This window comes from Artemia franciscana, chromosome 19 (genome assembly GCF_032884065.1).
Source record: "Artemia franciscana chromosome 19, ASM3288406v1, whole genome shotgun sequence".
Lineage (NCBI taxonomy): Eukaryota > Metazoa > Arthropoda > Branchiopoda > Anostraca > Artemiidae > Artemia > Artemia franciscana.
This window is the reverse complement of record NC_088881.1, coordinates 35,379,980-35,440,927: the sequence shown is the minus strand read 5'-3', so window position 1 is coordinate 35,440,927 and position 60,948 is coordinate 35,379,980. Positions and strand designations below refer to the sequence as shown.

The following is a 60,948-nucleotide window of genomic DNA, read 5'->3' as shown; positions in this document are numbered from 1 at the left end:
TGTTTTTACATTTAATAAAACAAGAACACCTAGGCCTTATCTTAGTTTTCCCAGAAATTTGTCCAAATTGCAAACTAATGGTATTACAAAAGACTTTCGGTGAGACATTTACAGGCAATTTCCGCAATGACTCAAAATCTTAACTTCAACAAAAGTTTATGATTTTATTGAAGTTTGACACAACAGAAAGTAATGGCTTTTATTTTATTATGAAAATGTTAATGACAAATGTTAACCGGATTGAATTTGGCTCACATGCCTGGTGAAAGAAAAGCGTCAAAGACTCTGCCCCATTCTCTGGAATTTCAAATATGTTTTTAGTTTTCTGTATTTCGAATTTTCCCATATTTTTCTATATGTTTCGTTTAATTCCCTTCTGGAGACTTTTGCCAACTTAACCACCTCAAAGTGTGGCACCCCTTGAAATAAATTCCTAGGAATGTATATATGCCAGTAGTGACAGGGATTTACTTTGGCATTTTTTAATTATAATGATAAAAATTCGGCAATTGTGTCCAGGATCTCCACTTCACACTTACTGAATTCACACTTTGATACGTTCTCTACTTCCCTTTCTTTCCTCTTGTTTTCTTAGTGTACAAAATGGATGAATTCTTTTCTCTTAATTCTCTTACAATTTAGATTCTTTCTCTTGTTCAGCGCCGAAGAGGATTGGCTTGTTCAACGTCAGAATGTAGGATTGCTCAAAGAGCAATCCTACGTCCTGAGAAAAATTCCCACAAACAAAGGATTTAACACATTTTTGTGAAAAAAAATATCACAATTTTGACGGGACAATGGGTACACTTGGTAAACAATGAAAGTTCTGTTATAGGAATACCGCGAGGGAGCATTAGGATTTTAGAGATGCCTAGGTGAGGCATGGTACAAAATCGGTTGGGAACCGCGGTTCTAGCCTTGAAATAATGGTACTAAAAGCGATACAAACTTGATTATGGACTGAAACAGAAACGAAAGATGTTGAGAACGTGGGTCTGACACATGTATTTCATTTTTATTTTCATTGAATGAAAGACCAATCTTAAAATACGCATTTCCAGGTGGAATTTTTTCCCTTGGCTCGGGAAAACGACCTACTTAGACTTGAAATATCACCTGAAGTATTCAGTTTCGTAATACCTATTCCGTAAAACATAAAACTCTGTAATATAGCCTTAAACTCTTTAAATAGACTTTTGAACACATTTATTTAAACATTTTTTTAGTATTGGGTAACTAAAATTATTATGTGCATTTTACTCACTACTAGTGCTTCAATTTTGTCCATTATTGAACATATTGTTTCACTTGACGCCCAAGGTACAGCGAATATTCATAAAGTATGGAAGAGAATGTTTATTTTAGAAATTCTGTATGTGTTTTAAAAGCTGGTTAAGTAGGTATTGAAATACTTTTATTTAAATAAAATTCTATAATGTATTTAATATATTATAATGTATATAATATATTTTTTATCTTATAATGCTATGGACTCTCTGCGTCATCATTTTTGTAAATCAGTAAAAGAGCTGGTCTACTAAACGAAACACACTCACGAATTACGCTGCGTAAGATCTAACAGAAACTGGTTTGCCTCTCTAGGATCGGTTACGATTTACTTATTTTGAGTGAAAAAAAAGTACGATCTATGCATAATTTAATTAAATATGTAGAGGTGGTTAGGGGTTAGGTATTTAATATAATGCGTTCAGCGCGGCCTGCTTTACATAATTCTTTTTTCGTAGTTTCCATAATTTTGTTACTACAGCAATTTTTTATATAATTTCTGTATATTATCATCATGTTTTGAAATATTTCATTAGGATTAACCTAACTTCAATTCTTGGGTGTGTTTCGTTTAACAGACAATTGCTAAATAGCTTCTCTTTACACCCAGAATATAGCGAATGTTCTTTAAATATAGAAAAAATTGAAATGTTTTTAAATTTTTTGTTTCTTTAGGAGAAATCCCAGAAACGTTAGATGGGTGGATTACTGAGACTAGTAATATCTTTGCGGATCAGCGTTGGTATTTGCTTACAAATGTGAAGGCAGCCGCTGCTTACCAACTGAGAGTATCTGCCAATAACAGCGTCGGAGAGGGGCCACCATCAAAGCCATCAAACAGGGCTATCTTACCACAAGAAGTACCGAGTGGACCCCCTGTTGGTAAGTTTAATTAAAATAGGTAGACAGAAATGAAACAAGAGATTTAGGACAATGGGAAAATGTCTTGTTTAGACCTGGATATGATTTGAAAAAAGATCAGAAATTAAAGGAAAAGAAAAGAAGTTTTTATTCAACTGAAAGTTAGGAGCAACATTAAAATTAAAAATGAACAGAAAATATTTCACATTTAAGGGGGACTGTCCCCTCCTCAACATTATGCTAATGTGTCAATTTTTGTCCAAATCCTTTAAGAACAACTGCTTAAACACAAGGGCCGTTGAGCTGGAACCAGAAGCTTTTATAAAGCTGTAGCTGAAAGGAGTTGTGGAGGGGAAACCCACCCTCAAATACATAATAACTTGTTTTTATATAATTCGAAAAGAAGACGCAATGAATTATATTGTGGGAATAATACTATTATGATAATATATTAACATATTATAATGTCCTCTTTTATTTTTAATATTTATAGATCGGATTAAGTATTATTTGTCAGAGGCTGGTATAATCCTTTTTGCAGACGATACTCTTTTACTTGTAGCTGCTCCATCAGTTGATCTACTTTTTGATAAAATGATAAAGGCAATGACCGAGTTTGTTGAGTGGGCAGATTTCAATCTTTTGACATTAAATTATAATAAAACTAACTACATTCTATTTTCTCGGATATCTAGTATTGAAACTAATTTAGAATTAATAATAAACGGAAATCAAATAAAGAGAGTAAAGGTAACAAAGTATTTAGGTTTTATGATTGATGAAAATCTATCATGGAAAACACATTCAAATATTATAGCTTCAAAGTTGTCCAGATCTCTGGGTGTGCTTCGCCGAGTTAAAAACCTAGTATCCTATAAAATTCTTCGGTTACTTTATTTTGCTATTTTTTACCCGTATATTTGCTATGGTTGCTCTTTATGGGCTGGACAATTTTGTATCATGTTATAAAAAAATCCAAAAAATCCAAAATAAAGCCGTTAAACTTTTATCACCTAAAACTTTATTTACTCATAATATTAATGAACTTTGTACTAAGAATCAACTTTTTGATATTTCAAAAACAAGAGACTACCAAGTTAGTATTTTCAAATATAAATTTATTAATAATATACTTCCCTCTTCTTTCGAAAATCGTTTCTCCATTAATTGTGATCTTCGTAGCCACGATACACGAGGGGCATCAAATCTGGTACACCCATTTAGAAATACGGCTAGAGCTTCTTTCGTGATTAAAAATTTTGCCCCCTCTGTATGGGATATTATTCCAATTGAAATAAGAAATTCGAGTTATTTGGCTTCCTTCAAGGCTGTTGTTAAGAGATTCTTCCTTGCAAAAGAATAGTATGGTAATGATGCAAAAGTATAGTAATAATGCGTGAGTGTCATAAGTAGAATCTCGGGGCCCCTCGGGGCTTTCTTAGCAGGTGCAGCAAAATGTTTTGTCTACATGTTTTTGAAATAAATTAATCTAATCTAATCTAAAAAACTTAAATATAACAAATAAGTTATATTTTGAGAGTGACAGCCTTGGTAATGTACCGTTATCAAAGCCATCAAACAGAGTATTCTTGCCACAAAAAATACCATGAGGGCCTTCTGTTGATAAGCTTATTTTAAGAGGCACGGAGAAATAGAATAAATATGATTCAAAACAACGAAGGGTGAGGTTTCTTTTGTTGTTAGAAAAAGTAAAATATTAAGCATTTGTTTAGTGAATTTTCTTTCCTTTCCTTTCTTACTCAACAATTTCTCACAGTCTAATTTCGATGGTGTATGTGTTTCCTTGGGGAAGTAGGAGAGAAATGAAAATTAATAGTAGTTAAAATACTGTAATAGGCTAGAAAGTTTGTTTGAAAAAGAGTCACATTTTGTAGGCAGTTATATTTCGATGACTTGATTTTTTGCTCCTTAAATTTTTTTTTTATTTCTGATTCGCAATGCTCCTCGCAATGAAATGAACTCAAAACAGAAATGCTGTGAAAATGAATATTCCTTTTAGAATATAATGAAGAAAATTCAGAAGAAAATTTTAGAGAAAACTCCTTAAATGTGAAAAAAAAATTTCCTTTTAGAAGAAAATTCACTTTAGAATGCTTATTTGAGAAATTGTTGTGACTTTAATGACATTAAGACGTCATATCTTTTTGCTCACGTAATTTGTTTAAATTCAAGTATTTAAATTCTTTGATTACACTTACACACACCAATACACTACACAGAAACACACCAATTGTTCAATATTACGAAATCTTAGACCATATACTAGCTCTCAGAGGCGTCACTAGCCAAAATGCTTGGGGGGGATTTTTACTGATTAGCTTGTCATTTTTCCGACTGATTTGGGTGATATAACTATTAAAATTACATCATTTTTGCTTTTTTTATTTACCAACAGGAACTGATCTTCTTTCATTGATTTTATGACATATATTACCATCAGCTTATTTACCATAATAAAAAAAAAATGCTGTGCCAATAAAATAAAAGTGCTTCGACCCACTTTTTTTTACCAACTGGCTGATGTTTGCTGCTGTTTGTTTACATTTTTTTGGTTTACTTTTTTTTACTTAATTTATTATTATTTATTACTTATTATTTTTTTTGGCTTTGTTTCAACGTCCTTTTTTAGTTGTGACAGGTTTTCAATAAATAAATCAAATATGTTCGTTTTTGTGCCAGTGCTTTGGAATTAATTTCTTTTTTCACCCAAAGGTGTCGTCGGCTCTGCAAGATCCTCCTCTGAAATAATGATTGCGTGGAACCCTCCTGAAGAACAATATAGAAATGGAATCATCATGGGCTGTGTAGTGAGGTATAGGCTGCAAGGCTATTCACAAGGGCCATGGTCACTAAGGAATATCAGTAATGAGGTAAGATGTTTTACTTTATATTTCATACTTTTATACTTTTTAATTTATAGCTTTGTATGTTTTTTCCAAAAGTAACTAACTCAGATAAAAATTTAGCTTATCCTAGATTGTTGAGAAGAACGGTTATTGGAGTCCTTTGTCATAGCCATGGTATTAAAATTGCTGATGGGGAACCCTCCATATTTGATGATTTTTTTTTTCTTTGAAAGAGATGTTCTTTATAATGAGAACCCGAACTTCAGACTTCTTATTGGTCTGCAAATCATTCTTGGCACTACTTTTTATGGGTTATGCTTGGTATGAAATGAAACAACTGCTAACAACTCAGTGCAACACCAAGCCGCCTGAAGCTAACACAGCTACGCACGCTCTTCCTACATCCCAATCTCTTCAATTCGTTCCTCTTCACACCCTCCCAAGAAGTTCCAATTTCCTTTAGATCTTTCCTTACAACATCCTCCCATTCCATTCAGGGACGACCTGCTTTTTGCTTATCCCTAGGCGGTTGGCCTTCCACATTTTAATGTATTTTGTGGGTTATAAATAAATCATTATTATTATTATTGTTATTATCCCGAAGCAAAAAACAAACAGGAAACAATAAACAATTATCATCAGTATTAATTCCATCAATATAAATCAGTTTCAAAGGTATACCTACCAAGCATGAATAAAGAGTAAAGCTTTGAATAGCCTGGGGCTGAGGAGGAGTGTGCGGATCTGTGTTTGCTGCAGCTGCTTGACACTACAGTGACTTGTTAGTAGTGTTAGTTTATTTTTAGCAAATATGGTTTTTGATCCACGGATTCTTAAGTTGAACTCAAATTCGTGGGTAGTTTGAAATATGAATTTATACTCCCTAAAAAAAAGTAATTTGACTTCTTTGTTTCTTCTTCAATTACTTCTTTTTTATGCTTCTTCTACTTTTTGTCATTAATGGGAACCTAAAAATCATCTAGTTGTTTATATCTTGCGACACCAGAGAACTGTATTGAGACAAAAATCTTGCTACTATTTGACTTATGTTTTTCCACCCAGTCCTAAAATCTTATGGTAAGATCAGATACACGAGGAAGACAATATCTTGGTAAAAGTAGTTGTAAAATTGTTGTTTTGCCTAGAAATTTATTACGAAACTCGTATTTTTATTTCCCTTTTTTATGAAAAAAAAGTTGAGCTGACAGTTGTTGCGTTTGGCTCTTACATTTATAAACCTTTTCTTTCTGGAAGGTATTTTTTGGAAAATAAATAGTTTTCACGGTCTTAAAAAAAAAGAAAGAAGAAAGACGAATAAATTCTTTCCCAAATTTTGTTTTTTACATTGACAAATTTTCGAAAAATTCTTCTTTTTTGCAAAAGAAGATAACGCTTCGACGAAAAAGGGATGGTGAGGCTTAGCTTTTTAAAAAGATTTATGTTATTATAAGATAGCCCTAAAATACTTTCCATTGCCCATTTTGTGTAGGCTGATAGACAGTTTTAACAATGTGTCTATACTTCATCTCATGCTAGACGCTCTGAAAAACAGTCGTCCAGTCTCTAAAAACGTTTCTCCTGGTAACGTTCATGTTTACCTTTTCTTCCTTTTTTCCAAGTATAAATAAAAGTCTTGTTAACTTTTTTTTAATTCACTTTTAATCAGATTGACAAAATGAGATCATAAGGGTAATGGACTCTATGATTCACCATTCTCTATTACACCACTCTATTTTGTGCTGATCCATCGGTTGTTAATATTGCAGCGTCTATTTAATTAGCCTATAAAACAGATTATATTTAATATTAACGTATTATATTGTCAACACTGCACCGTTCGTTCACCGTTTGTGCACCAGATTCTATGACACACCCTATCTTTATGCTAAATCAGTCATTGAAATGCGAGTTGGCCCAGCAAAAGACACAGCCTGTTGTGGGTGGAATTTCCTGTGAGTCAACCCACTGTGTCTTCAAACCAATCCAAGCATAATTAATAACTACCCCAAACTTAACAGGTACATACTCCTTAAATACAAGGATTGTCGCATCTCTGTCTCTGAAGGTGCTGGAACCGTCGGGATTCAGGCCAAGAATTTTTTTTTCTGGACTTTAAGGGGAGTGCAAAATTTTCGAATGAGCCAACTGTGTATTTGACCGAAACTGATTGCGCTGAAAAATTAGCCCGTTGATTAGGGAAAGATTGATTTGTCAAGATATCTGTACTGTTGAAGTTAGATAGGCTGTCTACGACCTTTTATACCTCCGTTGAACCTCAAAATAAAGGGAGGCGGGATACTCTTGCACCACCAAATGCTATGTTTTGTGTAAATGCATGAAATATCGATTGGACCTGTCATAAACACATGTAGCTTACAACCCTTTGCTTGTGAAAACCGTGCATTTAAGTATAGGGTGCATGTGTCATCCGTGACAGTGTCATGACAGAAAATGATCATTTTTACATTAATCTTTTTGACAGTTTCAAAATGATTGACTCTTTCGGAGCGTTAGCTTGATGGCATTTTGGCTGATCGGTCCAAACGTTTTTTGTTTCTCCTTCGTCTGCTCTTTGTCGTGTGTCTCTGAAACTTAGTTTAAGAGAGATCACTGAAAAGCTTTGGTACTAGGTACCAACAGTTGGTAGTAGCAGAAGTACTAATAATCTGAAATCCATTAAGCTGCTACCTACTAACTTTTTTTTTTTTTTTACAGTTGTAATGTATATATGTTTTTTTTTTGTATTCAGAAATCCTATTTATGTGTTAAAGATTTTCAATTTGATTTCTTGGTCAAATCTGAAATAAAAAATTGGCTGTTGCAAAGAAAGAATAGATTTTTGTGGTCCGTGACACGAGTGTAAATATATGCCATATCCTTTATTAGAATGATAAGTTTTTATATGATGTTTTGCATTCCAAAATTTAGTGCTTGAACTGTAATTAAACTAGAATTAATTCCTAAGTGCAAAATATAAGAAAATAACGAGGAATTTTCTGGAGACGTTGATTTTAATACAATATAGAACCTAAGTGAATGTTTTGGTTATGTTAACAACAGCCACAATAAGCGAAATATAAAATTAAAGAAATGTTTACAGTTTTTTTTTCAATCAACAGTGGATTTAAATGCCAACTGATGCCAATTAGGGTTTAAAAAAGCAGCAAAAATTTGCATATATATATATATATATATATATATATATATATATATATATATATATATATATATATATATATATATATATATATATATATATATATATATATATATATATATATATATGTATTCACAGGTGGGACACAGGGACACAACTACAATGGCGCGTAACTACTTATGCGTGCGGGGGGGCTTGGGGGTTTCGCGAAGTGCCCCACCAACTAGGTGTTGGGGTGGCGCAAAGTGCCCCACCAACTAGGTGTTGGGGTGGCACAAAGAGCCACCCCAACAGCTAGTACCTCACATACCTGATATACAAAATTCCACCTGATATAGCTCATATACCAAATTCCACCTGATATACCTCATATATTTCATATACCAAATTCCACCTAATATACCTCATATACCTCATATACCTGATATACCAAATTCCACCTGATATACCTCTTATACCAAATTCCACCTGATATACCTCATATACCTCATATACCAAATTCCACCTGATATACCTGATATCCCTCCTATACCAAATTCCACCTGATATACCTCACAGGACAGTAACTGGCACATTCGGTAATACTCCATTGCTTATATTTGTATATGAAAGAACCTGCAAACAAATTTTTCTGCAAACAAATCGCGGAAATGACAATAAACGGATTTCTAGAGCACTGACTATGCTAGTTTTTCAAGCTATTAACATGTTAGTACAGGAGAAGATAAAGCGAAATGTGAGATGGGAGAAACTCAATGAATATTGTGATCTCACTGTATCCCCTTAAATAGCGTCATGAAAGACAGGTTCAAATGTTCCATTCTAAAAAAAGTGTTTATAAATAAAAAAAGGGCTAAAAAATGAGGACCAGGCTAATGTAATAGCTAAAAAATGACATAAGATTTGGGGCAATTTACATATCCTGGAAAAAAGCTAAAAAAAGGAAATTTCAAAAAAAAACTATGAAAAAACAACCAGACAAACCTTAAACGAAAACCTTAAACGAAAGCATGGTAGTCCCCCAGAAAGAGGCACCCCTTCAAGGCCATCTTCATATTCCTATAAGAGAACTTTCATTGTTTACCAAGTGTACCCATTGTCCCGTCAAAATTGTGATATTTTTTTTTCACAAAAATGTGTTAAATCCCTTGTTTGTGGGAATTTTTCTCAGGACGTAGGATTGCTCTTTGAGCAATCCTACATTCTGACGTTGAACAAGCCAATCCTCTTCGGCGCTGAACAAGAGAAAGAATCTAAATTGTAAGAGAATTAAGAGAAAAGAATTCATCCATTTTGTACACTAAGAGAGCAAGAGGAAAGAAAGGGAAGTAGAGAACGTATCAAAGTATGAATTCAGTAAGTGTGAAGTGGAGAACCTTGGACACAATTGCCGAATTTTTATCATTATAATTAAAAAATGCCAAAAGTAAATCTCTGTCACTACTGGCATATATACATTCCTAGGAATTTATTTCAAGGGGTGCCACATTTTGAGAGGTGGTTAAGTTGGCAAAAGTCTCCAGAAGGGAATTAAACGAAACATATAGAAAAATATGGGAAAATTCGACATACAGAAAACTAAAAACATATTTGAAATTCCAGAGAATGGGGCAGAGTCTTTGACGCTTTTCTTTTACCAGGCATGTGAGCCAAGTTCAATCCGATTAACATTTGTCATTAACATTTTCATAATAAAATAAAAGCCATTACTTTCTGTTGGGTCAAACTTCAATAAAATCATAAATTTTTGTTGAAGTTAAGATTTTGAGTCATTGCGGAAATTGCCTGTAAATGTCTCACCGAAAGTCTTTTGTAATACCATTAATTTGCAATTTGGGGCAAATTTCTGGGAAAACTAAGATATGGCCTAGGTGTTCTTGTTTTAAAAAATGTAAAAACAAAAAATGTAAGCTACATGTAAGCTAAATGTAAGTCATGTAAGCTACTCTTTGCTTTAAAGATGACACACTTCTGCCCCGCTATACGAGGCTTGACACACATCAACTCACTTTTGAACACTTCCGCTTAATTTGGTCCTTGCCAGCCTCCACCTTCACCACTGGGTCCCAGCAATTGGTACGTGAGGCTTCTATTTATTGATTCTTACTGTTGCTTGTAATGACGTCACCACAGGTTCGTTACAACCACCATGGGAAAAATAAAATATTCTTTCTTATAGTCCTGACCTATTTGAATTGTTTTTGTGACCAGTCATACTCGCCTTTTCGCTTGTAATTTTCGTTGCCGCTTATTTTTTAGCCACATATTTCTTTGTTTTTGCTGTGGCATATCCTTTAGCCGCATATTTCTTGGTCCTTCACTTTCATTTCTAATTAGTTCTACTTCTTGTTTTAGCATGTGTTGTAACTGGCAAACCGCTAAAGTGTAGGGGAGAGGGGGCCAGGTCCGTCCTAAGAGCAGGTCCGGACACCGGCTCTGCAAACCACATTCTTGAATTTTAACTATATACCGTTTCTTTTCAGAACTTGTAAACATATACGGATCTTCCGTAAAGAATCCCCGCAGATGCTGTCAAACATTCATAGTAAGAAGCTCAGTGTTATTTTTTTGCATAAAAGTAAGTTTAACGGAATATCTTTGACACCTTGTTTTCGCAATTTAGAAACCACTTATACCATTGTTGATTTTTTTTTTGTAGATATTAGAATATCGAGTCTATCATATCGTGCAAAAATATCAATGATCGGACCAGGAGTTTGAGATTTATAAATTTAATTCTAAAAAATGACACTGGAGGCAGGTTCGGACAAAAATGATTGGGGAAGGTTTGAACGTGTCTGGACCTGCCCCCAATATTTTATGAATGTTTTTGAATCAATGCATGTTTTGATTTGGGCTCTCCGCAGATGAATAATTAAAAAGAAATTTGCATATTTATTTTTTTGGCTAATTGGCCTTCTCATAGTTTTGATCGAAAGATTTTGAGAAAAAAGGAGTGAAGGAGGAGGCCTAGTTGCCCTCCGGTTTTTTGGTTACTTAAAAAGGCAACTAGAACTTTTAATTTTTTACGAATGTTTTATTAGTAAAAGACATACGTAACTTACAAATTAGCTTACGTAATGAACTTCTGTATTATCATGCTTTTATTACGTATATGTAGGGGTTCACCCCCTTGTCAGTACCTCACTCTTTACACTAAAGCTTAAATTTTTCCCGATTTCTTAAGAATGACCCCTGAATCACAAAAGCCGTAGAATAAATAGTTGAAATTACTATAAACACTTTAGCGTAATGATCGAGATATTAGGAGGAGGTGAACCCTTCATATGCGTAATAATTTCTGTTAGCTTCAAGTTTTACTGCTTCTCGTTACTTTCAGTTGGAAAAACTTCTTCATATTTATTTTTTCATTGTTTTTTTTTTTTAATAATGCAAGGAAATCTTGCGCTCCCTTCATGAAATTTTTCTTCCCCCATGACAAATTCCTGCTTCCCTCTTATTCCATCTTATTTTCAAGCTTCCTGCTTGAAAATATAGAAAGGCAGTGTTGTCTTCATTGCTATTTGTACTTGTGCTTCCAAACTATCCACTTTAAATTAACCCTAGAAACTAGATGGTGATCTTTATTTTTAACATCAATAACAGCACTCCTTTATACCCTATTTTCTTGCATTTATCCTACCAATCTTTGGTTTGCAATAACACAATCAATAAGGTTCGCTGTCTTACCAGTACATGAATACCATTTCAACTTATGGGCCATTCTATTACCAAATACTTTATTGGTTATAACTAGACTGAAATACCTACAAAATTGCAAAGTATGTAGCCATTACCATTTTCTTTTCCTACACCAAATTTAACTTGGCTAGGATGTCATATATCCCTATTTCTACCAACCTGGGCATTAAAATCTTCTCATGTAAACACCAAATGGTATAGAAATCACAAGACTGTTTCTAATTTTGGACTTATCGGCCCTCTAGTGCTGGTTGGTAACATTAAGGATCTGAGGACCAACACTCCAAAGAAGGTCTGTGCTGGTTTATACTTTCTGTATAATTTCTTATATAATTTCTATATAATTTCTGCAATAATTTCTGTTAGCTTTAAGTTTTACTGCTTCTCGTTACTTTCAGTTGGAAAAACTTCTTCATATTTATTTTTTCATTGTTTTTTTTTTTTAATAATGCAAGGAAATCTTGCGCTCCCTTCATGAAATTTTTCTTCCCCCATGAAAAATTCCTCCAAGGAATGTTCCCCTAACATATCCCCTCTTATCAAACCCCCCCCCCCCCACAACCTGAAAATCCCCCTGAAAACGTCTTTACACTTCCAAATAACCATTACTATATGTAAGCACCGGTCAAAGTTTGTAACTTGTGGCTCCTCCCACGAGGACTGTTGGGGAGTAAGTCACCCCAAAGACATAGTTATAAGGTTTTTTGACTACGCTGAATAAAATGTCTATCTCAGAATTTTGATTTGGTGACTTTGGGAAAATAATTAGCGTGAGAGGCACAAGAACTTTTCACTTCATTTAGAATGAGCCCTCTCGCAAGATTGAGTGCTTTGATGTGTGTCATTTCTGAAGAAACTTCTCGCTTTTGTTATATATTTACACTGTGGATTCATATATAATACGGAAGCTACCCTTACATTTTCTTAATGGAAGTTTTTTTTCTTTTTTTTTCTTTTTACTCGTGTTTTTTTTTTCTCATTAATTACATATGAACCTTTAAAAAATCCTTAAGCAACCAAATAACATTTAAGACAATATTTAATAGTCGAAGAATATCTAGACAGTTCAGAGAGAAGGGGAGGAGCGTTATACAGAAGCAGGGCCTACCCCTTCCCCTTGGGTACGGCCTTGTACAGAAGTCCTGTCCCTTTAATGTACCTGTTTAATGTTTTAAAATTTTCCATGTAATACCAGTAATTTTGAAAGCTCTTTTTCACAAAAATTACTTTGATTTTAGATGTTCAATATGTATGAATCTGCCATTAAATGAACATTTTTCTTAACTTCATAATGACGCAGGTACTTTTGGCTTTTTTAGAGGCTGGATTTTGTGGTCCATTGTTCGTTTAATTACAAAAGAGAAAGATTATTACAAAGTTATTGAAAACTCTGACAAACGAAGGAAGAAAAATACGAGGCTGTTCATGCTCTTCTTATTAAAGTTTTGTCATAAACGGTGCAAAGAAATGATCCAAAAGCTCTCTCATGGGTATAGGGGTTGAAAACCCCTCTTTAAAAAGTAACCCTTGGCTTGCAATGTATTGGCTAATGTTGGCTACATTGGCTAAGAAAAAACAATATGCATATGGTAATAAAAATCCAAATATTTTGGCTTATATTGGGAAGCCTTGATCCAACAGGAAAAAATCGGAAAAAACTAACAGATTAAAAAGTTAAGACATACTAGAAAATAACATAAAATGGTAAGATGGATGAACAAAGCAAAACAAAAACTAAAAAAGAGAGAAAACGAGGGTTCATATCTGATAAACTAGAGTTGTTTTTTTTTACTATGATGCAGTGTAGTCTGAGAAGTTATTTGGCAATATTGATTATTATCTATTTGTTCTGTTGCAGAGACCTTGCTTGTCCCTTCAAGTCGCCTTCAGCTAACTGAGGACGGAAGTTTGTTTATTGCATCAATTCGTGCATCTGATCAAGGATGTTATACATGCGTGAGAGCAAATGAAGCTGGTTCAATTTCAGAAAAGGCTTTCCTTTCTGTTTTGAGTAGGTTAAGTAAAATATATTGTGGTTTAAAGTTTATTCACCCTAAATACGTAAATACATGTTTCAGAGGTATTAAACTCATTCCATTAAAGGAATGGTTTAGCAAGTAAAAGGAAAAAAGTTTATGGGTTGAAATATATGTTAAAGAGCATATTTATGGACAAGCAAATTACGGACAAAAATATGCAGAGGATTTGAGTGTCCTAGATAATATAAAATGAATAGTAATAGTAAAATGAATGAATTTTCAAAAGCTTTGAGAATTCAGAGTGCAAGAATAATTTGGAAAAATAATTTTTGGGTAATTTAGAAAATTAATTAAGCTTACTTATATTTTGTGTTTCTTTTCTGGCTTGTGCGCACATAATAGGTAATATTCTTTTCTTTTAGTGGTAGTATTGGGGGGTTGGGGGTGCTGAAAACTATTTTTGTAATTTCAATACGTTGGGAATGACTACAGTTCTTTGACTTAATACATTTATAGTCAATAAAAATGTGATGAGTCTATGTGGTAATAATTCCATTAATTTTACATTAATTGCTCAATATCATATGAAAAGCTTGTGTTTTTAGTTTATGTATCAAATGTAGACATAGACTTGATCTTTATCGGATACGAGGTGCATTTTTTCTGAGGGGAGACGGGGTCAAAAATAGATTGAAAAAAGAGTATTTTTAAGATTCAGGGTCTTCGAGCGGGAAGAATCAGGCAAGCACGAAGAAATGGATTTGCTGTCTCATTTCTCTTTTTTCTGCGCGGGGGAGGGCAAGACATATGGGGACAACAAAATAAAAGGTGTCACACGAAAAAGTATAGGGGAAATAGGAAAAAGCCTGGGATTTTGGGAGGCAAGAATGGTCCAATGTGTTTGCGTTTAGTTGGGGCCATCTGGAGCACTTTCGGGGCTGCGAGAATTACTACCCTACATTACATTCATTTCATTTCTTTACCTTCTATATTGTTCCTTTGTGTTCAGGTACCCTGTGTAACTGTATCGATAAAGTCTTAGGCTGCATCCCGCCGGCACATATGCGTGAAATCCCACCGGCACTATTCCCAAAATAGTTCCAACGAGATTTTTTTCAACAAAGACGAGAATTAAAAATTTCACCGGATGTTTTCAAATCAAATTCATTTTAGGCACTGAACTAGACAAGTTGTGTACACAATAACCAAGATATAGTCATTTACTTCAATTTTATTTCGTAGTTGACTATTTCATTTACTTTACAGAATGGGAATATCCTCATATATGAGGTGTGTATTATCTAATTTAAGACTTGTTTGGTATTTGCAGTTGATGATAATGATCTGGCCAACCCTTGGTTTTTCTCAGGATAAAAGTTTCCTCTTGATGACACGCAATCATATTTTAAACAACATATTTTTGGGTACTTATTGGTTATGTAATAGACACTCGGGAAGTGAAGTTTGATTAATGCTAATGAAATGGAACAAAATATGATGAATATGTAATAGTTTAACAACAAATTTGGGCTATATATCAGAACATTAGGGGGGAGGGGCTGGGGGTAAAGCATAGCACATAAAGGGGTAAAGAAAGCATAGTATACCATGCTATGCTTTACCCCCATCCCCTTAAAGTGCATATATATAGCCCAAACTTTTGATAAAGCTAGTGAAATAAAACAAAATATAGTGAAAATATAATACTTTATTAGGAAAATTGTAAAATTACAACTTATCCTGAAGAAATATAATTGCCTGTTCTTCGGTCCCTGGCAAATCCCAAATCTTAACTTGAACATCCATGGTGAGACTCTTATTTTCTATCACTAGTCAAAGCAAACTAACAGGTTAATATCTCATCTGATCTTTGCAATTCAAATGATCGACAGTATAAAGAAGTTACTTGACCTGTTTCTAGTGTCGAAATTTTATAGTGTCTATTATTTAACCGATAAGTACCCATTTTGTTGCAATCTTTAGAAAGGAAGCAGTTTACGATGATTATCATTTTTTAATTTTCTTAAATGTAATTTTAAAACAAATGTGTGCCTTTTATTCCCTCTATGAGAGCCATAGAGTCAGGCACGTATGAAGAAAGGACCCGTGTTTTTATCGTAAGACATCAAAGGACCCGCAAGTGGTTTATTTGTGTCTGGATGGATTCTTTGGAGCGCTTTTTGGGTTGTGAGAATTGTGTCCTCCCCCGCTCATTTGAATCTCTCTTCTTTCTGTCTTTTTATTCTGCTTTCAGGTATCCCTGCCTTTTGGGCTTACGAGGATAGTATAGTCTCAAGGGGCCAAGGTACTTTTGAATTAAACCTTTTTTTTCAGTCACGACGAAAATAGTACAGCCTCCCGGTGATGCAAGGGTCATATTGCAACGATGAACTGCGAAGTATCATCTGATTCTTCTGTTCCATACGAGATCAAGTGGTTTCACTATAATAGGTTGGTATTTTCTCAGTTCTTTGATTTTTATGTCTTTTTTCTAGTCCAAGTCTTTGAATGTTGCTGGTAACAAATCCGAGGCGTTACTGGAGCGTGTTCATCCAAAAGCGAAGCAGAGTATCCACACATTTGACAGTTGTTGTTTTTTCTTTGCCTGCGCGCGTATGTTTATCAACCCCACTGTATCCGTCGATTATGTCTGAAAGGGTCTTTGAAGTTATCCTCTTGATTTCCCATATTCAGATAGGAAACTATCTGAATAATTGATAAATCAAAGAATAAAAAATATAAATAATACAATTACGAGTATTTACCATATAACCGAGTAAGCTCGAGCCGCGATTGGTTTGTTTCTATTTGTAATTAATATATTTTGAAAGTTGGTTGTCAAAAAACTCCCTTTACTGAAACACTCAACTGCCACGAAGGTTCTTTTAGTTTTTACTGAAACATAATGACTTAAAATTACCAGAATAAGTTTCTAATCGAGGTATTCTTATAGTGTCTCCTTATAGTGTTATATTTAAGGGTGTTGCAGAGAAAATTGTCTTATCGCTTATGAAAGACAAAAAATGCCCTAAAGCTGTAAATGTTTTATTTTGAAAAAAGAGCACTTCTTAGCACTTTTTTCGATCCAACCCTCCTCCCACTAGAAAACTTCTGTGGGCTCTCTCCCTCTTCCTTTTAAAAATTTCGGCGAGTGCTCTTGACAATTTTCTATATATTTTTTTTGTCCCTCCCACGTGCTATTAGTATCTCTTCCTTGTTGTAATACTTTGTTTTCTTATATTCTATTTTATTGTTATTTTATTCTATTTATTATTTTAAAATTTATATTTATTATGATTATATTATAATTTATATGACAATTTTATAATTGATTATTATATAATTATTCTGTTCTATTTTTTACTCTATTGTTTTCTTTTATTCTGTTTTCTTTTATTTCTTCGTTTTCTTTTGACAAATGCAATCATGCAGCGGAGATAATGATATTTGATGTATGGACGTTAATGTTCTATACAGATCTTGTTAGGGAAAGTCTAACTTTAGCATGAATTAGAATCCCTTCGTTTTCTCAAATTTCCTCCACTCTGCCTCTTGTTTCAAATATCAACTTAATCTGCAACTTGAATCAGTATAACAAAAATAGAAACTTGTACAATTCTAGAAAGTTATATTCAGTGATAAGTTTGAGCAAACTTTCTGTCCCTAGCCTTTGAAAACATTGGAAACAAAGAAATATTGAAATCCTTTTAAGGATGCTTTATATATGCAATGATTAGATTACACTGGGAAAAACTGTTTTGTGACTAAGAAATTTTTTTTATGCAAATTGTAGTTGAGTTTGAATAGACATAGCGTTTTTCTGGTTCAGAATTATTCAAATCGTAGTTTTTGCATTTTCATTTTAAAGTTTTTTTCTTGCCGAATATAGATGTTTCAAGTTGAAATTTTTAGCAGCTTTTTTTTTCGAAAATTTCGTTTGAATTTCTTGTGTTTAGACAATTTTTCGCGTGAATAATTTCTTAGACCAACAATGTTTTTTCATCTATAATTAAAATAAAGCGAAAAAATTGAAAAACGGGTAACTTTTGTAATTATTGAAATAAAAATGAACAAATAAGGCTTTCAAAATTTCAATTTGAATTTACGTTCAAATCTAGATATGCATCAGAAAGGAAAAAAAGGAAACATATACGACAACACAGAACAAACAACACAATTCAAACACAGACGACAATTCGTTATCTCAGAAATAAATGAAACGAACTACAGTAATTAATGGTATTTTGCTTTTAGAAAAACAAATTGACTGTTCTCAAACATGGCCTAGTGTTACGCTTCCAAAAATGTTGCTTCTCGTAAGAGTACAAGGTCATAGTGTGTCATTGACAGTGTTTTGGGAAACAGCCCCTTGTACTGCAAAAATATAAATGCATGTTCTTTGGTCCTTGGCAAATCTCAAATCTTAATTTGAACATTCATGGTGATATACTATATTCTCTCACTAGTCTAAGCAAACTAACCGTTGTCCTCAAGAATCCCGTTAATAGTGAACTAAAATGAACTAGGTCAAGAATCGCGTTAATAATGAACTCTTTGTCTTTGAGATGGCCAGCCGACGCCGAAGCTCCAAATTTAAGAATTCATAAATGGCATTTACAATTTTTCTAATAGTGTTCTATTTTTATCATATTTTATTGTTACCAAACTTCACTTCTCGAGTGTGTTTTATATAATAGTCAAGTACCAAAAATTTGATCAATTTGAGCAACCCTCCAAGACGCAACACCTCCCAGTCATTGTTCCTTGGGGCAACTGTCCCAATTTCCCTCCCCCCTTTGAACGGCTCTGTTTGGAAACAATGGAACATTCCGCTTTGAGACGATGCTTTAATTAACAATCGGCTGTAGTTTTAGCCATTATGTTGTAATTGAAGCTAGCCATAGTTTTTTTTATGGCACTTGGTATTATCCAAGTGACATATAGCAATCGCAAACTCTGTCGGTCTCTCTGTCGGTCCCGGTTTTGCTACTTTAGGCACTTCCAGGTAAGCTAGGACGATGAAATTTGGCAAGCGTATCAGGGACCGGACCAGATTAAATTAGACATAGTCGTTTTCCCGATTTGACCATCTGGGAGGGAGTGGGGGGTCGGTTAATTCGGAAAAAATAGAAAAAATGAAGTATTTTTGACTTATGAGCGGGTGATGGGATCTTAATGAAATTTGCTGTTTGGAATGATATTCTGTCTTAAGGGATCGGGATGAAACTAGATGGGAAAAATAAGCACAAGTCCCAGATACATGATTGACATAATCAGAACGGATACGCTCTCTCTGGGGTAGTTGGGGGGGGGTTTCAATTCTGAAAAATTAGAAAAAAATGAGGTATTTTTAACTTACGAACGGGTGATCGGATCTAAATGAAATTTGATGTTTAGAAGGGAATCGTGTCTTAGAGCTCTTATTTTAAATCCCGACCGGATCTGGTGACATTGGGGGGGGGGGGGAGTTGGGAGGGGGAAACCTAAAACTTGGAAAACACTTAGAGTGGAGGGATCGGGATGAAACTTGGTGAGGGGTAATTTCTGAAAAATTAGAAAAAATGAGGTATTTTTAACTTACGAACGGGTGATCGGATCTCAATGAAATTTGATATTTAGAAGGATATCTTGTCTCACAGCTCGTATTTTATATCCCGACCGCATCTGGTGACATTGGGGGAAGTTTGGGGTGGGGGAACCTAAAATCATGGAAAAAGCTTAGATTGGAGGGATCGGGATAAAACTTGGTGGGAAAAATAATTAGAAGTCTTACATACGTGATTTACATAATTGGAACGGATCCGCTCTATTGGGGAGGGGGGTGGTAATTCTGAAAAATAAGAAAAAATGACGTATTTTTAACTTACGAAGGAGTGATCGGATCTTCCTGAAACTTCATATTTAGAAGGACCTCGTAACTCAGATCTCTTATTTTAAATTTCAATCGGATTAAGCGTAATTGGGGGGGGGGGCAGTTGGGGGAACCGGAAATCTTAGAAAATACTTAAAGCGGTGAGATCAGGATGAAACTGGATGGGAAGAATAGAAACCTGTCTAAGATACGTGACTGACATAACCGGACTGGATCTGCTCTCTTTGGTGGAATTGGGGGGGGGGGTAGTTTTGAAAATTGAGGTATTTGTAACTTACGAAAGGGTGACCAGATCTTAATGAAACTTGATATTTAGAAGGATCTTGTGCTTTAAAGTTCTAATTTTAAATTCCGACCAGATCCTGTGACATTGGGGGGAGTTGGAGGGAGAAACTGGAATTCTTGGAAAACGTGAAAATTGGGGTATTTTTATCTTACGAATAGATGATCGGATTATAATTAAATTTGATTTTTAGAAGGAATTCATGTCTCAGAGCTCTAATTTCAAATCCCGACCAGATCTTTTGACATTGGGGGGAGTTGGAGAAGGAAATCTTGGAAAAATACTTGGAGTGGAGGAATCGGGATGAAGCTTGGTGGATAGAATAAACAAATGTCCTTGATACGTGATTGACAGAATTTTATTGTATTCGCTCTCTTTGGAGGAGTTGGGGGGAGGGGTTCAGTGATTTGGCGAGTTTGGTGCTTCTGGACGTCCTAGGACGATGAAAATTGGTAGACGTGTCAGGGAGCTAAACAATTTGACTTGATAAAGTCGTTTTCCCAGATTCGACCATCTGGGGGGGCTAAAGGGAAAGGAAAAATTAGAAAAAATTAGGTATTTATAACTTACGAGTGGGTGATCGGTTCTTAATGAATTTTGATATTTAGAAGGACATCGTGACTCAGAGCTCTTCTTTTAAATCCTGACCGGCATTAAGCCTCTTATTTTGCTTTTTAAATCAATCTATTGATTCATAGAATTTAGTCAGAGCTCATGCCATATGATCTCTTGGCTCTTAGCTCTTCTCGCCTCGTCACAAGCGCCATATGAGCTCTTAGCTCTTGTTTTTACCTTGAAGTAAAACTACCTCAGTTATATGGTAGTAGGTTTATATTAACATCTATTTTATATATTTGTAAGGGACCATCAATTCAAATCTTCAGACCTCCCCCTTTTTTGGGCTACATCACTCGACTGATCGAACGTCTGACAACCTTAAGAGTTTCTTTGGGTTTTATAATAACTCAAAATTAAGTCCGTTAAGTTTTAAAGTGCTCAAATTTAAACTCTTATTCGAAATTTTAAAAATATTGTAAAAATTGAAAACTTTTTGAGTGACATTTTGAGTTTTTGAAAGTAAAAAAGTTAGAGCTGGTTTGATTAAAAAAAAAAAAAAAAAAAAAAAAAAAAAAAAAAAAAAAAAACGTGTTCTCAAGGAAGCGCTCTGGAGGTGCATAATTAAATAGCTGTATAAAAAAGGCAAAGGATACGGCATTAGACTTTACAGTCCCTACCGGCGGTGCTGATCTCTGTTTCTTGGCCCTTCAGCCAGGAAGTGCAATGGGGGGCTGGGGGCCAACCATCCTGTGCTTTCGCACACCCTTCCTGTTTACCTTCCCCAGATTTCTTCAGGTACCCATTTAGAGCTGGGTCGACTCTGGCTAGGCTTACAGAGTCACGCCACTGACCCCCGTCCCAAACCGAATAATTGGGTACACTGGGATTCGAACCCGCGTCCTTTCAGACAAAGGATCCCAAATCCAAATAGCTGTATACTTTCATATATATTATGATTATTTTCTTTTAGTTGTATTTTTCCCCTGGTCGTTTCCTGTGGAAGGACGGTCCACTGAAAATTGAAAGTTCTAGCTACCCTTTTAAGATTCAAAAGTGCCCAAAGGGCAATTAGCGTCCTTTCCTTGTCCTTTTTGCTACCCAGCCCCCTAAATCCTTTAGTCATCTGATCAGCTGTTGAAATAGTCATTTTGTTCAAAATACTCATGTCAAAAGACATGAATCCCTATAGCCTCGAGGGCAAGGCTTGTAAATACTGCAAATTGGCGGTTGTTTACTTATGGATTTTGTAATTGAAAAGGGGAGGCTTGTTTGATGTTGGGTATGTAATTGGCTCCAAATTTCAGGCATCGTTTTCCGAATCAGAAGGATCAAAAATGTTGTTTTGGGCTGGGGTATGAGCAAGGAAAAGTGTTTCAGGGCCAGGACCCTCCCCCCTCCAAAGGAGGAGTCCAAAACAGAAATAAAAACTGTTTTTCTCAACCAGGTCAAAACTTGTGTCCTTAAGTCCTTGAAGTAAGGGAGCCGCAATGCAAAAGAAAAAATAATATAGAAAAACAGAAATATTGGTTTGCCGCAAAATGGGGCTCGGCAAAAGACCAGAAAAGAGCCTAAAATTTCTTCCTAAAATTCTAAAATTTAAAAATTTTCGAGTAAATTAGTGGTCTTAGAAATTTTTTTTTGGGAATCATTCGATTGGGCATTGAAAGATCTAGTTTTGAGGGTTTTAGTTACACTGGTCTATAGAAAGTTCAAGAGGTACTAGCCCTACTCCTGTTTGTGGTAATTTCTATTCATTTTTAGTTTAGCTTGATTATTTATCTTTTTAGTTTTTATGTTTTTGTTTTAGGATTCATCGATTCATCTCTTGTAATATCTTTTTATCTTTATGTATGAAGTGATTGTTTATCCTCATTTCTGTTCATTTCGGGTTTTCTCTATTGACTGATGTTAGTTTCTCTTTGCTTTAAGTTTGAATTATTATATGACTTTAGGTCTGCTTGTTTTAAGTTTTAATACGACTCCTTACTTTTCTTTGAAAAACTTTTGTTTTGGGAACTTTTTTTTAAGTTAATTATGGTGAAATCAAGTAACTTTCCAAGTTAATTGAATTTGGAGGACGCTATTCATGGGAGAACTGGAAAAGGAAATCAACTTCGAGAAAGTTTTTGTTTACTAGTAATTTTTCCTAGTCAGTCTATGTGTACTTCTGCTCTGTTATTTCTCTCAGCAATATGTTTTAGTTATTGAATCACTTTTATGTTTGCTCTATAAATAATTTATGGATAGACTCTATTGTTGATGAATTTTAATAGTATAGATTTTTAAAATTGAATTTTAAAAATCCTTGGGATTTTTAAAATCCCAAGGGCGAAAAACAGAATGATAACCTCAGTTGAAATCACGAACAGAAATGGGTAGAAACGACAGATGGCAGCACTATCGGTCCCCACTTTTTTCTGTAAATATCTCTATTTATCACTCAAAGAAGAGATATTGGCTGTGGGGCCGGGTAACTGCCGCATATATTTAACACTTATAAATTTTATTCCATCTTCAATTTAAAGCTGGTGCCTGCCTGCTTGCCTGCTAGAACGGAGCCTTCCACTCGAAAGCAGAAACATGGTTTGATGAAACGAAAGCTTGACTGCATAACTTCAGTTAGTTCTCTCTGACACAGGTTATAAAACTCCAAGTCACTTCACACACTAAACGCTCGGGCTCAAGGACAAGCAAAAACCATCCTTTTTGACCTCAGACAAGAGCTCTACGAGACTTTCCAAAATGCAAAGTCATATTCATCAATGCGGCCTAAAGTGAACACTTTTCGTAAAAACCGCAGAGGTTGGACCCTTACCACTTTCTAGGAAAAAGCTGAAATCAGGGTACAAGGAAAAAAAAAGATAAAAAAAAACACAGCAAAACCAAAGTGTTGCTCTCGCAACACAATCAGTATTAGTTCAAACATATTCTTATACCTTGGGTTGAGTTCATTGAAAAACGGTTTAATTTAAATATTTGTGAGTTAGATAAGGATTAAGTCAAGAGAGGGTGTATTTAATTGGGGGTTCAGTGGAACAAAGGCTTATTTTAACCTGATTGAGCTGTCAGAAGAGGGTTCAGTTTAATGGGGCTGAGCTGCACTTGGGCTGGGATTCATGGGGCTCAGTTAAAGGGTTATTTAGTTGCACGAGGGTTCAGTCAAATACAGTTGAGCTGCACAGGGATCTAGTTCCACGAATTAATTGTTTTTTTTAAGCATTGACTAAAATAAAATAAAACATTAAGCATTTGAGACGAATTACCAGTTTTCGAAGAGCTTTTACATTGGAACTGTTTAAAGACAGTATTTTTTTACTTGGGGCTTCGAAAAGGGTTTGATATTTGAACCCAGTGCTGTGAACTGGACATATTTTTTGTCGAATGGGTATATTCAGGGTTTCCTTGTCTAGTAAAAATAATGCTACGATTGAGGGTCTTTAAAAAGCATTACCACGGTATAAAATTTACTACATCCCAAAAAATATTTCGTGTGATTTTATAGGTAAATATTTCTCTATGTGTAGTTCTCCTCAACTGACTTCTGATATGACAGAAAAGGGCAACTTATGTGGCATACAACTACAAGCAATTACAAAAAACCGTCTAATCTGAATTTTAATCTCATCTCCGAATGTTTGCCTTGTGTGGTAATAACGCTTTCAGACTATCCATTTTCTAGAAAATTGTACGGAAAACTGGAAGCAGTGAAAGTAATCGAGATATACAGTATTTTTAAATACATGTGTAATAGTTTATCGGCTATCGTCATCAAAATTTTTTTTTCTAAACCAATACCTACAGAAAAACAATTTTTAAGCATGCATCATTTGGAAAATTTACCCTTTTTCTGTTGAAACCACACAAAAAAGTTGAAACCTGTCAATTGTTTCATCAAATTCTGAGACGTTTCAAACTACTAATACATCGTTAAATGTTTTTAGTTAATAAAGGAACGTTTAGTCATCAAGCATTCACCTATTCGCACTGACTTATTGAAAAAGAGCCCTTCGGGAACATATCAAATGGTCAAAATTTAAAGCAATAGATTAGGAAATTCTCTCTTAACTAATATTTTTGAATTGTAATGTACAAATTGTTAATAATAAAAAATTTGCACAATACAGCGTAACTAGAAACTTTTTTCAAATTTATTTTAAGACAAAACCAAGAAATAATTTTAAAATAAACCGTTTGTACAACTTCAATGTATAAAAAGTTATATTGTCAGTTAGTGAATTTGTAGTTTATATCGTTTTCTTATTATTAGTTAACAATTTTTGAAATGGTGATTTGATTGAAGGTTAAAACCCTGATCTTCATCAATCAGCATACACTAATCAGGATACTGCAGCAGTAACTGTTTCTAATCGAAATCAATGGGTGTAGTCTGCTGGACTACTACCGACTACCCGAGTTGTAATACGTAATAGTTTATCGTCTATACTTATAAATTTTTATTTCTGAGGAACTATTTTTAAGTATATAACATTTGGAAAATTTACCTTTTTCTGTTGAAACCACACAAAAAGGTTGAAACCTGTCGATTGTTACATCAAATTACTTTTTTTCTCTCGAAGTAACTTTTTTTCCCAAAATAATTCGATCAAAATTATGAGAAAGCCATTTAGCCAAAAAAAAAAATACAAATTTCGTTTTAATTATTCCTCTGCGGAGAGCCAAAATCAAAACATGCAATGATTCAAAAACGTTCAGAAATTAAATTAAAAAAACAAGTTTTTTTAAATGAAAGTAAGGAGCGACATTAAAACTTAAAACGAACAGAAATTACTCCGTATATGAAAGAGGCTTTTCCTTCTCAACGCCCCTTTCATATAAGGAGTAATTTCTGTTCGTTTTAAGTTTTAATGTCGCTCCTTAGTTTCATTTGAAAAAACTTGTTTTTTTATATTTAATTTCTTATAAAAAAGGTTCTCCACATGCGGTTATGCTGGCCTTAGTGGGCAGACGGTACAAAATTAAAAGATAAAAAAAAGTGAGTAAGAAATGAGTGAAGAAAAATGAGAAGAAAGACAGTGCTAAACAGCTTAAGAGAATGTAGCCATGCTTTGCAGGTAGCTTTTTAGCTTCTAGCAGACAGCATTCATTGCTTTCGATTAGAAACAGTTACTGCTGCAGTATCCCGATTAGTGTATGCTGATTGATGAAGATCAGGGTTTTAACCTTCAATCAAATCAGCATTTCAGAAATTGTTAACAAATTATAAGAAAAGATATAAACTACAAATTCACTAACTGACAATATAACTTTTTATACATTGAAGTTGTACAAACGGTTTATTGTAAATTATTTCTTGGCTTTGTCTTAAAATAAATTTGAAAAAAGTTTCTAGTTACGCTGTATTGTGCAAATTTTTTTATTATTAACAATTTGTACATTACAATTCAAAAATATTAGTTAAGAGAGAATTTCCTAATCTATTGCTTTAAATTTTGACCATTTGATATGTTCCCGAAGGGCTCTTTTTCAATAAGTCAGTGCGAATAGGTGAATGCTTGATGACTAAACGTTCCTTTATTAACTAAAACCATTTAACGATGTATTAGTAGTTTGAAACGTCTTAGAATTTGATGAAACAATTGACAGGTTTCAACTTTTTTGTGTGGTTTCAACAGAAAAAGGGTAAATTTTCCACTGACTCTGTAAGCCTAGCCAGAGTCGACCCAGCTCTAAATGGGTACCTGAAGAAATCTGGGGAAGGTAAACAGGAAGGGTGTGCGAAAGCACAGGATGGTTGGCTCCCAGCCCCCCATTGCACTTCCTGGCTGAAGGGCCAAGAAACAGAGATCAGCACCGCCGGTAGGGACTGTAAAGTCTAATGCCGTATCCTTTGCCTTTTTTTATAAAGCTATTTAATTATGCACCTCCAGAGCGCTTCCTTGAGAACACATTTTTTTTTTTTTTTTTTTTTTTTTTTTTTTTTTTTTTTTTTTTTTTTTTTTTTTTTTTTTTTTTTTATCAAACCAGCTCTAACTTTTTTACTTTCAAAAACTCAAAATGTCACTCAACAAGTTTTCAATTTTTAAAATATTTTTAAAATTTCGAATAAGAGTTTAAATTTGAGCACTTTAAAACTTAACGGACTTAATTTTGAGTTATTATAAAACCCAAAGAAACTCTTAAGGTTGTCAGACGTTCAATCAGTCGAGTGATATAGCCAAAAAAAGGGGGAGGTCTGAAGATTTGAATTGATGGTCCCTTACAAATATATATACACTATACGCTAAAGTTTAGTGTAAAGAGCAGGGCGTTGAGAAGGAAAAGCCCCTTTCATATACGGAGTAATTTCTGTTCGTTTTAAGTTTTAATGTCGTTCCTTAGTTTCATTTGAAAAAACTTGTTTTTTTTATTTAATTTCTAATAAAAAAGGTTCTCCACATGCGGTTATGCTGGCCTTAGTGGGCAGACGGTACAAAATTAAAATAAAAAGATAAAAAAAAAAGTGAGTAAGAAATGAGTGAAAAAAAATGCGAAGAAAGACAGTGCTAAACAGCTTAAGAGAATGTAGCCTTGCTTTGAAGGTAGCTTTTTAGCTTCTAGCAGACTGCACCAGTGTTTCCACTTTGAGGGATTTATCCCTTTCTGAGGGATTTCTAGGCCTTCCGCGGGATTACTTTCTCTAAAAAGGGATACGGGATTTTTCAGGGATAATTGAGGTATTAAGGGATTTTCCCTACTAAAATAGAGATATTCAGGATTTTCAGTTTTTGATGGTGTATTCAAGGATTTTTGTTGGTGTTTGGTGCAGCTTCCAGAATTTTTTATCTATCCCTGTAAGGATTTTGTTTTTCGTCAGTATGAGCGACATAGTGAGCTACGTGCCAACTTTTTCAAAGTTGCTTGGCAACTGTTTCAAAATTCAACAGCGGCAATTGGAATTGGCTAGTTGAATAAGAAGAAACAAAAGGAAAGTAAAAGTAAGATATATTTCAATTATTTATCTCAATTATTTTTGAATTGAGTCTGCCTACCTTAAACAGGTGATACAGTGTTTCTTGACCCTTCCATTCAGCAACGTTGTGGTCGAGAGGCTTTTCAGTGATTTGAAAAATATTAAAACAGTTCACCGCAACCGTTTGGGACAGTCGACAACAGCGGGTCTGTTGCAGTGTAAATACGGAATGAAAAGAGCTGGCACTAGTGCCATATCCATGAAGTTGGATACCGAGATGCAAAAACGACTGAAAGCTGTAAAGGCAAGCGCTACCTCAAAAGAGGCAGCTGAACTCGTATCCCAGCCAGGTTCCAGTGCTAGTGTCTTTAATTAGAGCGTTTTTAATTGTCCTGAATCAAACTGAAACCATTATCTAATTTGTGATATATTTGATTAATAAAAACAAAATATAAACATGATATTTACTTTGACTGCGATGTGTAAGAGCATGCACATTTGAAGGTCATGTTCGATCGTTTGTCTATTTTCATCCTGTGCTTTCACCTTGCGGGCGAATGTGGCAAAAAATTTTGTATTGTTGGTTTAACAAACAAAAATAATGTTCTGTTCTTTGACTCTTGAACGAGAGGTTGAATTCTGCATTCGTTAGTATCCATGCTCAAGATATGAGAATGCAAATTTTGGGATTTAGTTTTGAAGTTTTTTTTGTTAAAAAAATTATAGTGTTTGCATCTTGCAGTGTTTTTCAGTTCGTTCGGAGAGATTTTTATTTAAAACAATCGGGTGCTGAGACAGAAGCACACAGATGGACTTCCTGGACCAGGAAACCAGTAGCTAACTGTCGTGATTAGCATGAGAAGGATTATTGTTTAACCAAAAAGGGATTTTTCGTCTCTGATTCAGGATTTTTCAAAAAAGAAAGTGGAAACACTGGACTGCACCCATTGATTTCGATTAGAAACAGTTACTGCTGCAGTATCCTGATTAGTGTATGCTGATTGATGAAGATCAGGGTTTTAACCTTCAATCAAATCAGCATTTCAAAATCAAAAATTGTTAACAAATTATAAGAAAAAGATATAAACTACAAATTCACTAACTGATAATATAACTTTTTATACATTGAAGTTGTACAAACGGTTTATTGTAAATTATTTCTTGGCTTTGTCTTAAAATAAATTTGAAAAACGTTTCTAGTTACGCTGTATTGTGCAAATTTTTTTATTTTTAACAATTTGTACATTACAATTCAAAAATATTAGTTAAGAGAGAATTTCCTAATCTATTGCTTTAAATTTTGACCATTTGATATGTTCCTGAAGGGCTCTTTTTCAATAAGTCAGTGCGAATAGGTGAATGCTTGATGACTAAACGTTCCTTTATTAACTAAAAACATTTAACGATGTATTAGTAGTTTGAAACGTCTCAGAATTTGATGAAACAATTGACAGGTTTCAACTTTTTTGTGTGGTTTCAACAGAAAAAGGGTAAATTTTCCAAATGATGCATGCTTAAAAATTGTTTTTCTGTAGGTATTGGTTTAGAAAAAAAAACTTTGATGACGATAGCCGATAAACTATTACACATGTATTTAAAAATACTGTATATCTCGATTACTTTCACTGCTTCCAGTTTTCCGTAAAACTTTCTAGAAAATGGATAGTCTGAAAGCGTTATTACCACACAAGGCAAACATTCGGAGATGAGATTAAAATTCAGATTAGACGGTTTTTTGCAATTGCTTGTAGTTGTATGCCACATAAGTTGCCCTTTTCTGTCATATCAGAAGTCAGTTGAGGAGAACTACACATAGAGAAATATTTACCTATAAAATCACACGAAATATTTTTTGGGATGTAGTAAATTTTATACCGTGGTAATGCTTTTTAAAGACCCTCAATAGTAGCATTATTTTTACTAGACAAGGAAACCCTGAATATACCCATTCGACAAAAAATATGTCCAGTTCACAGCACTGGGTTCAAATATCAAACCCTTTTCGAAGCCCCAAGTAAAAAAATACTGTCGTTAAACAGTTCCAATGTAAAAGCTCTTCGAAAACTGGTAATTCGTCTCAAATGCTTAATGTTTTATTTTATTTTAGTCAATGCTTAAAAAAAACAATTAATTCGTGGAACTAGATCCCTGTGCAGCTCAACTGTATTTGACTGAACCCTCGTGCAACTAAATAACCCTTTAACTGAGCCCCATGAATCCCAGCCCAAGTGCAGCTCAGCCCCATTAAACTGAACCCTCTTCTGACAGCTCAATCAAGTTAAAATAAGCCTTTGTTCCACTGAACCCCCAATTAAATACACCCTCTCTTGACTTAATCCTTATCTAACTCACAAATATTTAAATTAAACCGTTTTTCAATGAACTCAACCCAAGGTATAAGAATATGTTTGAACTAATACTGATTGTGTTGCGAGAGCAACACTTTGGTTTTGCTGTCTTTTTTTTTATCTTTTTTTTCCTTGCACCCTGATTTCAGCTTTTTCCTAGAAAGTGGTAAGGGTCCAACCTCTGCGGTTTTTACGAAAAGTGTTCACTTTAGGCCGCATTGATGAATATGACTTTGCATTTTGGAAAGTCTCGTAGAGCTCTTGTCTGAGGTCAAAAAGGATGGTTTTTGCTTGTCCTTGAGCCCGAGCGTTTACTGTGTGAAGTGACTTGAAGTTTTATAACCTGTGTCAGAGAGAACTAACTGAAGTTATGCAGTCAAGCTTTCGTTTCATCAAACCATGTTTCTGCTTTCGAGTGGAAGGCTCCGTTCTAGCAGGCAAGCAGGCAGGCACCAGTTTTAAATTGAAGATGGAATAAAATTTATAAGTGTTAAATATATGCGGCAGTTACCCGGCCCCACAGCCAATATCTCTTCTTTGAGTGATAAATAGAGATATTTACAGAAAAAAGTGGGGACCGATAGTGCTGCCATCTGTCGTTTCTACCCATTTCTGTTCGTGATTTCAACTGAGGTTATCATTCTGTTTTTCGCCCTTGGGATTTTAAAAATTCAATTTTAAAAATCTATACTATTAAAATTCATCAACAATAGAGTCTATCCATAAATTATTTATAGAGCAAACATAAAAGTGATTCAATAATTAAACATATTGCTGAGAGATATAACAGAGCAGAAGTACACATAGACTGACTAGGAGAAATTACTAGTAAACAAAAACTTTCTCGAAGTTGATTTCCTTTTCCAGTTCTCCCATTAATAGCGTTCTCCAAATTCAAGTAACTTGGAAAGTTACTTGATTTCACCATAATTAACTTAAAAAAAAGTTCCCAAAACAAAAGTTTTTCAAAGAAAAGTAAGGAGTCGTATTAAAACTTAAAACAAGCAGACCTAAAGTCATATAATAATTCAAACTTAAAGCAAAGAGAAACTAACATCAGTCAATAGAGAAAACCCGAAATGAACAGAAATGAGGATAAACAATCACTTCATACATATAGATAAAAAGATATTACAAGAGATGAATAGATGAATCCTAAAACAAAAACATAAAAACTAAAAAGATAAATAATCAAGCTAAACTAAAAATGAATAGAAATTACCACAAACAGGAGTAGGGCTAGTACCTCTTGAACTTTCTATAGAACAGTGTAACTGAAACCCTCAAAACTAGATCTTTCAATGCCCAATCGAATGATTCCCCAAAAAAAATTTCTAAGACCACTAATTTACTCGAAAATTTTTAAATATTAGAATTTTAGGAAGAAATATTAGGCTCTTTTCTGGTCTTTTGCAGAGCCCCATTTTGCGGCAAACCAATATTTCTGTTTTTCTATATTATTTTTCTTTGCATTGCGGCTCCCTTACTTCAAGGACTTAAGGACACAAGTTTCGACCTGGTTGAGAAAAACAGTTTTTATTTCTTTTTTGGACTCCTCCTTTGGAGGGGGGAGGGCCCTGGCCCTGAAAAACTTTTCCTTGCTCATACCCCAGCCCAAAACAAAATTTTTGATCCTTCTGATTCGGAAAACGATGCCTGAAATTTGGAGCCAATTACATACCCAACATCAAACAAGACTCCCCTTTTCAATTACAAAATCCATAAGTAAACAACCACCAATTTGCAGTATTTACAAGCCTTGCCCTCGAGGCTATAGGGATTCATGTCTTCCACGGGTACATGTTTTTTGTTCAGTATTTTGAATAAAATGACTATTTCAACAGCTGATCAGATGACTAAAGGATTTAGGGGGCTGGGTAGCAAAAAGGGCAAGGAAATGACGCTAATTGCCCTTTGGGCACTTTTGAATCTTAAAAGGGTAGCTAGAACTTTCAATTTTCAGTGGACCGTCCTTCCACAGGAAACGACCAGGGAAAAAATACAACTAAAAGAAAATAAATAATATATATATATGAAGGTATACAGCTATTTGGATTTGGGATCCTTTGTCTGAAAGGACGCGGGTTCGAATCCCAGTGTACCCAATTATTCGGTTTGGGACGGGGGTCAGTGGCGTGACTCTGTAAGCCTAGCCAGAGTCGACCCAGCTCTAAATGGGTACCTGAAGAAATCTGGGGAAGGTTTAACAGGAAAGGTGTGCGAAAGCACAGGATGGTTGGCCCCCAGCCCCCCATTGCACTTCCTGGCTGAAGGGCCAAGAAACAGAGATCAGCACCGCCGGTAGGGACTGTAAAGTCTAATGCCGTATCCTTTGCCTTTTTTATACAGCTATTTAATTATGCACCTCCAGAGCGCTTCCTTGAGAACACGTTTTTTTTTTTTTTTTTTTTTTTTTTTTTTTTTTTTTTTTTTTTTTTTTTTTTTTTTTTTTTTTTTTAATCAAACCAGCTCTAACTTTTTTACTTTCAAAAACTCAAAATGTCACTCAACAAGTTTTCAATTTTTACAATATTTTTGTGTTGTACTTCCTCTAGAGGAATAATCACTATTTTAAGAAATCGAGTAATTGGGGATGTATTAATTTTATGGTCACTAGGGTTGATATTTTACTCTAAGAGCTGGGATTATATATTCTTAAGATACTTCTCTTTATCAATTATGCTTTTCTTTATTCTATCTTCTTTTACCAAAAGAGCTCAACTACCTTTTTCTGCATGGTTACCAGCAGCCATGGCGGCTCCTACCCCCGTCTCATCCTTAGTTCATTCGTCCACACTAGTGACAGCCGGTATTTATCTGATAATTCGTTTGTCTCCTTCATTTGAAGAGAGAGGGTGTTTTTTACTCGTTATCATAGGGTCCTTAACTTCCTTTTTTTCAGGCCTGGCTGCGTTCGGAGAAAACGATCTAAAACGAGTAATTGCATTATCTACATTAAGCCAGCTAGGAGTAATAATATTTTCTCTAGGTTTAGGTCTCACTCTATTTTGTTATTTTCATCTTTTTGCCCATGCACTTTTTAAGGCTCTCCTTTTTATATGTTCGGGGGTCGTAATTCATTCACTAGGGGTACAAGATATACGTCGGATAGGGGGGGTTTCCAGGATACTCCCTTACACTAGCTATATTATCTTAGTTTGTTCTCTTAGATTAATAGGATTTCCATTTTTATCAGGTTTCTTTTCAAAAGATCTAATCATTGAATCTTCCGAGAGCCTGCACATATTAATTCCTAGTGCACTTATATTAGTTTCATGTCTTCTAACAAGAACTTATTCTTCACGAATTGCAATAATCTGTTTGTGCTCCTATAATTATAATTTAAGCTGTCAATACAGGGACGAAGAAGGGGATTATCTGACTCCTCTTTTTGTTCTTTATTGAGGGGCTGTTATAGGGGGGTACATTTTTTATTGATGTTTTCTGGGGAACGTAAGAATCGTCTTAGGCCCATTTGAAAAGATTCTCCTTCTCTCCCTTATTATAGTAGGGGTGATTTTACCTTACTTTGTCAAATCATTTAGTTTAAGCTTAAGACACTATGTAAGTAGAATATTATTTTTACCATTTATTACAGGGCGAACAAGCTTCATACCCTTATTTATGGGTGAACTCCTTTATCATGAGGGCGATTGTGGTTGGGTAGAAGAAGCGGGGCCGTCATTAATCTATCAGAATAGCTTACGGGGGTCATCTCTATTTTCGTTTCTAACCTCCTCTCCATATAAGGTACTTATCCTATCTTCTTTATTATTCACACTATTTACATATTTCTATAGCTTAACAAGAGTACAACACTGAAGATGTTGGGGTGGATGATTCCTGGAAATATTTAAAGGACATTTATCCATCTATGCATTGAAAATGCATTGTATTAAATATACTATATAAATAGGCAGTGAGTAGAATTTAACTACCCGGTTGAAGAGTTAGCAGCTCCCATCCTTCTTTCTACCTCTTAACAGGGGTCATCCCTTTCTCTTCATTAAAAATGAAGCGCTATTAATTAGCTTCTGCTAAAGAGTGGGGACCGAAAGGCCTAAATTCAGGTCGAAACTGGATTTGATAACATCAATTCTCACTCTGAGAGAAGGAACATCCCTCTTTTAGGATGCAAACCCAATGTTCTATTTAAACTATTCTCCTGAATAAAGCGTCTTTGATAAAGTTAATGATTATTTAATTCATCTTAGGGCACCTTCCCTTCACTCATAAAATACCCCTGCAACAAGGATGAAAGAAAAGAAGATAATCAGGTAGGTTGTCGGGTAAGATATGTTCAAATATACTATAGGTAGGAGTAAGGTAATCTCTACATCAAAAATAAGAAAAATTAGAGTAATAACAAAGAACCGAATAGAAAAGGGGGTACGAGAAGAATTCAAAGGATCGAATCCGCATTCAAATGGTGAACTCTTTTCGCGATCCAGAGATACTTTCTTATTCACAAACACTCCGAGGGTTAACATAATAAAAACAAGCATAAAAATTCTTAATCAAATTAAAATAATTATCTTTCCCTAGCAGGATCCCTTGATTGGAAGTCAAGTATAATATTTATACTAGAAAGATTCTATTCACCTCATCAGTAGATAGAGAGATAGAGAAACAATCAGACAACATCAACAAAGTGTCAATATCAAGCTGCAGCTTCAAACCCGAAATGATGTTGGGGAGAAAAGTAGCACTTAGCGTGACGTAAGATGCAAATTATAAGAAAAATAGTACCAATAAGAACATGTAAACCATGAAAACCTGTCGCTAAAAAGAATGTAGACCCATAGATTCTATCCGCAATAGTAAATGAGGCTTCTATATACTCCAACCCTTGAAGAAATGAAAAATATAACCCCAGCAATACAGTAAATAGAAGTCCCTGAAGGCATTGATCAAAATTATTTTCTATTGAGGCATGGTGGGCTCAAGTTACCGTAACTCCTGAAGCCAGTAGGATACTTGTGTTAAGCAGGGGTACTTGAAATGGATTAAAGCTTTCCACTCCGATTGGGGGCCATAAGGCCCCAACTTCAATATTTGGCGACAAACTTCTGTGAAAAAATGCCCAAAAGAAAGAGACAAAAAAGAAAACTTCAGAGATAATAAATAGGATTATTCCCCATCGCAATCCAAATCCGACCTTCGTTGAATGTATTCCTTGAAAAGTAGCTTCTCGTGATACGTCTCGTCACCATTGATATGAAACAAATATGATTGTGATTAATCCTGTAAAAAATAGCATTCTATCAAACGAATGAAACCACTTGACAAGTCCAGAAGTTATTGCAAAAGCTCCTATTCCGGTAGCTAGGGGTCAAGGTCTAATATTAACCAAATGATACGGGTGATTTAATTGATTCATTATTCTCTTGCGTAGAGAGTCATTAGAGTCATAAAAACATAAGATTGAATAATAGCTACAGAGAATTCCAATATTAATAGGATAATCTGTGAAAAGACTACAATTGTAGTAACATATAAATTTTCTAGGGTGCCTTGAGCTCCTAAAAGAGTCAATAGGAGATGGCCGGCAATTATATTAGCCGCAAGACGGACAGAGAGTGTAATAGGCCGAATCATATTTCTAATGATTTCAATTAATACCATGAAGGGTATTAAAGGTGCCGGTGTTCCTAAAGGTACGAGATGGGCTAAAGCATTTGTTGTCTCCCTAATTCAAGTATATAGAATAAAAGAGATTCACAGAGGAACTGCGAGTCTTAAGGTAACTGCTAAATGTCTAGTAGCGGTAAAAATATAGGGGAATAAACCAATAAAATTATTAAATAAAATAAATAAGAAAAGGGCAATAACTAGGATATTGGCACCAAATCTCGCTGGGCCTATAAGGAGGGATATCTCCCGATTCAATCCCATTAAAACTCTCTTAGCTAAAAATTGAGGTCGTGAAGGAATCAATCAGAAAGATATTGCTATAAACAGGAGTGGGGTTAGTATTCTTAATCAGTTGGATAAAAAAGAGGAAGTCGGATCAAATACTGAAAAAAGGTTTGCTATCATTTTCAATTTAAGTAAATAGTTTGATCAGAGAATCCATTAGCAGAAGAAACCGAGCGGGGTTGATAAAGGAAAAATACCATAGTTATAATAGCTCATAGTAAAGCTATAGAGACAAGGAATACCATAATTCAAGGAAGTGGTATTATTTGAGGAATAAGAGACTGCCATCGGCTTCTTAAAGTTGACAACCTTATATTTATTAATAAACTAAGTCTCTATACCATAGGGGGTAATTACCATAAGAGAGCTTAAGAGGCTACCGCTTGACTTTCAGCCACCCTATGAAATTTGTAACTCAAGTCACTTTAGTAAGTCTCTCTCTCCAACAGCTTCAATCACGATAGGTATAAAACTATGTCCAGATCCACAAATTTCGGAACATTGCCCATAAAATACTCCGGGTATATTTACTAGAAGTCTGGACTGATTAAGCCGGCCTGGGACTGCATCCATCTTAATACCCAGAGATGGCACAGCTCATGAGTGTAGAACGTCATCTGAAGTAATCATCAGACGGATAGCTTGATTATAGGGCACTGGTATACGATTGTCCACATCAAGTAAACGATATATACCGGTAGAAAGTTCATTTGAAGGGATTATGTATGAATCAAATTGAATATCGTCAAAATCAGAGCATTCATAGGATCAGTATCACTGATGCCCCGTTAATTTAATAGTCAAAGCAGGATTACGAATTTCATCAATTAAATAGAGAAGACGAATAGAAGGAAGGGCAATAGCTACTAAAATAACAGCAGGAATAACGGTTCAAACCGTCTCGATTGCCTGACCATCAAGTAGATAACGATGGAGAAATTTATTAGAAAACAATGCAGCTAAGAAAAAGCCAACAAGAGAAGTAATTAAGATTACCACTAGTAAAGCATGGTCATGGAAAAAAATAAGTTGTTCTATGAGAGGCGATTTCCCATTTTGTAAACCTAGTTGGAATCATTGAGACACTTTTAAAGGGGGTACCCATCTTTGGAGCTTAAATCCAACGCATACGTGTTTCTGCCACTTTAAAATGTAGAGATCATAGTAATTTCTTCATAGGAGTGATCAGCAGGCGGATGAGGATGATTTCATTCCACACTTGATCTTAAATTAAGTGAAAAAATATTAATTCGTTTAGCGATCATGGCCCCTCAAATAAAAAAAAATAAATATTAATGTAGCAATTATAGATATAACTCTCCCTAGTGAAGAAATTACATTTCATGAAGCATATGTATCTGGATAATCTGCGTAACGACGTGGTATTCCAGCGAGACCTAAGAAATGTTGAGGGAAAAAAGTTAAGTTTACTCCTAAGAATATAATAAAGAAATGTACCTTAAGAAGAAATTGATTCATTCTTAATCCAGTCATTAGAGGAAATCAATGTACAAATCCTGCTATGATAGCAAAGACAGCACCCATTGATAAAACATAGTGGAAATGGGCAACTACATAATAAGTATCATGGAGAACAATATCAATTCTAGAGTTCGACAGGACAACTCCTGTAAGCCCTTGATATGTTCCCGAAGGGCTCTTTTTCAATAAGTCAGTGCGAATAGGTGAATGCTTGATGAGTAAACGTTCCTTTATTAACTAAAACCATTTAACGATGTATTAGTAGTTTGAAACGTCTTAGAATTTGATGAAACAATTGACAGGTTTCAACTTTTTTGTGTGGTTTCAACAGAAAAAGGGTAAATTTTCCACTGACTCTGTAAGCCTAGCCAGAGTCGACCCAGCACTAAATGGGTACCTGAAGAAATCTGGGGAAGGTAAACAGGAAGGGTGTGCGAAAGCACAGGATGGTTGGCTCCCAGCCCCCCATTGCACTTCCTGGCTGAAGGGCCAAGAAACAGAGATCAGCACCGCCGGTAGGGACTGTAAAGTCTAATGCCGTATCCTTTGCCTTTTTTATACAGCTATTTAATTATGCACCTCCAGAGCGCTTCCTTGAGAACACATTTTTTTTTTTTTTTTTTTTTTTTTTTTTTTTTTTTTTTTTTTTTTTTTTTTTTTTTTTTTTAATCAAACCAGCTCTAACTTTTTTACTTTCAAAAACTCAAAATGTCACTCAACAAGTTTTCAATTTTTACAATATTTTTTAAATTTCGAATAAGAGTTTAAATTTGAGCACTTTAAAACTTAACGGACTTAATTTTGAGTTATTATAAAACCCAAAAAAACTCTTAAGATTGTCAGACGTTCAATCAGTCGAGTGATATAGCCAAAAAAAGGGGGAGGTCTGAAGATTTGAATTGATGGTCCCTTATAAATATATATACGCTATACGCTAAAGTTTAGCGTAAAGAGCGGGGCGTTGAGAAGGAAAAGCCCCTTTCATATACGGAGTAATTTCTGTTCGTTTTAATGTCGCTCCTTAGTTTCATTTGAAAAAACTTGTTTTTTTTTTTATTTAATTTCTTATAAAAAAGGTTCTCCACATGCGGTTATGCTGGCCTTAGTGGGCAGACGGCAAAAAGTTAAAATAAAAAGATAAAAAAAAAGTGAGTAAGAAATGAGTGAAGAAAGACAGTGCTAAACAGCTTAAGAGAATGTAGCCTTGCTTTGAAGGTAGCTTTTTAGCTTCTAGCAGACTGCACCCATTGATTTCGATTAGAAACAGTTACTGTTGCAGTATCCTGATTAGTGTATGCTGATTGATGAAGATCAGGGTTTTAACCTTCAATCAAATCAGAATTTAAAAAATTATTAACAACTTATAAGAAAAAGACATAAACTACAAATTCACTAACTGATTGTATAACTTTTTATACATTGAAGTTGTACAAACGGTTTATTGTAAATTATTTCTTGGCTTTGTCTTAAAATAAATTTGAAAAAAGTTTCTAGTTACGCTGTATTGTGCAAATTTTTTTATTATTAACAATTTGTACATTACAATTCAAAAATATTAGTTAAGAGAGAATTTCCTAATCTATTGCTTTAAATTTTGACCATTTGATATGTTCCCGAAGGGCTCTTTTTCAATGTCAGTGCGAATAGGTGAATGCTTGATGACTAAACATTCCTTTATTAACTAAAAACATGTAACGATGTATTAGTAGTTTGAAACGTCTCAGAATTTGATGAAACAATTGACAGGTTTCAACTTTTTTGTGTGGTTTCAACAGAAAAAGGGTAAATTTTCCACTGACTCTGTAAGCCTGGCCAGAGTCGACCCAGCTCTAAATGGGTACCTGAATAAATCTGGGGAAGGTAAACAGGAAGGGTGTGCGAAAGCACAGGATGGTTGGCCCCCAGCCCCCCATTGCACTTCCTGGCTGAAGGGCCAAGAAACAGAGATCAGCACCGCCGGTAGGCACTGTAAAGTCTAATGCCGTATCCTTTGCCTTTTTTATACAGATATTTAATTATGTACCTCCAGAGCGCTTCCTTGAGAACACATTTTTTTTTTTTTTTTTTTTTTTTTTTTTTTTTTTTTTTTTTTTTTTTTTTTTTTTTTTTTTAATCAAACCAGCTCTAACTTTTTTACTTTCAAAAACTCAAAATGTCACTCAACAAGTTTTCAATTTTTACAATATTTTTTAAATTTCGAATAAGAGTAAATTTGAGCACTTTAAAACTTAACGGACTTAATTTTGAGTTATTATAAATCCCAAAAAAACTCTTAAGATTGTCAGACGTTCAATCAGTCGAGTGATATAGCCAAAAAAAGGGGGAGGTCTGAAGATTTGAATTGATGGTCCCTTATAAATATATATACGCTATATGCTAAAGTTTAGCGTAAAGAGCGGGGCGTTGAGAAGGAAAAGCCCCTTTCATATACGGAGTAATTTCTGTTCGTTTTAAGTTTTAATGTCGCTCCTTAGTTTCATTTGAAAAAACTTGTTTTTTTTTTATTTAATTTCTTATAAAAAAGGTTCTCCACATGCGGTTATGCTGGCCTTAGTGGGCAGACGGCACAAAATTAAAATAAAAAGATAAAAAAAAAGTGAGTAAGAAATGAGTGAAGAAAGACAGTGCTAAACACCTTAAGAGAATGTAGCCTTGCTTTGAAGGTAGCTTATTAGCTTCTAGCAGACTGCACCCATTGATTTCGATTAGAAACAGTTACTGCTGCAGTATCCCGATTAGTGTATGCTGATTGATGAAGATCAGGGTTTTAACCTTCAATCGAATCAGCATTTCAAAAATTGTTAACAAATTATGATATAAATATATAAACTACTTATTCACTAACTGATAATATAACTTTTTATACATTGAAGTTGTACAAACGGTTTATTGTAAATTATTTCTTGGCTTTGTCTTAAAATAAATTTGAAAAAAGTTTCTAGTTACGCTGTATTGTGCAAATTTTTTTATTATGAACAATTTGTACATTACAATTCAAAAATATTAGTTAAGAGAGAATTTCCTAATCTATTGCTTTAAATTTTGACCATTTGATATGTTCCCGAAGGGCTCTTTTTCAATAAGTCAGTGCGAATAGGTGAATGCTTGATGACTAAACATTCCTTTATTAACTAAAAACATTTAACGATGTATTAGTAGTTTGAAACGTCTCAGAATTTGATGAAACAATTGACAGGTTTCAACTTTTTTGTGTGGTTTCAACAGAAAAAGGGTAAATTTTCCACTGACTCTGTAAGCCTAGCCAGAGTCGACCCAGCTCTAAATGGGTACCTGAAGAAATCTGGGGAAGGTAAACAGGAAGGGTGTGCGAAAGCACAGGATGGTTGGCCCCCAGCCCCCCATTGCACTTCCTGGCTGAAGGGCCAAGAAACAGAGATCAGCACCGCCGGTAGGGACTGTAAAGTCTAATGCCGTATCCTTTGCCTTTTTTATACAGCTATTTAATTATGCACCTCCAGAGCGCTTCCTTGGGAACACATTTTTTTTTTTTTTTTTTTTTTTTTTTTTTTTTTTTTTTTTTTTTTTTTTTTTTTTTTTTTTTTTAATCATACCAGCTCTAACTTTTTTACTTTCAAAAACTCAAAATGTCACTCAACAAGTTTTCAATTTTTACAATATTTTTAAAATTTCGAATAAGAGTTTAAATTTGAGCACTTTAAAACTTAACGGACTTAATTTTGAGTTATTATAAAACCCAAAGAAACTCTTAAGGTTGTCAGACGTTCAATCAGTCGAGTGATATAGCCAAAAAAAGGGGGAGGTCTGAAGATTTGAATTGATGGTCCCTTACAAATATATATACGCTATACGCCAAAGTTTAGCGTAAAGAGCGGGGCGTTGAGAAGGAAAAGCTCCTTTCATATCCGGAGTAATTTCTGTTCGTTTTAAGTTTTAATGTCGCTCCTTAGTTTCATTTGAAAAAACTTGTTTTTTTTTTTATTTAATTTCTTATAAAAAAGGTTCTCCACATGCGGTTATGATGGCCTTAGTGGGCAGACGGTACAAAATTAAAATAAAAAGATAAAAAAAAGTGAGTAAGAAATGAGTGAAGAAAAATGCGAAGAAAGACAGTGCTAAACAGCTTAAGAGAGTGTAGCCTTGCTTTGAAGGTAGCTTTTTAGCTTCTAGCAGACTGCACCAGTGTTTCCACTTTGAGGGATTTATCCCTTTCTGAGGGATTTCTAGGCCTTCCGCGGGATTACTTTCTCTAAAAGGGGATACGGGATTTTTCAGGGATAATTGAGGTATTAAGGGATTTTCCCTACTAAAATAGAGATATTCAGGATTTTCAGTTTTTGATGGTGTATTCAAGGATTTTTGTTGGTGTTTGGTGCAGCTTCCAGAATTTTTTATCTATCCCTGTAAGGATTTTGTTTTTCGTCAGTATGAGCGATATAGTGAGCTACGTGCCAACTTTTTCAAAGTTGCTTGGCAACTGTTTCAAAATTCAACAGCGGCAATTGGAATTGGCTAGTTGAATAAGAAGAAACAAAAGGAAAGTAAAAGTAAGATATATTTCAATTATTTATCTCAATTATTTTTGAATTGAGTCTGCCCACCTTAAACAGGTGATACAGTGGTTCTTGACCCTTCCATTCAGCAACGTTGTGGTCGAGAGGCTTTTCAGTGATTTGAAAAATATTAAAACAGTTCACCGCAACCGTTTGGGACAGTCGACAACAGCGGGTCTGTTGCAGTGTAAATACGGAATGAAAAGAGCTGGCACTAGTGCCATATCCATGAAGTTGGATACCGAGATGCAAAAACGACTGAAAGCTGTAAAGGCAAGCGCTACTTCAAAAGAGGCAGCTGAACTCGTATCCCAGCCAGGTCCCAGTCCTAGTGTCTTTAATTAGAGCGTTTTTAATTGTCCTGAATCAAACTGAAACCATTACCTAATTTGTGATATATTTGATTAATAAAAACAAAATATAAACATGATATTTACTTTAACTGCGATGTGTAAGAGCATGCACATTTGAAGGTCATGTTCGATTTTCATCCTGTGCTTTCACCTTTCGGGCGAATGTGGCAAAAAATTTTGTATTGTTGGTTTAAAAAACAAAAATAATGTTCTGTTCTTTGACTCTTGAACGAGAGGTTGAATTCTGCATTCGTTAGTATCCATGCTCAGGATATGAGAATGCAAATTTTGGGATTTAGTTTTGAAGTTTTTTTTGTTAAAAAAATTATAGTGTTTGCATCTTGCAGTGCTTTTCAGTTCGTTCGGAGAGATTTTTATTTAAAACAATCGGGTGCTCAGACAGAAGCACACAGATGGACTTCGTGGACCAGGAAACCAGTAGCTAACTGTCGTGATTAGCATGATAAGGATTTTTCAAAGGATTATTGTTTAACCAAAAAGGGATTTTTCGTCTCTGATTCAGGATTTTTCAAAAAAGAAAGTGGAAACACTGGACTGCACCCATTGATTTCGATTAGAAACAGTTACTGCTGCAGTATCCTGATTAGTGTATGCTGATTGATGAAGATCAGGGTTTTAACTTTCAATCAAACCAGCATTTCAAAATCAAAAATTGTTAACAAATTATAAGAAAAAGATATAAACTACAAATTCACTAACTGATAATATAACTTTTTATACATTGAAGTTGTACAAACGGTTTATTGTAAATTATTTCTTGGCTTTGTCTTAAAATAAATTTGAAAAAAGTTTCTAGTTACGCTGTATTGTGCAAATTTTTTGATTATTAACAATTTGTACATTACAATTCAAAAATATTAGTTAAGAGAGAATTTCCTAATCTATTGCTTTAAATTTTGACCATTTGATATGTTCCCAAAGGGCTCTTTTTCAATAAGTCAGTGCGAATAGGTGAATGCTTGATGACTAAACGTTCCTTTATTAACTAAAAACATTTAACGATGCATTAGTAGTTTGAAACGTCTCAGAATTTGATGAAACAATTGACAGGTTTCAACTTTTTTGTGTGGTTTCAACAGAAAAAGGGTAAATTTTCCAAATGATGCAAGCTTAAAAATTGTTTTTCTGTAGGTATTGGTTTAGAAAAAAAACTTTGATGACGATAGCCGATAAACTATTACACATGTATTTAAAAATACTGTATATCTCGATTACTTTCACTACTTCCAGCTTTCCGTACAATTTTCTAGAAAATGGATAGTCTGAAAGCGTTATTACCACACAAGGCAAACATTCGGAGATGAGATTAAAATTCAGATTAGACGGTTTTTTGCAATTGCTTGTAGTTGTATGCCACATAAGTTGCCCTTTTCTGTCATATCAGAAGTCAGTTGAGGAGAACTACACATAGAGAAATATTTACCTATAAAATCACACGAAATATTTTTTGGGATGTAGTAAATTTTATACCGTGGTAATGCTTTTTAAAGACCCTCAATAGTAGCATTATTTTTACTAGACAAGGAAACCCTGAATATACCCATTCGACAAAAAATATGTCCAGTTCACAGCACTGGGTTCAAATATCGAACCCTTTTCGAAGCCCCAAGTAAAAAAATACTGTCGTTAAACAGTTCCAATGTAAAAGCTCTTCGAAAACTGGTAATTCGTCTCAAATGCTTAATGTTTTATTTTAGTCAATGCTTAAAAAAAACAATTAATTCGTGGAACTAGATCCCTGTGCAGCTCATCTGTATTTGACTGAACCCTCGTGCAACTAAATAACCCTTTAACTGAGCCCCATGAATCCCAGCCCAAGTGCAGCTTAGCCCCATTAAACTGAACCCTCTTCTGACAGCTCAATCAAGTTAAAATAAGCCTTTGTTCCACTGAACCCCCAATTAAATACACCCTCTCTTGACTTAATCCTTATCTAACTCACAAATATTTAAATTAAACCGTTTTTCAATGAACTCAACCCAAGGTATAAGAATATGTTTGAACTAATACTGATTGTGTTGCGAGAGCAACACTTTGGTTTTGCTGTGTTTTTTTTTATCTTTTTTTTCCTTGCACCCTGATTTCAGCTTTTTCCTAGAAAGTGGTAAGGGTCCAACCTCTGCGGTTTTTACGAAAAGTGTTCACTTTAGGCCGCATTGATGAATATGACTTTGCATTTTGGAAAGTCTCGTAGAGCTCTTGTCTGAGGTCAAAAAGGATGGTTTTTGCTTGTCCTTGAGCCCGAGCAATTAGTGTGTGAAGTGACTTGGAGTTTTATAACCTGTGTCAGAGAGAACTAACTGAAGTTATGCAGTCAAGCTTTCGTTTCATCAAACCATGTTTCTGCTTTCGAGTGGAAGGCTCCGTTCTAGCAGGCAAGCAGGCAGGCACCAGCTTTAAATTGAAGATGGAATAAAATTTATAAGTGTTAAATATATGCAGCAGTTACCCGGCCCCACAGCCAATATCTCTTCTTTGAGTGATAAATAGAGATATTTACAGAAAAAAGTGGGGACCGATAGTGCTGCCATCTGTCGTTTCTACCCATTTCTGTTCGTGATTTCAACTGAGGTTATCATTCTGTTTTTCGCCCTTGGGATTTTAAAAATCCCAAGAATTTTTAAAATTCAATTTTAAAAATCTATACTATTAAAATTCATCAACAATAGAGTCTATCCATAAATTATTTATAGAGCAAACATAAAAGTGATTCAATAATTAAACATATTGCTGAGAGATATAACAGAGCAGAAGTACACATAGTCAGTCAGAAGACTGACTAGGAGAAATTACTAGTAAACAAAAACTTTCTCGAAGTTGATTTCCTTTTCCAGTTCTCTCATTAATAGCGTTCTCCAAATTCAAGTAACTTGGAAAGTTACTTGATTTCACCATAATTAACTTAAAAAAAAGTTCCCAAAACAAAAGTTTTTCAAAGAAAAGTAAGGAGTCGTATTAAAACTTAAAACAAGCAGACCTAAAGTCATATAATAATTCAAACTTAAAGCAAAGAGAAACTAACATCAGTCAATAGAGAAAACCCGAAATGAACAGAAATGAGGATAAACAATCACTTCATACATATAGATAAAAAGATATTACAAGAGATGAATAGATGAATCCTAAAACAAAAACATAAAAACTAAAAAGATAAATAATCAAGCTAAACTAAAAATGAATAGAAATTACCACAAACAGGAGTAGGGCTAGTACCTCTTGAACTTTCTATAGAACAGAGTAACTGAAACCCTCAAAACTAGATCTTTCAATGCCCAATCGAATGATTCCCCAAAAAAAATTTCTAAGACCACTAATTTACTCGAAAATTTTTAAATTTTAGAATTTTAGGAAGAAATTTTAGGCTCTTTTCTGGTCTTTTGCCGAGCCCCATTTTGCGGCAAACCAATATTTCTGTTTTTCTATATTATTTTTTCTTTGCATTGCGGCTCCCTTACTTCAAGGACTTAAGGACACAAGTTTCGACCTGGTTGAGAAAAACAGTTTTTATTTCTTTTTTGGACTCCTCCTTTGGAGGGGGGAGGGCCCTGGCCCTGAAACACTTTTCCTTGCTCATACCCCAGCCCAAAACAACATTTTTGATCCTTCTGATTCGGAAAACGATGCCTGAAATTTGCAGCCAATTACATACCCAACATCAAACAAGCCTCCCCTTTTCAATTACAAAATCCATAAGTAAACAACCGCCAATTTGCAGTATTTATAAGCCTTGCCCTCGAGGCTATAGGGATTCAAATCTTCCACGGGTACATGTTTATTGTTGAGTATTTTGAATAAAATGACTATTTCAACAGCTGATCAGATGACTAAAGGATTTAGGGGGCTGGGTAGCAAAAAGGGCAAGGAAATGACGCTAATTGCCCTTTGGGCACTTTTGAATCTTAAAAGGGTAGCTAGAACTTTCAATTTTCAGTGGACCGTCCTTCCACAGGAAACGACCAGGGAAAAAATACAACTAAAAGAAAATAAATAATATATATATGAAAGTATACAGCTATTTGGATTTGGGATCCTTTGTCTGAAAGGACGCGGGTTCGAATCCCAGTGTACCCAATTATTCGGTTTGGGACGGGGGTCAGTGGCGTGACTTTGTAAGCCTAGCCAGAGTCGACCCAGCTCTAAATGGGTACCTGAAGAAATCTGGGGAAGGTAAACAGGAAGGGTGTGTGAAAGCACAGGATGGTTGGCCCCCAGCCCCCAATTGCACTTCCTGGCTGAAGGGCCAAGAAACAGAGATCAGCACCGCCGGTAGGGACTGTAAAGTCTAATGCCGTATCCTTTGCCTTTTTTATACAGCTATTTAATTATGCATCTCCAGAGCGCTTCCTTGAGAACACGTTTTTTTTTTTTTTTTTTTTTTTTTTTTTTTTTTTTTTTTTTTTTTTTTTTTTTTTTTTTTTTTTTTTTTTTTTAATCAAACCAGCTCTAACTTTTTTACTTTCAAAAACTCAAAATGTCACTCAACAAATTTTCAATTTTTACAATATTTTTAAAATTTCGAATAAGAGTTTAAATTTGAGCACTTTAAAACTTAACGGACTTAATTTTGAGTTATTATAAAACCCAAAGAAACCCTTAAGGTTGTCAGACGTTCGATCAGTCGAGTGATATAGCCAAAAAAAGGGGGAGGTCTGAAGATTTGAATTGATGGTCCCTTACAAATATATAAAATAGATGTTAATATAAACCTACTACCATATAACTGAGGTAGTTTTACTTCAAGGTAAAAACAAGAGATAAGAGCTCATATGGCGCTTGTGACGAGGCGAGAAGAGCTAAGAGCCAATAGATCATATGGCATGAGCTCTGACTAAATTCTATGAATCAATAGATTGATTTAAAAAGCCAAATAAGAGGCTTAATGCCGGTCAGGATTTAAAAGAAGAGCTCTGAGTCACGATGTCCTTCTAAATATCAAAATTCATTAAGAACCGATCACCCACTCGTAAGTTATAAATACCTAATTTTTTCTAATTTTTCCTCTCCCTTTAGCCCCCCAGATGGTCGAATCTGGGAAAATGACTTTATCAAGTCAAATTGTTTAGCTCCCTGACACGTCTACCAATTTTCATCGTCCTAGGACGTCCAGAAGCACCAAACTCGCCAAATCACTGAACCCCTCCCCCCAACTCCTCAAAAGAGAGCGAATACAATACAATTCTGTCAATCACGTATCAAGGACATTTGTTTATTCTATCCACCAAGCTTCATCCCGATTCCTCCACTCCAAGTATTTTTCCAAGATTTCCTTCTCCAACTTCCCCCAATGTCAAAAGATCTGGTCGGGATTTGAAATTAGAGCTCTTAGACATAGATTCCTTCTAAAAATCAAATTTAATTAAGATCCGTCTATTCGTAAGATAAAAATACTCCAATTTTCACGTTTTCCAAGAATTCCAGTTTCTCCCTCCAACTCCCCCCAATGTCACAGGATCTGGTCGGAATTTAAAATTAGAACTTTAAAGCACAAGATCCTTCTAAATATCAAATTTCATTAAGATCTGGTCATCCTTTCGTAAGTTACAAATACCTCAATTTTCAAAATTACCCCCCCCCCCAATTCCACCAAAGAGAGCAGATCCAGTCCGGTTATGTCAGTCACGTATCTTAGACAGGTTTCTATTCTTCCCATCCAGTTTCATCCTGATCTCGCCGCTTTAAGTATTTTCTAAGATTTCCGGTTTCTCCAACTGCCCCCCCCCCAATTACGCTTAATCCAATTGAAATTTAAAATAAGAGATCTGAGTTACGAGGTCCTTCTAAATATGAAGTTTCATGAAGATCCGATCACTCCTTCGTAAGTTAAAAATACGTCATTTTTTCTTATTTTTCAGAATTACCACCCCCCCCCCCCCAATAGAACGGATCCGTTCCAATTATGTAAATCACGTATGTAAGACTTCTACTTATTTTTCCCACCAAGTTTTATCCCAATCCCTCCAATCTAAGCGTTTTCCATGATTTTAGGTTCCCCCACCCCAAACTTCCCCCAATGTCACCAGATACGGTCGGGATTTAAAATAAGAGCTTTGAGACAAGATATCCTGCTAAATATCAAATTTCATTGAGATCCGATCACCCGCTCGTAAGTTAAAAATGCCTAATTTTTTCTAATTTTTCAGAAATAACCCCCCACCAAGTTTCATCCCGATCCCTCCACTCTAAGTGTTTTCCAAGTTTTAGGTTTCCCCCTCCCAACTCCCCCCCCAATATCACCAGATCCGGTTGAGATTTAAATAAGAGCTCTAAGACACGACATCCTTCTAAACATCAAATTTCATTGAGATCCGATCACCCGTTCGTAAGTTAAAAATAGCTCATTTTTTTCTAATTTTTCAGAATTAGAAACCCCCCCCCCCAACTACCCCAGAGAGAGCGTATCCGTTCTGATTATGTCAATCATGTATCTGGGACTTGTGCTTATTTTTCCCATCAAGTTTCATCCCGATCCCTTAAGACACAATATCATTCCAAACATCAAATTTCATTAAGATCCCATCACCCGCTCATAAGTTAAAAATACTTCATCTATTTTTTCCGAATTAACCGACCCCCCACTCCCTCCCAGATGGTCAAATCGGGAAAACGACTATGTCTAATTTAATCTGGTCCGGTCCCTGATACGCTTGCCAAATTTCATCGTCCTAGCTTACCTGGAAGTGCCTAAAGTAGCAAAACCGGGACCGACAGAGAGACCGACAGAGTTTGCGATTGCTATATGTCACTTGGATAATACCAAGTGCCATAAAAAAAAACTATGGCTAGCTTCAATTACAACATAATGGCTAAAACTACAGCCGATTGTTAATTAAAGTATCGTCTCAAAGCGGAATGTTCCATTGTTTCCAAACAGAGCCGTTCAAAGGAGGAAGGGAAATTGGGACAGTTGCCCCAAGGAACAATGACTGGGAGGTGTTGCGTCTTGGAGGGTTGCTCAAATTGATCAAATTTTTGGTACTTGACTATTATATAAAACACACTCGAGAAGTGAAGTTTGGTAACAATAAAATATGATAAAAATAGAACACTATTAGAAAAATTGTAAATGCCATTTATGAATTCTTAAATTTGGAGCTTCGGCGTCGGCTGGCCATCTCAAAGACAAAGAGTTCATTATTAACGCGATTCTTGACCTAGTTCATTTTAGTTCACTATTAACGGGATTCTTGAGTACAACGGTTAGTTTGCTTAGACTAGTGAGAGAATATAGTATATCACCATGAATGTTCAAATTAAGATTTGAGATTTGCCAAGGACCAAAGAACATGCATTTATATTTTTGCAGTACAAGGGGCTGTTTCCCAAAACACTGTCAATGACACACTATGACCTTGTACTCTTACGAGAAGCAACATTTTTGGAAGCGTAACACTAGGCCATGTTTGAGAACAGTCAATTTGTTTTTCTAAAAGCAAAATACCATTAATTACTGTAGTCCGTTTCATTTATTATTGAGATAACGAATTGTCGTCTGTGTTTGAATTGTGTTGTTTGTTCTGTGTTGTCGTATATGTTTCCTTTTTTTCCTTTCTGATGCATATCTAGATTTGAACGTAAATTCAAATTGAAATTTTGAAAGCCTTATTTGTTCATTTTTATTTCAATAATTACAAAATTTACCCGTTTTTCAATTTTTTCGCTTTATTTTAATTATAGATGAAAAAACATTGTTGGTCTAAGAAATTATTCACGCGAAAAATTGTCTAAACACAAGAAATTCAAACGAAATTTTCGAAAAAAAAGCTGCTAAAAATTCCAACTTGAAACATCTATATTCGGCAAGAGAAAAACTTTAAAATGAAAATGCAAAAACTACGATTTGAATAATTCTGAACCAGAAAAACGCTATGTCTATTCAAACTCAACTACAATTTGCATAAAAAAAATTTCTTAGTTACAAAACAGTTTTTCCCAGTGTAATCTAATCATTGCATATATAAAGCATCAGGATTTCAATATTTCTTTGTTTCCAATGTTTTCAAAGGCTAGGGACAGAAAGTTTGCTCAAACTTATCACTGAATATAACTTTCTAGAATTGTACAAGTTTCTATTTTTGTTATACTGATTCAAGTTGCAGATTAAGTTGATATTTGAAACAAGAGGCAGAGTGGAGGAAATTTGAGAAAACGAAGGGATTCTAATTCATGCTAAAGTTAGACTTTCCCTAACAAGATCTGTATAGAACATTAACGTCCATACATCAAATATCATTATCTCCGCTGCATGATTGCATTTGTCAAAAGAAAACGAAGAAATAAAAGAAAACAGAATAAAAGAAAACAATATAGTAAAAAAATAGAACAGAATAATTATATAATAATCAATTATAAAATTGTCATATAAATTATAATATAATCATAATAAATATAAATTTTAAAATAATAAATAGAATAAAATAACAATAAAATAGAATATAAGAAAACAAAGTATTTCAACAAGGAAGAGATACTAATAGCACGTGGGAGGGACAAAAAAAATATATAGAAAATTGTCAAGAGCACTCGCCGAAATTTTTAAAAGGAAGAGGGAGAGAGCCCACAGAAGTTTTCTAGTGGGAGGAGGGTTGGATCGAAAAAAGTGCTAAGAAGTGCTCTTTTTTCAAAATAAAACATTTACAACTTTAGGGCATTTTTTGTCTTTCATAAGCGATAAGACAATTTTCTCTGCAACACCCTTAAATATAACACTATAAGGAGACACTATAAGAATACCTCGATTAGAAACTTATTCTGGTAATTTTAAGTCATTATGTTTCAGTAAAAACTAAAAGAACCTTCGTGGCAGTCGAGTGTTTCAGTAAAGGGAGTTTTTTGACAACCAACTTTCAAAATATATTAATTACAAATAGAAACAAACCAATCGCGGCTCGAGCTTACTCGGTTATATGGTAAATACTCGTAATTGTATTATTTATATTTTTTATTCTTTGATTTATCAATTATTCAGATAGTTTCCTATCTGAATATGTGAAATCAAGAGGATAACTTCAAAGACCCTTTCAGACATAATCGACGGATACAGTGGGGTTGATAAACATACGTGCGCAGGCAAAGAAAAAACAACATCTGTCAAATGTGTGGATACTATGCTTCGCTTTTGGATGAACACGCTGCAGTAACGCCTCGGATTTGTTACCAGCAACATTCAAAGACTTGGACTAGAAAAAAGACATAAAAATCAAAGAACTGAGAAAATACCAACCTATTATCGTGAAACCACTTGATCTCGTATGGAACAGAAGAATCAGATGATACTTCGCAGTTCATCGTTGCAATATGACCAACAATGACCCTTGCATCACCGGGAGGCTGTACTATTTTCGTCTTGACTGAAAAAAAAGGTTTAATTCAAAAGTACCTTGGCCCCTTGAGACTATACTATCCTCGTAAGCCCAAAAGGCAGGGATACCTGAAAGCAGAATAAAAAGACAGAAAGAAGAGAGATTCAAATGAGCGGGGGAGGACACAATTCTCACAACCCAAAAAGCGCTCCAAAGAATCCATCCAGACACAAATAAACCACTTGCGGGTCCTTTGATGTCTTACGATAAAAACACGGGTCCTTTCTTCATACGTGCCTGACTCTATGGCTCTCAAAGAGGGAATAAAAGGCACAGGTTTGTTTTAAAATCACATTTAAGAAAATTAAAAAATGATAATCATCGTAAACTGCTTCCTTTCTAAAGATTGCAACAAAATGGGTACTTATCGGTTAAATAATAGACACTATAAAATTTCGACACTAGAAACAGGTCAAGTAACTTCTTTATACTGTCGATCATTTGAATGGCAAAGATCGGATGAGATATTAACCTGTTAGTTTGCTTTGACTAGTGATAGAAAATAAGAGTCTCACTATGGATGTTCAAGTTAAGATTTGGGATTTGCCAGGGACCGAAGAACAGGCAATTATATTTCTCCAGGATAAGTTGTAATTTTACAATTTTCCTAATAAAGTATTATATTTTCACCATATTTTGTTTTATTTCACTAGCTTTATCAAAAGTTTGGGCTATATATATGCACATGAAGGGGATGGGGGTAAAGCATAGCATGGTATACTATGCTTTCTTTACCCCTTTATGTGCTATGCTTTACCCCCAGCCCCTCCCCCCTAATGTTCTGATATATAGCCCAAATTTGTTGTTAAACTATTACATATTCATCATATTTTGTTCCATTTCATTAGCATTAATCAAACTTCACTTCCCGAGTGTCTATTACATAACCAATAAGTACCCAAAAATATGTTGTTTGAAATATGATTGCGTGTCATCAAGAGGAAACTTTTATCCTGAGAAAAACCAAGGGTTGGCCAGATCATTGTCATCAACTGCAAATACCAAACAAGTCTTAAAGTAAGACTTGTTTGGTAACAAGTAAATGACTATATCTTGGTTATTGTGTACACAACTTGTCTAGTTCAGTGCCGAAAATGAATTTGATTTGAAAACATCCGGTGAAATTTTTAATTCTCGTCTTCGTTGAAAAAAATCTCGTTGGAACTATTTTGGGAATATCCCGATTTGACCATCTGGTCAAATCGTTTTCCCGATTTGACCATCTGGGAGGGAGTGGGGGGTCGGTTAATTCGGAAAAAATAGAAAAAATGAAGTATTTTTGACTTATGAGCGGGTGATGGGATCTTAATGAAATTTGCTGTTTGGAATGATATTCTGTCTTAAGGGATCGGGATGAAACTAGATGGGAAAAATAAGCACAAGTCCCAGATACATGATTGACATAATCAGAACGGATACGCTCTCTCTGGGGTAGTTGGGGGGGGGGGGTTTCTAATTCTGAAAAATTAGAAAAAAATGAGGTATTTTTAACTTACGAACGGGTGATCGGATCTAAATGAAATTTGATGTTTAGAAGGGAATCGTGTCTTAGAGCTCTTATTTTAAATCCCGACCGGATCTGGTGACATTGGGGGGGGGGCAGTTGGGAGGGGGAAATCTAAATCTTGGAAAACACTTAGCGTGGAGGGATCGGGATGAAACTTGGTGGGGGGTAATTTCTGAAAAATTAGAAAAAATGAGGTATTTTTAACTTACGAACGGGTGATCGGATCTCAATGAAATTTGATATTTAGAAGGATATCTTGTCTCACAGCTCTTATTTTAAATCCCGACCGCATCTGGTGACATTGGGGGATGTTTGGGGTGGGGGAACCTAAAATCATGGAAAAAGCTTAGATTGGAGGGATCGGGATAAAACTTGGTGGGAAAAATAATTAGAAGTCTTACATACGTGATTTACATAATTGGAACGGATCCGCTCTATTGGGGGAGGGGGGTGGTAATTCTGAAAAATAAGAAAAAATGACGTATTTTTAACTTACGAAGGAGTGATCGGATCTTCATGAAACTTCATATTTAGAAGGACCTCGTAACTCAGATCTCTTATTTTAAATTTCAATCGGATTAAGCGTAATTGGGGGGGGGGCAGTTGGGGGAACCGGAAATCTTAGAAAATACTTAAAAAGGTGAGATCAGGATGAAACTGGATGGGAAGAATAGAAACCTGTCTAAGATACGTGACTGACATAACCGGACTGGATCTGCTCTCTTTGGTGGAATTGGGGGGGGGGGGGTAATTTTGAAAATTGAGGTATTTGTAACTTACGAAAGGGTGACCAGATCTTAATGAAATTTGATATTTAGAAGGATCTTGTGCTTTAAAGTTCTAATTTTAAATTCCGACCAGATCCTGTGACATTGGGGGGAGTTGGAGGGAGAAACTGGAATTCTTGGAAAACGTGAAAATTGGGGTATTTTTATCTTACGAATAGATGATTGGATCATAATTAAATTTGATTTTTAGAAGGAATTCATGTCTCAGAGCTCTAATTTCAAATCCCGACCAGATCTTTTGACATTGGGGGGAGTTGGAGAAGGAAATCTTGGAAAAATACTTGGAGTGGAGGAATCGGGATGAAGCTTGGTGGATAGAATAAACAAATGTCCTTGATACGTGATTGACAGAATTTTATTGGATTCGCTCTCTTTGGAGGAGTTGGGGGGAGGGGTTCAGTGATTTGGCGAGTTTGGTGCTTCTGGACTTCCTAGGACGATGAAAATTGGTAGACGTGTCAGGGAGCTAAACAATTTGATTTGATAAAGTCGTTTTCCCAGATTCGACCATCTGGGGGGGTTAAAGGGAAAGGAAAAATTAGAAAAAATTAGGTATTTATAACTTACGAGTGGGTGATCGGTTCTTAATGAATTTTGATATTTAGAAGGACATCGTGACTCAGAGCTCTTCTTTTAAATCCTGACCGGCATTAAGCCTCTTATTTTGCTTTTTAAATCAATCTATTGATTCATAGAATTTAGTCAGAGCTCATGCCATATGATCTCTTGGCTCTTAGCTCTTCTCGCCTCGTCACAAGCGCCATATGAGCTCTCAGCTCTTGTTTTTACCTTGAAGTAAAACTACCTCAGTTATATGGTAGTAGGTTTATATTAACATCTATTTTATATATTTGTAAGGGACCATCAATTCAAATCTTCAGACCTCCCCCTTTTTTTGGCTATATCACTCGACTGATCGAACGTCTGACAACCTTAAGAGTTACTTTGGGTTTTATAATAACTCAAAATTAAGTCCGTTAAGTTTTAAAGTGCTCAAATTTAAACTCTTATTCGAAATTTTAAAAATATTGTAAAAATTGAAAACTTGTTGAATGACATTTGAGTTTTTGAAAGTAAAAAAGTTAGAGCTGGTTTGATTAAAAAAAAAAAAAAAAAAAAAAAAAAAAAAAAAAAAAAAAAAAAAAAAAAAAAAAAAAAAAAAAAAAACGTGTTCTCAAGGAAGCGCTCTGGAGGTGCATAATTAAATAGCTGTATAAAAAAGGCAAAGGATACGGCATTAGACTTTACAGTCCCTACCGGCGGTGCAGATCTCTGTTTCTTGGCCCTTCAGCCAGGAAGTGCAATGGGGGGCTGGGGGCCAACCATCCTGTGCTTTCGTACACCCTTCCTGTTTACCTTCCCCAGATTTCTTCAGGTACCTATTTAGAGCTGGGTCGACTCTGGCTAGGCTTACAGAGTCACGCCACTGACCCCCGTCCCAAACAGAATAATTGGGTACACTGGGATTCGAACCCGCGTCCTTTCAGACAAAGGATCCCAAATCCAAATAGCTGTATACTTTCATATATATTATTATTATTTTCTTTTAGTTGTATTTTTCCCCTGGTCGTTTCCTGTGGAAGGACGGTCCACTGAAAATTGAAAGTTCTAGCTACCCTTTTAAGATTCAAAAGTGCCCAAAGGGCAATTAGCGTCCTTTCCTTGCCCTTTTTGCTACCCAGCCCCCTAAATCCTTTAGTCATCTGATCAGCTGTTGAAATAGTCATTTTGTTCAAAATAATCAACAATAAACATGTACCCGTGGAAGACATGAATCCCTATAGCCTCGAGGGCAAGGCTTGTAAATACTGCAAATTGGCGGTTGTTTACTTATGGATTTTGTAATTGAAAAGGGGAGGCTTGTTTGATGTTGGGTATGTAATTGGCTCCAAATTTCAGGCATCGTTTTCCGAATCAGAAGGATCAAAAATGTTGTTTTGGGCTGGGGTATGAGCAAGGAAAAGTGTTTCAGGGCCAGGGCCCTCCCCCCTCCAAAGGAGGAGTCCAAAACAGAAATAAAAACTGTTTTTCTCAACCAGGTCGAAACTTGTTTCCTTAAGTCCTTGAAGTAAGGGAGCCGCAATGCAAAAGAAAAAATAATATAGAAAAACAGAAATGTTGGTTTGCCGCAAAATGGGGCTCGGCAAAAGACCAGAAAAGAGCCTAAAATTTCTTCCTAAAATTCTAAAATTTAAAAATTTTCGAGTAAATTAGTGGTCTTATAAATTTTTTTTTGGGAATCATTCGATTGGGCATTGAAAGATCTAGTTTTGAGGGTTTCAGTTACACTGGTCTATAGAAAGTTCAAGAGGTACTAGCCCTACTCCTGTTTGTGGTAATTTCTATTCATTTTTAGTTTAGCTTGATTATTTATCTTTTTAGTTTTTATGTTTTTGTTTTAGGATTCATCAATTCATCTCTTGTAATATCTTTTTATCTTTATGTATGAAGTGATTGTTTATCCTCATTTCTGTTCATTTCGGGTTTTCTCTATTGACTGATGTTAGTTTCTCTTTGCTTTAAGTTTGAATTATTATATGACTTTAGGTCTGCTTGTTTTAAGTTTTAATACGACTCCTTACTTTTCTTTGAAAAACTTTTGTTTTGGGAACTTTTTTTTAAGTTAATTATGGTGAAATCAAGTAACTTTCCAAGTTAGTTGAATTTGGAGGACGCTATTAATGGGAGAACTGGAAAAGGAAATCAACTTCGAGAAAGTTTTTGTTTACTAGTAATTTTTCCTAGTCAGTCTATGTGTACTTCTGCTCTGTTATTTCTCTCAGCAATATGTTTTACTTATTGAATCACTTTTATGTTTGCTCTATAAATAATTTATGGATAGACTCTATTGTTGATGAATTTTAATAGTATAGATTTTTAAAATTGAATTTTAAAAATCCTTGGGATTTTTAAAATCCCAAGGGCGAAAAACAGAATGATAACCTCAGTTGAAATCACGAACAGAAATGGGTAGAAACGACAGATGGCAGCACTATCGGTCCCCACTTTTTTCTGTAAATATCTCTATTTATCACTCAAAGAAGAGATATTGGCTGTGGGGCCGGGTAACTGCCGCATATATTTAACACTTATAAATTTTATTCCATCTTCAATTTAAAGCTGGTGCCTGCCTGCTTGCCTGCTAGAACGGAGCCTTCCACTCGAAAGCAGAAACATGGTTTGATGAAACGAAAGCTTGACTGCATAACTTCAGTTAGTTCTCTCTGACACAGGTTATAAAACTCCAAGTCACTTCACACACTAAACGCTCGGGCTCAAGGACAAGCAAAAACCATCCTTTTTGACCTAAGACAAGAGCTCTACGAGACTTTCCAAAATGCAAAGTCATATTCATCAATGCGGCCTAAAGTGAACACTTTTCGTAAAAACCGCAGAGGTTGGACCCTTACCACTTTCTAGGAAAAAGCTGAAATTAGGGTACAAGGAAAAAAAAGATAAAAAAAAACACAGCAAAACCAAAGTGTTGCTCTCGCAACACAATCAGTATTAGTTCAAACATATTCTTATACCTTGGGTTGAGTTCATTGAAAAACGGTTTAATTTAAATATTTGTGAGTTAGATAAGGATTAAGTCAAGAGAGGGTGTATTTAATTGGGGGTTCAGTGGAACAAAGGCTTATTTTAACTTGATTGAGCTGTCAGAAGAGGGTTCAGTTTAATGGGGCTGAGCTGCACTTGGGCTGGGATTCATGGGGCTCAGTTAAAGGGTTATTTAGTTGCACGAGGGTTCAGTCAAATACAGTTGAGCTGCACAGGGATCTAGTTCCACGAATTAATTGTTTTTTTAAGTATTGACTAAAATAAAATAAAACATTAAGCATTTGAGACGAATTACCAGTTTTCGAAGAGCTTTTACATTGGAACTGTTTAACGACAGTATTTTTTTACTTGGGGCTTCGAAAAGGGTTCGATATTTGAACCCAGTGCTGTGAACTGGACATATTTTTCGTCGAATGGGTATATTCAGGGTTTCCTTGTCTAGTAAAAATAATGCTACTATTGAGGGTCTTTAAAAAGCATTACCACGGTATAAAATTTACTACATCCCAAAAAATATTTCGTGTGATTTTATAGGTAAATATTTCTCTATGTGTAGTTCTCCTCAACTGACTTCTGATATGACAGAAAAGGGCAACTTATGTGGCATACAAATACAAGCAATTGCAAAAAACCGTCTAATCTGAATTTTAATCTCATCTCCGAATGTTTGCCTTGTGTGGTAATAACGCTTTCAGACTATCCATTTTCTAGAAAATTGTACGGAAAACTGGAAGCAGTGAAAGTAATCGAGATATACAGTATTTTTAAATACATGTGTAATAGTTTATCGGCTATCGTCATCAAAGTTTTTTTTTTCTAAACCAATACCTACAGAAAAACAATTTTTAAGCATGCATCATTTGGAAAATTTACCCTTTTTCTGTTGAAACCACACAAAAACATTGAAACCTGTCAATTGTTTCATCAAATTCTGAGACGTTTCAAACTACTAATACATCGTTAAATGTTTTTAGTTAATAAAGGAATGTTTAGTCATCAAGCATTCACCTATTCGCACTGACTTATTGAAAAAGAGCCCTTCGGGAACATATCAAATGGTCAAAATTTAAAGCAATAGATTAGGAAATTCTCTCTTAACTAATATTTTTGAATTGTAATGTACAAATTGTTAATAATGAAAATTTGCACAATACAGCGTAACTAGAAACTTTTTTCAAATTTATTTTAAGACAAAGCCAAGAAATAATTTACAATAAACCGTTTGTACAACTTCAATGTATAAAAAGTTATATTATCAGTTAGTGAATTTGTAGTTTATATCTTTTTCTTATTATTAGTTAACAATTTTTGAAATGCTGATTTGATTGAAGGTTAAAACCCTGATCTTCATCAATCAGCATACACTAATCAGGATACTGCAGCAGTAACTGTTTCTAATCGAAATCAATGGGTGCAGTCTGCTGGACTACTACCGACTACCCGAGTTGTAATGCGTAATAGTTTATCGTCTATACTTATCAATTTTTATTTCTGAGGAACTATTTTTAAGTATATAACATTTGGAAAATTTACCCTTTTTCTGTTGAAACCACACAAAAAGGTTGAAACCTGTCGATTGTTACATCAAATTACTTTTTTTCTCTCGAAGTAACTTTTTTTCCCAAAATAATTCGATCAAAATTATGAGAAAGCCATTTAGCCAAAAAAAAAAAAAAAAATACAAATTTCGTTTTAATTATTCCTCTGCGGAGAGCCAAAATCAAAACATGCAATGATTCAAAAACGTTCAGAAATTAAATTAAAAAAACAAGTTTTTTTAAATGAAAGTAAGGAGCGACATTAAAACTTAAAACGAACAGAAATTACTCCGTATATGAAAGAGGCTTTTCCTTCTCAACGCCCCGCTCTTTACGCTAAAGTTTAGCGTAAAGAGCGGGGCGTTGAGAAGGAAAAGCCCCTTTCATATAAGGAGTAATTTCTGTTCGTTTTAAGTTTTAATGTCGCTCCTTAGTTTCATTTGAAAAAACTTGTTTTTTTTTTTTATTTAATTTCTTATAAAAAAGGTTCTCCACATGCGATTATGCTGGCCTTAGTGGGCAGACGGTACAAAATTAAAATAAAAAGATAAAAAAAAAGTGAGTAAGAAATGAGTGAAGAAAAATGCGAAGAAAGACAGTGCTAAACAACTTAAGAGAATGTATCCATGCTTTGAAGGTAGCTTTTTAGCTTCTAGCAGACTGGTAGGTAGGTATGCGTTTATTTCATCAAATAAAAATTACTAAAATTGCACTTACAATCAATAATATACTGCTCAATTTAGGGACCTAAAATGTCCCTGTTCAGCAGCAAAACTACAACAGATAAATCATAACTATTCATTCAAAATCAAAGAAATACGAAAAAAAAAGAAAAAAAAAAAAAAAAAAAAAAAAAAAAAAAAAAAAAAAAAAAAAAAAAAAAAAAAAAGACGAAACACTATACAATCTCTAAACAGCCATCTCTCATCATAAAAAAAGAAAAAAAAAGGGATAAAAATTTAAACAATATAATTTATAATTTATTCAAAAAATAATTTTTTATTCTTACTTTAAATAACATAAGATTTTCAGAACACCTAACACTCTCTGGAATTGAGTTCCAAATAACAACACCTACATGTTTAATCATAAACCCAGATCGTGTTGTATGCCTGATTTCACTAGTCAGCTGATCAGAGCTCCTAGTAGAATAATCGTGGTAATTTGAATTATATCGATAAAAACTTCTAAAATATTGAGGAGACAATCCATTTAAAACCTGGTATACAAAAATTAAAATCTGTTGAGATTTAATAAAATCAATATTCAAAATATCTAAATCTCTAAAACTATCTCTAGTACTACCACACGCAAGATACTCACCCAAACTTCTAATTGCCTTATTCTGCATGATTTGGACCCTTTTTACATGACTAGAAAAATTGCTTGCATACAATGAACAACCATACACTAAATAAGGATGGACAATTGAATAATAAATTGCTTTCAGGATATGTAGAGGAAAAAAATTATGAAATCTTCTTAAAATACCGACTCCGCGAGCCAATTTTGAAGATAAAACTTTGCAATGATGAATCCAACTAAAATTTACATCAAAATAAAATCCTAGATATCTACATTGAAAAACCTGACTAATGGAAACACCTTGTAAAAGAATACTATGACAGTTGTTTACAACTTTACCAATACGACTAAATATCATATAATTAGTCTTCTCAGTATTCACTGCAAGAAAACTATGCTTTGTGAACTGAGATAAATTCTCCAAAGCTACATTAGTTATCTCTATAATATCTTCGACAGATTCCCCAATCACTGTAAGATCTGTGTCGTCTGCGAATGATGTAACTACGGCACCAGGAATGTAAAAACGCATTGTATCCACGTATATAAGAAACATTAAAGGTCCTAATACCGAACCTTGGGGCACTCCACAATTCACATTGAAGGGTTTCCCTACCACATCATCTATCATAACTTTGATGGACCTACCATGCAAGTAAGACCTAAACCAATCCAAACACTTCTCACGGACTCCCAAACAAGCTAGCCTACTTAATAAAAGATTAAAATCAACGGTATCAAATGCTTTTTTAAAATCTA

The 60,948-nt window shown here is 34.7% G+C and overlaps 1 long non-coding RNA gene and 1 pseudogene across 1 annotated transcript; one reads left to right on the top strand and one right to left on the bottom strand.

Annotated features, from left to right (window-relative positions):
• The first annotated feature begins 1,899 nt into the window (after positions 1–1,899).
• On the top strand, positions 1,900–10,745 carry LOC136039612 (uncharacterized). Its single transcript, XR_010620494.1, has 3 exons — positions 1,900–2,169; positions 4,882–5,039; positions 10,656–10,745. It is a non-coding gene; the product is annotated as an uncharacterized LOC136039612 (long non-coding RNA).
• A 23,671-nt stretch (positions 10,746–34,416) lies between these two features.
• LOC136039610 (cytochrome c oxidase subunit 3-like) lies at positions 34,417–35,898 on the bottom strand (annotated as a pseudogene).
• Between the last annotated feature and the right edge of the window lie 25,050 nt (positions 35,899–60,948).